At 40.0% G+C, this 72089-nt stretch overlaps 1 long non-coding RNA gene and 1 pseudogene across 1 annotated transcript; one reads left to right on the top strand and one right to left on the bottom strand.

Moving 5' to 3' along the window:
- Positions 1–7984: 7984 nt before the first annotated feature.
- On the top strand, positions 7985–25603 carry LOC134343384 (uncharacterized). Its single transcript, XR_010017216.1, has 3 exons — positions 7985–8123; positions 24087–24158; positions 25412–25603. It is a non-coding gene; the product is annotated as an uncharacterized LOC134343384 (long non-coding RNA).
- Positions 21713–38650, bottom strand: LOC134343383 (granzyme K-like; annotated as a pseudogene).
- Positions 38651–72089: the final 33439 nt, after the last annotated feature.

The following is a 72089-nucleotide window of genomic DNA, read 5'->3' on the forward strand; positions in this document are numbered from 1 at the left end:
CATTGCTGTAATATCTATTTCCATCATCTCATAAATCTCCTTTAAACCTCCCCCTTTGAACTTTAGACCCTTTAATGCTCTCCAGTTGGCATTACCTCCCATTGGATTGGGTTCACAAATCATCCAGGCCTTGGATTTCCTGATAATCTGATCTGAAAGTAGTATACGTATTCTTTCTGACCAAAGCAAAGGGGAGAGTCAGCATGATAGAATAAGACATACTCCACTGGCAATGCAAGTCATTATCCTAACCTGCAGGTTTTCCTGGTTTAGCTTAGCATGTATAAACCTTTAAGAAAATGGGTATTTTTTTCTATGGAGGTTAAGGAAATTGAATTTCTCATTTGCTTGACCAACAAGACAGACCTTCATGTAGTTGTGATTGCAACTCTCTGTCTCACACTCACACGCCATCTCTCTCTTCTTTCTTCATCTCCTTCCTTCTGTCTCTCTCCATCTCCCTCTCCCTTTCTCTCTCTCTCTTTCTCTCTCTCCGTCTCCTTCTCCTTTCTTCATCTCCCCCTCTCTCTCTCTCTATTTCCCTCCCCTCCCTTCATCTCCCTCTGTCTCTTTCACTTCCTCTTTCCCTCTCACACACATTCTTTCCCTATCTTTCTCTCTCTTTATCTTCCTCCTCTCCACTTCTGTCTTTCCCTGTGTCTCCCCTCTCTCTCTTATCCCCTTCCAACTCTTACCTCTCTATCCCCTTCTCCCTCTCCTCTCCTCCTCACGCATGGTCTTAAAGCAAGAAAGAAGGTTGGATAAAAATTTTTAAGAAGTAATGTGAAACACATTCCCATTATTAAGGGAATGAGTGAGTAAACATGCAGTGTACGAGGAAACACTCAGAGAATTAAGTAGAATTTTCACTTCCACAAATGCTGACTGATCAAATTTCAGTATGTTTGCACAGTTAATCGAAGTAGAAAGAACCACTCTACTTTGGGAGGCGTAATGGTGCTGACACCTTCATATTGTGGCCTCATGGACTCCAGGCTCTCCAACAGTTTCACAAACATTTGAACAGTAAACATCCAAACATACAATTTATGATGGAGTTGGAGAAGAATGGTTGCCTACTGTTCCTGGACATTCTAAGGTGACAGAAATTGGATGGCAGCCTCAGACATGACGACTATCGGGAACCCACTAACACTGACTTATACCTTAATACTAATAGCCCTCATCACACCTCCCAATGTAGAGCAGTTCTTTCTACTTTGCTTAACTGTACGAAAGCTATTTCTGACCCTGAGTGTCTTCCCGAGGAAATAAGACGATTACGCACGATGTTCTTGCAGAATGGCTACAAGCTGAAAGAAATCAATCTGGTCCTTAAAAGGGCTGACAGTAAAACGAGGGAACCTAACAACGAGGAGGAACCCGTTGCTACCGCCAGTGTGTATCAGCCAGATTGAACGCACGGTGGAAACGCCCATCATGGAGCACAGGAGGTGTATCCATTTGGGTTACCTGGAGAAATTGGCGGTACCAGAACATTGCATTTGCAATGGTCATAGGATTGACTTCGACAGCACAAAACTACTGTACAGTACCAATGGTTTTCAGAACCACTTGGTAAAGGAAGACATTGAAATAAAACTAGAGGAAACGAATTTCAACAAAGACAAAGGTCTTGCTCTAAGTAAGAACTGGAATTTGATTGTAATCAAGGTAGGAGAGCAGAGACCTGATTGGATGCGGACTAACCAATCAGGAGGGACAGAATATAAAGATATCAATACCACCTGACTAGACATACCCAGGCATTGTCCCTGAAGATGATGGCAGAGTTTCTCATCGAAACGTTTGCTATAATCAATACTTGTGCACGGCTTGAAGCCTGAGAAGAGTTTATTCATATACCGTAGGAACTTTGGTAGATTAAGTTAAAATGCAAAATGCTACTTGGTGCTGATATTTGTCCTTTGTAGGCAGGAGGCAGGACAATTTATCATGGAAAATACATAAATGGCAGAGAAATTGAATAATCACTTTGTATCCGTCTTCAGGAAAGATGATACTAAAATCTGCCAGAAATCCTAGAAAATGAAAGTCTAATGAGGACAAAGAACTGAAGGAAATAAGTGCAATTAAAAGAAAGTAAGAGGGAAGTTTGTTTGCTTTATGATTTTGTAAAATTGGAGTTTCGTGCACATAGACGACATGATAAATAAAGGTACAATGTCCCGAGACCATTGTTTTTCAAGTGCTTTCTGGAATCGTGTATATCTCAGGCACCTTTCCAATCAGAATCAGGTTTATTATCACCAGCATGTGTCCTGAAATTTGGTAACTTAGGCTTTGTCGAATAAAACAATTTAGAGTGGTCCTTGGAGTAGATTTACTTTCTAAGGATCAAAAAGGGAGGAAGACAATAGTAATAAGGAAGTTGATTCCTCACCCAGATTTTAACTCAAAAACTCCAGAAAATGACATCATGCTGGTTCAGGTACTAAATATATGTTCTCAAGATTACTTAAAGGCCAATTCCACAGTCCTATGCTGCAATCATGCATTGGCTCAGAGCTGTTGTATGTTAATTTCAATGGCATATCTGTAATCCTTTGTTTTAATTTTTTGGTTCATATGCTGTAGACGTAGCTACTATTGCTGGCATTCTTGTCCGTTTCTAATTGTCCTTAAACTGAGGAGGTAGAGTCAGCCTCATTGGCGGGTTTGGAGTCATGTTAAGAGCCAGTCCAGGTAAGGATGGCAGATTTCCTTTCCTGATAGACATTGGTGAAACTTGTGTATTTCTAAACAATCAGAGTCTATCTTTAATTCCACATTTATCTAATTATTTGAATTTAATTCTAATACTTTCTGTGGTGCGATTCAAACTCTTGCCCTTGGATTTTTGGCCTTTTGGTTCCTAACCGCTGGCTTCTGAACCTAGCAATTTTGTGCCAAATGTGACTGATTTCCAACAGTTTTTTTCCTGTCTTGATAAATTCCAATGTTTGCTTTGTATTTTTCCCATTCTGCCCTCCTATTGTAGTGATGTTTGGAGGATGAACTGGCGGGAACCTAGTCTTTGCCTCACATCCTGCTAGTTCACGGAAGAAATCTGTTCACTTCATTGTTCCTTTGACAATTCATGGAATCATTACATCATACAACACGGATGCAGGCCCTTCTGCCTCCTGAGTTCATGGTAGCCATCAGCACCCATGTACAGAATTCCTTCACTAATCCTGCTTAGTTCCCTCCCCACCCCTCATCCGTATTCCCATCAATTCTCCCGACTCTACCATTAACTTGAACACTAGGAGCAACTAAATAACCTGCCAACCTGGACATTAATGGGATGTAGAAGGATATTGGAACATCCAGAGAAAACACACGATCACAGGGTGACCATGCAAACTCCACACAGACAGCCGAGACACCATGACTGAACACTGCTTGCTGGATCTGTTAGGTTGCAGCACTATCAGATGTACCACAGTGACTTCATTTTGTCAGGGAAATACCATTAGTCCCAGTCTGCACTTTCTCCACACTAATCAACATTTCCCTCAGCTATATAGAGAATGATCATTCAAAGGTGACTGTGGAATCAGCGGCCATCACACTTCCAATCCTTCAAGCCTTTTACTGTCCACTGTAAATTAGTATTCTTTAGTTACTGTTCCTTCTGTCACCATTTCTTGCTTTTTAATACCCACATCGAACTTCCAACTGATCATCTCCTTGATCAGTTTCTTGAATCTCTCTCTGGTATCACTTCATTTAACCTCTTCAACAGTACTCAAAGTTAAAATTCCAAAGTAAATTTATTATCAAAGTACATATATGTCATCATATATGACCCTGAGATTGATTTTCTTGTAGGCATACTCAATAAATCCATGATAGAATAATAACCATAATAAAATTGATGCAAGTCCATACCAACTTATGTCTTTAACTAGTGCTCAAAAGACACAAACTGTGTAGATGCAAAAAGAATGAATGAATGACTAAATAAATAAATAAATAAGCAATAAATATTGAGAAAAGGAGACGAAGAGTCATTGAAAGTGAGTCCATAGTTTGTGGTAACAGTTCAGCGACGGGGCAAGTGAAGTTGAGTGTAATTATCCCCTCTGGTTCCAGAGCCTGAAGGTTGATGGAGAATAATAACTGTTCCTGAACCTGGTGCTGTGAGTCCTGAGGACTCTGTATCTTCTTCCCGATGACAACAGCAAGCAAACAGCATGACCTGGGTGGTGGCGGTCGCTGATGGTGGATGCTGCTTTCCTGTGGCAATGCTCCATGTATACGTGTTCAATGATGGGGAGGGCTTTACCCGTGATGGACTGGGCTGTGTCCACTACATTTTATAGGATTTTCCCTTCAGAGGCATTGATGTTTCCATACCAGACTGTGCTGCAGCCAGCTATATACTCTCCACCACACATCTATAGGAAGTTTGTCAAAATTTTAGATGTCATGCGGAATCAGTATTGCCAAAGCCTTGCTATCATTCCTAAATTTTGATCCTATAAACAACATAATCATATAAATAATTCTATCCATAGTTTTTCTAATAAAATTTAGCATGACTTCCTTACTTCTGCATTCTATTAGTCTAATATTAAACTCAAGCATACTGTACACTTTGTTATGAGAAGTCTTCCCAACTTGCCCTGCCACCTATAAATTAAATTCCTATACCTGACACTTTTATTATACTTACAACTGGGGCAGTTGGTGCTTGGGAACATCACAGCATTTTTCAGCTTGGTGTTTACCTTTAAGTCATTGCATCCAGTTGTAAAAAATATATCATCTTTCCTTCATCGTCACTGGGTTATAATCCTGAAAGTTCTAATTTATTGACTGTAGGGAATAATTTTGCCACAAAGATCAGGTGAACTTCAAGAAGGATATTGCCTCCAATTCCTTCTTCTAATGAAAAATATAACTGGCCAAATTGTTCTCTAAGATATCACAAGAATCCAGCAAAAATTGGTTAAATAATCTGAAGAGCTGCTACTGCATTAGACAGCCACCTACTGGTAGATGTTCTACATGACAAGCAACATTACCGTCAGACAAAAACTGGGAAATTCACCGCACTGTGACTGGCAATTATAGAAAGGAAATGGTGTCATATATTCGATATGCACATATATTTAATATGCACAAACTTGTTAGTAAGAACGGTGAGATTATTTGTTCTGCTACCTATTCCATAAATATATATTGGTGTTCACTTTGCAAGGTGCCAGACCCGGAGTCACCCCATAGTGCCCGGAACCTCCAAGTGTTGCAAACTAATCCCTCTAACATCAAGTCTAACAGGAGGCAGATCAAATGGCCTGCAGCTAACATGACTTCACTGTGGATCAGGGTTCTCCGCCGGGCAGAGTGGCATTGGAGGCGGTGTCATGAAAGGGCCCGAAAACGTGCTGCCTTTATCGCCAACCCCTTCAAGTTCACCAAGGAGTTGCTGGGGGAGAAGCGCAGTGGGAAACTGGCCTGTTCGCAGGAAGACATAGACCAGCATCTGAAGAAGATATACAATGATCCTGAGAGAGAGAAGGAGCTGGGAGAGTGCGACATCCTAATAGACCCACCTGAACCGGATGTGCAGTTTGACATGTCAGAGCTGCAACTAAAGGAAGTCGGAGAGGTTGTCCACAAAGCAAGGGCAAGCTCGGCTCCAGGACCAAGCAACACCTCATACAAAGTGTACATGAACTTCCCCAGACTTCTGCTGCATGTGTGGAAGATCCTGAGAATCTGCTGGAGAAAGGGGTAGATCCCAGAACAGTGGAGAGTGGCTGAAGGAGTGTAGATCCTGAAGGAGAAAACGTCACCCAGATAGACCAGTTCATCATCTCCCTGCTGTGCGTCGAGGTGAAGATCTTCTTCAGTGCAGTTTCTAACCGGCTCTGCACCTACCTCGCAAAGAACACCTATATTGATACATCAGTCCAGGACGGTGGCATTTCAGGGATGCCGGGCTGTCTGGAGCACATCGGTGTGGTGACACAGCTCATCAGGGAGGCCAGAGAGAACAAGGGCAACCTGTCAATGTTGTGGCTCGACCTGGCAAATGCATATGGCTCCATTCCGCACAAGCTGGTGCAGCTCACACTGACCAAATATCACGTCCCCAGCAGAATCAGAGACCTTATCGCTGATTATTACAGCAACTTCAGGATGACGGTCTCTTCAGCAGCAATTACATCAACCTGGCACAAGGTGGAGGTTGGTATCATCACAAGGTGCACTATCTCAGTGACACTGTTCTCCCTAGCCATGAACATGCTCACTAAGTCTGCTGAACCAGAGTGCAGAGGGCCCAGAATGAATTCTGCTCAACGGCAACCACCTATCAGGGCATTCATGGATGACCTCACAGTCACCACAGAATCAGTCCCAGGCTGCCGGAGGATTCTGCAAGGGCTCGAAAAGCTGGTGGAGTGGGCCCGGATGCGTTTCAAACCTGCCAAATCAAGATCGATGGTGCTGAGGAAAGGGAAGGTGGAGAACAAGTTCCGGTTCAGCATCGCACTCTATGGACACCACAACAAACTGCAACTGCCCTTCAAATCCTTGGAGGAAGAATACAAGGAAACAAAAGCCAGAGAAGTGTTACAGTATAGGGACTCAAGTGATCTGAAGGTGGCTAGAGCAGGGATCCAAGTGAGTACTGGCAGGAAGTGGAGGGCAGAGGAAGCTGTTCAGGAGGCAGAGGCGAGGCTGCGTCACAGGAGGCTGGTGGGAGAGGTCACATGAGGCCGAGCTAGGCTAGGATCCTTTCCAACTCCCCAAATAGACAACAGAGGGAAGGAAAGGCGTTGTCTAGTTCAGGAGGAGGTGAGAGCAGTAGTGGAGGAGACGAGAACCCACAAGGCGGTGGGAATGAAGCAACAGGGAGCTTGGACAAGATGGGAGAATGCAGTTGAGAGGAAAGTGACCTGGGATGAGCTTTGGAAAGCCGAACCACACTGCATCCAATTTCTCATCCAGGCAGTGCACGATGTGCTTCCAAGCTCTTAAAATCTGCAAGGCAGAGTCAGCTGCGTGCCCACTGTGCTCCAAGCAAGGAACCCTGGAACGTATCCTCAGTGGCTGTACAAGGGCACTTAGTGAGGGACGGTACCAATGGAGGCATGATCAGGTCCTGAAGACCATCGCTGAAGTCATCAGCGCAGGACTTGAGTGGGTGATGAGGTCCCGGCCCTCCAAGCAGACCATTGCCTTTGTCAGAGCTGGGGAGCAGCCAATACCTGCCAAAAGAACATCTGCAGGCATTCTGACCTCTGCAAGGGACTGGCAGCTGCTGGTGGACCTCAGTTCCCCAGCTATATTGCAGCCACCACTCTGCAACCGGACGTTGTCCTTGTGTCTGAGTCTACTAAGCAAGTGGTGCTGCCGGAGCTGACAGTCCCATGGGAAGATAGCTTGGAAGAGGCCTTTGAAAGGAAGCTCTCCAAGTACACAGGACTGGTCAGCACCTGTCTGCAGGCTGGATGGAGAGCGAGGTGTCTCCCAGTGGAGGTCGGATGTAGGGGATTCGCAGCCCGTTCCTTAGCCAGAGCCTTCAGCATTTTGGGCATCGAGGGAGAGAGGAAGAGGAGAGCCATCCGCAGTACCACCGATGCGGCAGAGAGGGCCTCAAAATGGCTGTGGCTCAAAAGAGGGGAGCCATGGAGCCATAAGTAGCTAGCCATTTGGACACAAGCTGGGGTCTGATCAGCCCCTGCTGGGTCACCTGGAGGAGATTGTATGATGTTGAAAGACCCGAAACACCCGATGATTCCAGGAACATCACTGAAGATGTGTCCAGAGGCATCAGTAGATGTACGTACACAGATTACACATGCAACTTTTTATACTGAGGGTATTTCAAACTGGACACCAGGCAGTTATCCAAAAGGAAGAGCAGCTGCAGTTCTAAACTAACCAATCACAATGGAGCAAATTTCCACCATCAGAATAAGGCACACCCCCATTTGACATATGCTGACTTTGCTGCCAGAGGCTGGAACACATTAGACCTGGTTTATACCAACATCCCTGGTGCATAGGAAGCTGCTTCCTATTGGATTCTCTGAAGACTTACCTGTGGTGCTAATTCCTGCACACCAACCACTGATTAAATCTGTCAAACCAGTTTGAAGGTATTGGAAAACAAATTTTACTACGCTTTTACTACGCATTAAGTGTTTACTAGGCATTATTGATTTACTGGGTACACATTGTATTTTCTACGGTATTTACTACGTAACCATTGACTTATCAGTTAGAATGTAATCTATGTACTATTGACTCAGTAGAATGAGAATGTAACAAAGTAAAAAGATAATGGTGGCAGATAGGATGATGAAACACGCGGCAGTATGATAATGAAAGGCTAACTGAGAGATAACTGTGGCCAGGGATGAGAAAACACGTGGCCCAGAATGTAAACCAGGACATGATTAAATTAAGGGGTAAAAACAATAGTGGCAAGTCAGGAGCTGGTATATTGATAATATGCAACTGTAGACTGATTGGATATGCTAATGCAGCTAAGCCAGAAGGGTGCTATAAAAAATGCTATGTACAAAGATCGGCCGGCAATCAGCGACTAGTTCACTGACTGTCTCAGCTTTGATTTGCAAATTAAAGCCTAAAACTTCTTGAAGAATCTTCTGCGCCTCCTGGTTATTTGTGAGGTATTTCATTTTAGCAGTTCTGTAAGAGCAGTCTGTTCTGCTTTCAGCTTGTTTGGGTTTAAACTCAGATAAGAGACTTGTTATTCAACTTAGGAATGCGCTGTCAGCCAATCAGGGTAGTGGAATTGGGAGAAGGTTCTAGAGAATGCTGGGTTGAAGGTCTTTGCTGGCAGGAGCTGGGAAAAGACAGGAGGGAAGATGGCTGAGGATGCCATCCCTGTTGAACAAGGTGCTTTGTGCAGATGAATGGCTTCAAGAAGCTAGAATCAATACTCCCGTGGAAGACCTGTTTTTGTGAGGTGAATTTTAAGAGACTTTTGAATGATGGAGCGTGCTTTCACACAGAGCAAGGGCCTAGCTCGTGAGTGATAAACAAGTTCAAGATGGACTCCAATTTAAGAGCACATTTGATGGCTTAAAAGTAATGGGCCCCTTTTTTTCTTTCTTTTATTTAAGAGCTGTTTGCCTTAATTAACCATCTTGAATATACTTATTTATAAATTGTATGCAGTGTACGATCTGTTATTTCTCGCTGGGAGCAGTATATCACACAACATTCACACAAACCGGAGTTTAGGTGGGCAAGACATCCCAACCTCATGGATTTAGTGGGATCAAAGTTGTAAACATCCCAGACGTATGAAGTCAGGGAAAGGTGGAGATTTCACCGCGGAATCCAGTCGCTGTTAGCGAGGGGCTAACGAGCTGTTTCTAGAGACACCCAGTAAAAGTCGGTTTCATACAGAATGATTTGAAGTTCAAAGTTCAAAATTTAATATCGAACTACGATTATGTCACCATTTCCAACGCTGAAATTTATTTTCTTGCGGGGACACTGAATAAATCTAATAACTGATAGAATCAATGAAAGACCACATGAACAGGGCAGGCAAGCAGTGTGCAAAAGGCAATAAATAAACTCTGCACATGGCATGAAGGATGAAACTGTTTCTCATCTTGACCATTTTTGTTTTTATGCATCATTGTTTCCTACCTGATGGTAAAAAGTCAAAGAGGACACTGGATGGATGGGTTGGAGCCTTAATAATCCTAAGGGACCCATGAATGACCCTGATAAATGACCCAACGGATGGTAGGGAGACCCCTGTAACCCTCTCAGCAGTTCTCACAGTCATTTGTAGGGATTTCTGGTCCGATGCTCCACAGCTCCCATTCCAGCATGTTTCTGTGCTGTAATTGTTATATGGTTATATGGTATCTTGTCAGGAATCTCTCATTGGTGCTCCTGTAAAAAGCAGTTAAGATGTGGATTGGGAGCCTTGATTGCCTCAATCTTCATAGGAATTGCAGGCGCTGCTCTGCCTTTTTGTCCAGGGTGGTGATATTAAGGGACCAGGTGAGGTCTTCCGTAATGTGAACTGCCCAGAACTTGGTGTATTTAAATCTTTTTATAGAGGAGCAATGTATTCGCAGAGGACAATGGTTCATCTGCACCTTCCAGAAGTCCACAATGATTTCCTTTGCATTCTCCACATTCAGGCTTAGATTGTTCTTCTCACACCAATCCATCAGCCGCTCCACTTCAGACATTTTTTTCTCCATAAGACATTAGAGATCAGAGCTATCATTGTGAAGACAAGTTTCTGTTCAATCCCATTCCTAAATATTTTGTGAAATTAAATTCCACAGCTACTGTGCTGGGAATTGAACTCAGGTCCAGCACTCTGGATTGCTGCTTTGGTAACATCACTCCACACTGCATCCATGTATGATGAGCATGTAAAAGGAGAATTATTGAAAGTTCCTTCAGCCCTGAGAAACACTTTGTAAATTGGGTTTCACCACACACATCAATAATGTGGAAGCACCTTCTTTATTTAAGACTACAATCACTGGAGAAACAAAAGAAAGCCAACCAATAATCAGGCAGGGAGCTTAGATAATACAGACAGTTTCCTTACATTTTTCAATGAGGGTCCAATTGCATCGATTGTAACACAACAAAGGATTGCCTGCTGTAATTGCTAAAATGGTTTACTACAATTTTTTTAGTCATCTGCAACTTATCCTGACATCTTGTGCAAACATGAAATTTATTTTTGCATTACTTCATTCAATGCAGCACGTAACCCATGAAGAAGTAAAATCGAGCCTCCTCCTGCCATGTATTCTAGTACACTGGATCTTCTTGTTGCCTGGGACTTCTGAGTTCCTTTGAATAATTTGGGGAGCTCTCACTTTTCTGCAATCTCTTGGCCTCCTTGGTTTCATAATCTGTGTATTTACAGACTGACTGCGATGGGGTGTCTGCATTTGAGAGACAATACCCTTCTCTGCTGATTAAATTTGAGCCTGGTTCTATCAGTAAGAATTTTATGATGAGTGTTTACATTTGTAAAGTTTTAAGAGTTTTCCAGCCATCTCACAGTAAAAAACATGACTCAAAAAGAAAGGATGTTATTAATCTAACAAATCAGACCAGCACATCATCAAAATCATTGAACCATATTACAAACTACAGAAGCTGCAGCACCACTCTCTACAGAAAACCACTAGATGCTGCATATTTTACCAACATCTTATATTCCATTTTTGCATGGAATAGCTGTGCAATCCGTCACCATTTTGTCCATAAATTGATTCCTTCCTAAAGATGATTCAGCTCTTCTTTTGGTTTTCTACCCAGATGTTCCTGTAATTTGTGAACAAATGGCTCATGAACAGCCAAACCAAACCCATTTAATCAGCCTAAACAATAAGCTAACTGAATTTAACAATATGCTTCATTCAGCGAGCAAACTCTATTTAGTGATCTCAAGATATTTTAAAGGATTCAACAATAACTTAAATGTAAGAGATTTCAATTAGAAACAGAAAACGCAGTAAACATACTGCTGATAGGTTTGCAAATGATTATGTGTCAGATCTTTTGGTGAGTGAGCATTTTGGAGACAGCAACCACAACTTCATGACTTTTTTACTCCCTGACCTTTTTCTTTTTCTTCTTTTTTTTGCAGAGTTTCTTGGCTTTTGCACATTGTTAATTTGTCCGTCTTGTAGTGGGCGGCTTTTTAATGATTCTATTGGGTTTCTTTGTATTTACTGTGAATGCCCATAAGAAAATGAATTTCAAGGTGACATATATGTACATCAATGATAAACTTACTTTGAACTTTGATAGCCTGGACAGCAATAGGAGCAGACACGATGGGGAAGTATTTAACTGGGCAAATGTTAATTACGATGCTATTAGGCAGGAACTTAGAAACATATTTATATCTGCATTTGCAGAGATTGTTGCCCATTGATCCTGTTTACAGTTACTGTTCTACAGATTTCCGAACACTCTCACTGGGCCTCGTACACCAACTTGGCTCGTTAGCTAATTATGCTAATACCCATGAGACTCAGTGAGAATGCTACATTTCATAAGCAATACAGTCTAGCATTTGTATGATTTGGGGTTCAACCAAACAGGAACTTTGGAATGTTCTGACTAAAGAAACCTCAATTTGCGCTAATGCTCTATGAATACTGCCCGTACACAGTGACAGATGCACAAATGACAGATTGTACGCCAGCATAAAATTATGAAGAATGTACATTCACCGATTTTCAACTTTATGAAACAGTTAACAGAGAAACAAAAATAAAGCTAAGTGGGCCCATTACACTTAAACCAGTCTAACTGTTACATAAGGATTGGCGCTCAGTTCTGTAGTAGCTGGGAGATTGTATTAATCATGGCACTGAATTCACATCACCCACCACAAGTAGAACTTCCCTTATTGGATTCCTCCACCTCAAGAAGCACACCTGACTGAACTCAGCTTCATCCTCAATGATATTGGAGCCCACTTTCCTCTCACTGTCTATTACCACATCGGCCTGACCACTGGTACTCCTCCCCATTAGATCGAAGTCAGGGCTGGGAGACTCAGAAATCTCTTCATCAAATCTTGGGGAGTTTGCATATAAATCATACAATACTCCCATTTCCTCATCCTCTGAGTCTGTACTGTATTCAGTGGTTGGTCCCTTTTCAGGTCTTTCCACTGAAATCACACTATAGTCAGCAGTTAGCCTTTCTATTCTCTGTCTGGGCAGAGTTCTCTGACCAGCTGTAGTTCTGTGTCAGACTCTGGATCAACACGTACTTCATGCCCTAAAGGAAGAAGGTGATTCTGATGGAGAATTTTGACAGGACCATTCCCATCTTCTAGCTTCACCTGGGAACTGGCAAATTGGCATCTGGCTCTCCACTACGTGAGCTGTGGACACCCAGCGGTCAGCCAATGCATGCATACCTGGTAGCTTCAAATTTCTTATTAAAACTCTGTCTCCAGGCATCAGTTTAGTGAACCTAATCTTTTGATCATATCTCCTCTTGTTAACCCTCAGCATTTTGCCGGTACCTATTTTCAGCTGGGTGGACTGAAGCAGTGTGTGGTTAAGTGTCTTGAACAAGGACACAACATGCTGCCTTGGCTCGGACTCAAACCCACGACCTTCAGATTGCTAATCCAACGTCTTAACCACTTGGCCACGTGCCACACAGAGTTATAAAGAAAGTATATTTACGAACATTAACTTGATCAGAGAGTTATTAAAGCAAAGAAAGAGAAAAAACAAAAGGCCTACTATAATTAAACAGTCAAATGTGCACAAGTGGTGGTCAAATTTTCCGAAAGTCAACACAACGCCATCACATACTCTCCGAAACCCGGTCAAATTCCCCCTCTTGCGCTCCGTCGAATCTTCATTCCCAGCGTCCTTCAGCTTCCACAGATGCTGCCGGATGTTTCCATCTCTGTGGGTGCCAATCGCCAAGACCTTTATCTGAAATGAGCGTCCTCTGTCACTCGGATGGCGTGACGAGTACTCTTGGAACAACCCACATCAAACTCATCCATCGAAAAGACATCTTCGAACTTCAACATGTTCTCTGTCAGTCTCCTTTCCCAATTTCCAGGCTCCAGGTGTAACGCTCAGCTACATTGGCTCGTGTGTATCTAGGGGAAATCCTGTCCAGTGCCCGCCTCGACTCTTCCAGTTGGGTCGGTTGCTGTACCACTGCCACCGAAATCAGTTTCAAACATCAATCATCAGCCAGCACACACAGTACGTTTTACAAAATCAATATCTCGCTCTGATGAGGAAGAAGGAAACATTCGTCCTCCAGAGCCAGCTGTGCCATTCAACGAAGTTACAGTTGGCTCAACTTTCCTGCCCTCTCACAAAATCTCTTAATTCACTTACTGATTAAAATTCTTTCTGTCCCAGCACATGGTTCTTGGTCAAGAAATTCTAAACTTCCTTCAACATATTGCACTATTTGAAAATAGACAATTTTTAACCACTCTCTGATTCAATCTGATGTTCTTACCTTCTTTAAGAAGGCAACCATCATCCCAATACCTAAGAAAAAACAAAAAAAAACCTTAATGACAATTGCCTGATGACTCCGACATCATAATCATGAAGTGCTTTGAGAAGCTAGATATGGTACGCATTAATTCCAGCCTCAAACTTGATACTGTAATTCACTACTTCTGAAAGGGGTCTTCGGCAAATGCCATCTCCTGGAGCATCTGGACAGTAAATACAACTATGCTTGACTATTATTTATTGTCTACAGCTCCATCTTCAACAATGCTATAAATCCAAGCAAACTCATCTCCAAACTCCTCGATCTGGGACTCAGCACATCCCTTTAAATATCCCTTTGGGTGTAGTTAAGGCAGAGATTGATAGGTATCTGAGTAGCCAGGGCATCAAAGATTATGGTGAGAAGGCAGGGGAGTGGGACTAAATGGGAAAATGGATCAGCTCATGATAAAATGACAGAGCAGACTCGATGGGCCGAATGGCTGACTTCTGCTCCTTTGTCGAATGGTCTTATGGTCTAAGTTAAAGTTAAAGTCTGTCCTGAGCCGTATACGCTAATCAGGCCAGTTCTTATGCCGGTTTCCGTGGACTGAAGAGGTTGAGAGTACGAGACTCCACCCCCCCTCCAATAGAACGCCAGTCTAAAGCAAAGTTAAGCCCCCAGCATTTTGCTGGTACCTATTTTCAGCTGGGTGGACTGGAGCTTCTCAACCGGGTCCAGACAAACCAACACTAACATGCCAGGGAACTCAGCTACTCCCTCATCTGCCTCTGAAAACTCCAGCTTCAACAACAAGTAACCATCATATGGGTAGTCATCAGTCCTAAGGCCTCAGAACTCTAGGGCACTGAGTGGCGTCAATGGTAAATACTTACAATGCAGTCCCTACATCTCCACCCCAGCATCTCAACAAAAGTTCACACCTTCTTTCCCACAAAGATAAGACTAATGACCCTCTTATTACCTCTACAACTCTCAACAACCTGCAGGTGATTGCTATATCTTCATACAGCTCACAGAGTTTATAAACCAGAAAATGACACTCCATGGATCCAACTGAAGAAATCTCTTAGATGAGAGGGGAAATGTCCTCTGGACAACACAGCAAGTCCAGTTGCCTTGATTTGCTACTGCTTGACCTGGATGACTGAGAACCTTCATACAGAATGAGAGGAAACTTAACAGTGGAGTTTAAGATGATGAGAATCATAGATAGTGGACAGCCAGTGCCATATTTTTCCTATTATGGCAATGTTTACAGTAATATGAGAGGATATAGTTTAACATGATTGAAGGAAAGTATAGGGGGAAATGTCAGAGATAGGCTTTCTACACATTTGAGTAGCTATTGCACAGAATGCACTGCTGGGTGTGGTGGTTGTGGCAGTTTCATTAGGGGTATTTAAGATAATCAGAGAGGCACATGGAAAAAAGGAAAATGGAGGACTATACGGGAGGGAAGAATTAAATGGATCTTGGAGTAGGTTAAAAGGTTGACACAACATCATTGGTCAAAGGGCCTGTACTGTGCTGTACTATTCTGTGTTCTTTGGAGACATTGCAAATCTGCTCAATTCTTAATGAAATGGAGCCACTGCTGTGCTTTCTTCATGATTGCATCAGTGTTTTAGGTGCAAGATAGATCCTCAGAGATATCAATGTGTAGGAGCTGGAAGCTGCTTATCCTTTCCACTGCTGACTCCTCAGTGAGAACTGGTGTGTGTTATCCCAACTTCCCCTTCTTGAAACCCACAATCAATTCCCTGGTCTTGCTGATGTTGAGTACGAAGTGGCTGTTGTGACAGCAGTCAGGTGGCCAATCTATCTCATTTGTATAAGCCTAATCATTGCCATCAGAAATTCTGCCAACAACAGCTCACTGACTGAGCAATCACTTGTACATTCCTACTCTCTTTATTATGTCATTCAGAGCCAAACACTAAGTTCAAACTTTTGCTTTCATTTTGATTGTTCATTTGATAGCAGTTGCCATATGACTAATACGTTACCAGCTTTAGACATAAATATGGAATTAATTTTTAAAGACAAGTGTTTATTTCTAATGTTCACAGCAATAGAAATCTGCCCTGAATCAAATTGATTTTCAAAGGCAGAATATAATTCAGAAATGGAACCATATTTTCCAAAAGAAAAGCTAAATAGATTATTTTACTCTGCACTGTTTTCCTGGCAATATTTACATCCATTGAGTGTGATGAATGGAAAATCAATATCTCACTCTGATGAGGAAGAAAGAAACATTTGTCCTCCAGAGCCAGCTCTGCCATTCAATGAAGTTATAGTTGGCACAACTTTCCTGCCCTCTCACAAAATCCCTTAATTCCCTTACTGATTAAAATTCTTTCTGTCCCAGCACAGCTACCTTGATCAAGGAATTCTAAATTTCCTCCAACACACTGCACTATTTGAAAATAGACAATTTTTAACCAGTCTTTGATTCAATCTGATGTTCCTACCTTCTTTAAGAAGGCAACAATCATCCCAGTCTGTCTGCCTAGGTACCATATCCGATGCAGGCTTTGGTGACCATGGTTTTCCATATAGATCTATCTTTGTTTTTTGGATGACTTCCATTTCCTCGATGTGCAGCCACCTGGCTATGCTTTTGATGTACATAAGCCGAGGTCTTCCTCTAGGTTTGTTCCCAGTACCTAAGATAAAAAAAAAGACCTTAATGACTATTTCCTGCTGACTCCGACATCCAGAGTCATGAAGTGCTTTGAGAGGCTAGTTATGGTACGCATTAACTCCAGCCGCCCAGACAAACTTGATGCTATAATTCACTACTTCTGAAAGGGTCTTCAGCAAATGCCATCTCCTGGAGCATCTGGACGGTATGTTTGACTATTATTTATTGTCTACATCTCCATCTTCAATGCAATAAATCCAAGCAAACTCATTGCCAAACTCCTTGATCTGGGACTCAGCACCTCCCTTTGCATCTGGATCCTTGACTTCCTGACCAACAGACTGGAACCGATAGGGTAGGCTCAACACCTTCATCCTGATGATTCTCATTTCACAAGGCTGTGTCCTCAGCCCCCTACTTGCACAGGGTCCTCAGATCCCCATACACTCAAGACTCTGTGGCCAGGTTATGCTCTACCTCCACCATGGTGACCCCTGTCTCAAATGATGATGAACTCCGATACAGGAAGGAGACTGAGAGCTTAGTGACATGCTGTCATGACAACAATCTTTTCTTCAAATCTGCAGAACAAAAGAGCAGGTTGTTAACATCAGGAGGGAGGGTTTTGATCAACTGCTATCTTCATCAACAATGCTGAGGTTGAGAAGGTTCAGATCTGCAAGTTCCTAGGAGTGAACATCACCTGTTCTGGACCAACAGCTGTAGACCATGACCAAAAAGCTCATGAATACCTCTTCTTCCTCAGGAGGCAACAGAAATTTGGTATGTACCCTTTGAACCTTGCCTATTTTTATTGATGCAGCACAGGAAGCATTCTGTCTTGATGCGTTATGGCAGCTGCACTGCTCATGACCACAAGGAGCTACAGAAAGTTGTGGAGACAGCTCAGCTCATCCAGACAGGATAGCTGAATGTTCCTCTTGTGGGATAACAGAAGGCAGGGAGACTACCAGTGTCCACCTGTAGATTCTAACAATCCACGTTAAAGACTTGGAGATGGAACACCGGATCATTTGGGAGGCTGAAGGGGTTTTAGAAAGGATATATGGAGAGATAGTTAAACCCAAAGTGCAGGACACAGGAGAATGGGTGACAGTCAGGAAGGGGAAAGGGGTTAAACAGCCAGTTAAACAGCCCTGTGGGCATCCCCCTCAACAACAGGTATACCACTATTTGTTTACTGTTCGTGGGGATGACCCAACAGAGAAAAGTCACAGCTGTCAGATCTCTGGCACTGAGTCTGCCTCTATGACTCAGAAGGGAAGCTGGGGAGAAGAGACACGCTGTGGTATTGGGGATTCATTAGTTAGGGGAACGGACAGGAGATTCTATGGATGAGAATAAGATTCCCAGATGGAACGAGGCCTCCCAGTTGCGAGTGTTCGAAATATCTCGGATGAAGTCCTCAGCATTCTTAAATGGGAGGGTGAACAGCCAGAGGTCATGGTGTATGTAGGTGCCAATGACATGGGTAGGACAAATGATGAAGTTCTGCAGAGGGAGTTAGGTGCCAATTTAAAAGGTAGGATCTCCAGGACTGTGATCTCAGGATTACTACCTGATCCACGTGCTAGTGAGGCCAGAGCAAGGAAGATTATACAGTTTAACATGTGACTAAGGAGTTGTACGAGGGAGGGCATAACATTTTTGGATCATTGGGCTCTCCTCCAGGGAAGGTGGGAACTGTACAGAAGGGATGGTTTACACCTGAACTGGAGGGTGACTAATAGCCTAGTGGGAAGGTTTGTTAATGCTGCACAGCGGGGTTTAAACTAGAGTTGCAGGGGACGGGAACCAGAGTGCCAGAATAGTTTGTGGATAGGTTGTGGATGCAGATATTGGTAAGACCTCAGCCAGAGTCAGAAATCAAAGATTGAGCATGGTGCGATTAGTGTCCTGAGCTGCGTATATTCCAATGCAAGAAGTATTATAGGAAAGGCGGATGAGCTCAGGGCATGGATCAACACGTGGAATTACGCTGTTGTAGCCATTAGTGATACTTGGTTGCAGGAAAGGCAGGACTGGCATCTCAATACTCCGGGGTTCTGTTGTTTTAGATGTGAGGGAGCAGGAGGGATTAGAGGAGGAGGGGTGCATTACTAGTCAGGGAAAATGTCACGGCAGTGTTTCATCAGGACAGACTGCGGAACTCGACTCGTGATCACTTATGGGTGGATCTGATAAATAAGAAAGGTATGACCACATTAATGGCTATATTACAGATCACCCAACAGTCTGAGGGATTGAGAGGAACAAATCTGTGAAGAGATCCCAGACTGTTGCAAGAAACATAAGGTTGTTATAGTCGGTGATTTTAGCTTTCCAGATAGTGACTGGGAATCACATACTGTAACATGACTAGATTGGATAGAGTTTGTCAAATGTGCTCTGAAAAGTTTCCTCCATCAGTATAGAGAAGAGCCGATGAGAGACTGTACAGTGCTGAATCTGCTATTAGGGATGAGACAGAGCAGGTGACAAAAGGATCTGTCGGGGAACACTTTGAATCCAGTGACCACATTTCAAAGTAAGTATGCTAAAAGATAGGTCTAGTGCACAGGTTGAGATTCTAAATTAGAAAGAGAACAATTTTGATGGAAATGATCTGGTAAGGGTAGAATTAGGCAAAGTACTTGGAAAGTGAGAGGCCTTCAAAAACAAAATTGAGAGGGAAAAACGCTTGTCTGTGCCTGTCAGAATAAAATGTTAAGGATAATAAGTGTAGGGAACCTTGGTTTTCAAGAGAAGTTGAGGCTCTGGTTTTGAGATAAAAAGGAGGTGCATAGCAGGTATAGGCAAGTAGGAACGAATGAGGTGGTCATGGAGTACAAGAAATGCAAGGGAACACTTAAGTGTTTCATGAGCTGTCAGCATCAGTGGTGCATGAGAGCTCCATTTCAATGTTTAAGGAAAGTTTGGATAAATACATGGATGGTAGGGGTATGGAGGACTACGGTCGTAGTTCAGCTCAATGGGACTAGGTCGCTTAAATGGTTTCTGCATGGACTGGATCGACCGAAGGCCTTGTTTCCGTGCTGTACTTCTCTATGACTCTACCACAGCAACTAGCCTCTCGTCCATGGACTGTCCATACTTCTCACTACCTCAGTAAACCAGTCAGCATAATTGAAGTTCCCATCAGGCAGAAGTTTAATAAGGCTGATAGCATGTAGCACCAGCCTGAAGGACTTTTTCTACCTGAGGTTATAAGGCTATTAAATGTTTCTCTAGTACAACGAGATAGACTCTTGACCTCACAGTCTACTTTATTACAATCTTGCACCTTATATCTTTACTAACACTGCACTTTCCCTGTGATTGTTTCACCTTATTCTGCATTCTGTTCTTGCTTTACCATGTTCTGTTGCAATGCCATGTGTAATGATTTGATCTGTATGAACAGTATGCAGTACAAGCTTTTCACTGTACCTCAGTACATTTGACAATAATAAACCAATCCAAATTAGAATCGTGAAATCCAGTAATTAGGTTCCGCAAATAAGATATTTGCAGCTTATTCAATTTTCAAAAAGCACCTCAAGGCTGAAATTCATCTGTTTTTTTCTTGTGTTGTGCTAATTCTAAATGTATAGTGATGAATAAACATTATAATTCATTTCCGAACTTCGGTTCTTTGATACGACTTTCCCTATAGTGCCTAAATCATCATGTCCTGTGTCTTTCATTCTGATTTCCCAATCACGTCTCACCCTAAAGCTCATCTATTGCTCAATCACTCTTTCTTCATCTCAGTTCCTCAGTTATCTTTCTGACCTCTGTTTTCGAGTGGCCCACTCTCTTCCTGATTCCCTCCCTCTCACAGTTCCTCAATTCTCAATCATGTTAATTGTCCCAATTTGATTTCATTGATCATATAGCTTCCCTGCAGTGGCTGCCTTCAAAGTGTGCAACCTTCAACTGGGATTGGAAATGGGAATTGCAAAGTTTCTTAGACTTTTTATACCATTCTGTGAAACATTTGGAGAAGTTGAGATAATTGTTCAACTAAAGAGGCATCGAGATATCATGGAGATATTAGACTTCTGTTATGTAGCCAAATTAAGCTGAGACAATTGATAAATTGGGAGCAGCTACTCCAGCTCACAGTGCAGAGGTTCTCATTGAGTTCACTATCCCATGGGAGGAAGGAGTGCAGGCTGCCCATGAGCGGGAGAGGCTGAAGTTCTCAGTCCTAGCAGCTGAGTGTAAGACATGAGGCAATCATCTACCCTGACAAGGTTACCCTGTGATCTGGCAGTGACAGGAATGGGGCTCAGGAGGGCCACCAGAGAGCTGGCTGAAGAGGCAGAAAAGGGCAGCTTTTGGCTGCGGCTGAGGAGGAAGGACATAATTGAGGAACAACTAACCCCATTGGAAGCTGCAGGCAATGGCAGAGAGGCCCCTGTCACTGCTGTGCCACCAGGAGATGTACCAGGGCTAAGGGAGAGAGATATCAATGAGTGGTGGTCCCCGGCTGATGACCCTGCAGCTGACCTAAGGTCACTGTTGGAGTTGCGGCAGTTCGCAATGACAAGCAGGAAGCAACATCTCCCTGTAAATCTCATTGAATCATTGGTAGTGCAAGAGGACCATTCAGTTCAAAAGTTCAATATTTACTTGATAGAACAAGGAATGTCACAGCACAGGGCAGGCCCTTCTGCCCATGAAGTTGTGACAACCTCTATAAAGCTTCTCCACAATCAATCGATGATATTTTAATGCCAATTCTAATTATCTCAGAATCTAATTTTCTCCACTATCTACATCTCTAAAGTTATCAATGGTGCAAAGCAAATCACTGCTGCTAGTGTAAAATGTCACCTACATGTGGTTCAGTTCACTTTCATAACTTACATCAGATGACAGGCATTTCACAAGGCAAGGAATTTGAGAATTATAGTTTTATTATTGCACTTTGCAGTAAAACATAATGCAATGCAGAAAAGGTAAGGATAGAAGCAAGCCGGCCCTCTAGGCCAATTAACTGAGCATCAGTGTAAGTAAAGCAGAGTGAAGCAGGATTGTGATTACTCAGTACAGCTCTTCAGCATCCTTCAGTGGTAAATCAATTATAGACCGAATCCAATCAATGTATTTCTTTGTTAGTAAAGTGAACACCCCAGGCTTTTGGGGATTTGTGCAGTCTTTTCCGCCAAAGGACACAATCCCAGTATACTTTCTGTCGCATATCAAAGGGCCACCTGAATCACCCTGGAAGAGAGAGAAGAACATGAAGGTGATAATTGAGCAGAATTGAGCACTAAAGTGACAGACTGCAAACTGTCAGTTTGACATCACATCACAATTCATTATCCATGTCCAGCTGTCCCGAGGAGGTGTGAGTTTACTTTAGGGTAAATGTAGATAACTGGACTCACAAAGAGTCTTTTCATGGAATGTTTCCGATGGCCTGGATTGAGTTTATTCCTAAATTAGCCATTGTGTAGAAAACCGTCAGCCATCTACAATCTGTACTTCAGTTTGACTTCAAATTCTAGTGGAATGTTGAAGTACCAGTGGCGTATCGAAGGTATGGCAGGTATGGCACGTGCCCTGGGTGTCACCTGAAGGGGGCACCACTGAGCAGTTTCTATTAAAGTCAGACAAGCCATCCTCGGATAGTGAAAAAAGAATTTTCTTCAGGTGTATGATCTGTCTTTGATTATCATGGGTGAGAAGCACTAGGATGGCCTGATTTCAGAGCATTGTGTCAGAAGACCATGAAATGTTTCTTCACAAAGAAGAAGGAAAGTGGAGCTGAAAGACGTCAGAGACAAAAGAAACGAATGGCTGATGAGAACTCGAGAGAGGCTGGGTTAACAGCTAAGCAGGAAATGGAAAGAGTCATGAAGGGAACACTCAACCGTCTTCACAGAGAAGTGGACGAAGGGTTCGCTCGTTTGCACGACACTGACACCAAGTTTGGGTTCTTTCTCAATGTTTAGGGAGGGACTGTGTTACGGTGCTGACAGCAACAACCTAAAGAAGTGTAAAAATTTGGGGGAATTGTACAGCTCTGATGTTGATGGACAGCAGCTAGATGAAGAAATTTTGGATTGCAGAATGTTGCTTTCAAGGCGCGTCAACATGAAAATATTAAGATCTGAAGAGCTTCTTGAATTTATTGTTCAGTATGGAGATGAGGGAGTCTTCCTCAATCTTCGCATTGCTATTCGGATAATGCTAACCATCGCAGTTTCCATTGCCAGCTGTGAGAGAACATTCTACAAGTTAAAACTAATATTTTCATATTTGAGAGCCTCCATGGGTCAAGGCAGACTCTGTGATCTTGCTCTGCTGAGTGTAGAAAGAGTAGAAACTAAAAAAACTGACTTTGATCACATCATAGATCAATTTGCATCAGCGAAAGCAAGGAAGGTGCAGTTATAATTTTCAGGTAGTGCCATAATTTGTTAATTAAAAAATTAATGAGCTTGACTTGTATTTTTGAGCTGATATTATGGTAAAGTTATCTAAAAGATGGGTGTCAGATGTTTGGACAGGGGCCCAATTTCAGTTCTTGCCATAGACACTATTTTCCGTAGATATGCCTCTGGGAAGTTCAGAATGAAACAGATGTCAAATGCTGGTGTAGCTGTCCTTCCACGCTGCCACTCGACTCTCCACTGAACCCAGCTCGTGCATCTGGCCAGATTCACTTTGTACCAACCCCACTGCTTTTAAGCAAAACTAGCTGACACAAGAACAGCAATCTCCTTCACTGAATGGAGTCACTGGTCTGTGAAATAACCAAATAACGGGAAATGGTCTATTAAATTTACTTTATCTTAACTGTTTTAATCATTTTTTATTATGATCAGTTATCTTTAAACAATTTTCTTTAAATATGCTTGTGTAGTTTTTAATCATCTCTGATATTGTTCACTGTGAGCTGTTGAAGGCTGTCAGGATATTCATGGAGGCAAATCCTCAGGATCCAATTCCTGATTCTGCACGGCGTCCCGAGCCTGGCCTGCCTCACAGGGCACCTCATGGGTACAGAGTGTCAGCCAGACTGATCCACTCTATCCCCAACTGGATGTTAGGATCAGACAGAGCACTAGATCTAGCATGATCCTTATTTTCAAATTGACACAATTTAGAATAAATTGTCTTTACATTTTAGACATATCAATACGTTCCATTTCTCTGGATTGATTCTGTTATCTTGCATCTGCCCATTTCATCATCACACTGATGGTACACAAAGTTTATTGGTAGAGAAATCATAGTGAGTTATGTTGTCACCAAAATTCGGGGCCTAGAATGAGATTCTAGAAAATGCAAGAAAATGGTTCCTCCATAATCAACACAGACTTATCTGATAGTTATTTTTTTAATCCACCTTGGGATGTGGACATTGCCTGTAAATGTTGCATTTATGGCTTAATCTAGTTTCCCTTAGCTTCCCTAAGGTAATGCCGGACCTCATTCTGAAGAATTTTTTAATTCAACTGAGTAGCCCTTCAGAAAGCAGGTAAGAGCCAATCACAATAACACTGAGGAAGGCTGGAAAGTTTCAATCTATAGAAGGCACCAGTGAATCACTGGGGTATTTATATTTCATCCGGTAGCTTTACAGAAATGTTACTGATAACACGGCGTGACTGCATACTCACCTCACATGAATCTGCTCTGCCTTTCTGTCACCAGCACAGATCATGTCCTGGGTTATTTCAGGTCTATGATTGTAATAATTCTTGCTGTTGCATGTTCGCCGATCAATTACCTCGACCTCCACCTCTTGAAGTGTGTCAGAGTAATTGCCTGTTTTTGTTTTTCCCCATCCTGCCACGGTGCACGTTGTTCCAGATTTCATGTCAGTGATTCCTCCTTTCGGTAGGTTGAGTACATTCACGTACTGGTTGATTTTTGCAGCAGTCTCGAGCAGTTGACACAAAAACATTTAATTCACATATTTGTGCTCCTAAAAGTGAAAAATATCTTGAATGATCTCTTTACTCCTGAAGAGATTTGTTAGTTTATCTATTTAAATATTTTGTTTTCCAGAATTCTGTACTTTGCAGATAATCTGCTTTTTTTTTCAGATGATCAAGGGACAGAGACTCATTTCAAAGTGACCAAAAAAATTAAATATCATTTACATTTCATATAATGGAATCGATAATTTGTCATGAAAATTGTGGTGTGGGTGATGGTCATAAAGCACTAATCCTACTGTGAAGGTTCTTCACTATCTAACTCTTTCTTTGATGATGATGATGAAACTCCAACAAGACAGACTTAGCATCTGTCACACTTGTAATTAAAGTTTATATTTAATTTAGTATAAAGCTACAACACAGTAACAGGCTCTTCTGGCCCAATGAACCCAGCCACCCAATTATACCCATGTGATCAATTAACTTACTACCCCTTTCTATGTCAAGGACAAGGTTAACTGTGACATTGCCCAGGCTTAGACAGCTCAAGTTCAAGTTCAGTTTATTGTCATTCAATCGTACACTTGTACTCAGCCAAGCGAAACAACCTTCCTCCTGACCAGTCACAACACAGTACATATACTGTACCTCATACACATAACACATGACGTAATATTACCACAATTAAATTCACAAATAATAAGTTGCATAGTTAAAAAGTAAACAGCACGTGTTACTGGCGCTTCATAACTGATGAGACCCAGGTGGTGGCAGGGAGTTCAGTCATGTTCCAGCCCAGGGGAAGAAGCTGTTTCACATCCTAACAGTTCTTGTCTTATTTCTATAGAACCTCCTGCCTGATGGAAGGGAATCAAGGAGACTGTTGGACAGATGGGAGGGATCATTGCCAATACTAATATTCTCCACAATCAATAATTCTCATCCAAGTCACGAATGCCATTCAACAGTTATTGTTCAGTAAAGTAAACATTGCTAATAAGCAAATTAAAGATCTTAAACACTGCGTAAGAATGAGATAAAAAATCATATTTGCAGCAGCATGATATCATTTTTCCAAGTCCCATTGTTGTATTTTGGAAAGGGAATCTGTTTGATGATGCGCAGTCTTTGTTCATTTTTCTGATTCTGTGAAAAAGAATGTTCTCCAAGAACTGCTCGAAGAAACTGGCCTGATGCAATTGTTCTGTTACCAATCAAAAATAAAGATAATTAATCACACTTTGCTTAAAAAATAGTTTACAGAAATTCATGAGGAAGGCAACAATCAAATAGTAAATTTTATGGAAATATACAATTCAGCAACATTATATTTGGTACTTAATGTGCAAATTCCAAAAGCCAATCGGTGTCCAAGCGAGGCCCAAGACTATACCCCGATTGAAATTGTTTGAAAGTGTTCATCAGACAAGCTGATTGTAAATTACTCCTACGCTTACTTAGAATGCTAAAATCTAGTTGTGGAACTGGTATCATACATTCAGCTACCTCTTTATTAGGTACACCTGTACACCTGTTTTCAACGCGAATATCCGATCAGCCAATCATGTGGCAGCAACTGAGTCCATAAAAGCATGCAGACATGGTCAAGAGATTCAGTTGTGTTCAGACTAAATATCAGAATGGGTAAGAAATGTGATCTAAGTGAATTTGACCGTGGAATGGTTGTTGGTGCCAGATGGGGTGGTTTGAGTATCTGCTGGTCTCCTGGGATTTTCGGGCATAACGTTCTCTAGCTTTTACAGTGATAGTTGTGAAAAACAAGAAAAAGCATCCAGTAAGTAGAAGTTCTTTAGGCAAAAACGCTTTGTTGATGAGAGAGAAAGATGAGAATGGCCAGAGTGGTTCAAGCAGACAGGAAGTCGACAGTAACTCAAATAACCACGCGTTACAACAGTGGTGTTCAGAAGAACATCTCTGAACTCACAGTATGTCAAACGTTGAAGTGGATGGGCTACGCAGGAGAAGACCATAAACATGCACACAGTGGCCGCTTTTTTTAGCTACAGGAGGTACCTAATAATGTGGCCACTGAGTGTTTATCTGACCATTCAAACTGAAACGTGCTGATAAAAATAAATGCCAGTTATACAGTGATACACATATTAGTGACGATGTGACAACAGTGTAAAAGTAATTATTTTATGAAAGCTAGGATTGGGAGCTAAGCACTTGCATGTTAATCACAAAATTTTTTTTATTCATACATCACGTAGCGTACTTTTCACAGTGTGCTGCAGTTAGTACCCACTTCGGTGTGATCAAAGCACCTCCCCAATAGGGAGTGTACATACGGCTCCTGTTACGTCGTTGGAGAGATACCATGTAAGGTCTTGAATGCGGTTTAACTTCATGACCTCCAATAATTTTAGCTCCGGGATCTGCAATATATAGAAGATACTGACATTTTATTTCACATGCATGTTTATTCACACACAGATTGTGAACGTCACTGACAATGCCAGCAATTATTAGCCATCCCTAATTAACCTTGACAGGGATAACCCTAGAGTAGTTGTATCATGGCCATTCGAACGTACAAGAGAGTAAGAATGTACAGAGCGTAATGGACTCAGCCCAATATGGCACTAGATCGATCGCTGTAGAAAGCGGGAGTTGGGGGGATGTAAAGATATGATTAGTAGTCGGTTTCCTTTACATGTGGTGTACATTGCGGAGGATAATGTGTTGGATGCAGAGGCTGATGGGCTAGTAGGAAAGGACAAGAGGGACTCTATCACTATTACGGCAGAGGGAAGATGGGGTGAGCGTAGATGTACAGGAAATAGAAGAGATTCGAGAGAGGGTAACATCAATAGTAGAGGGAGAGAAACCCAAAACCACATCCCGGGAATAGATGTGCCAAAGGTTTTCGGGGCTGGGAGGGGTCAGACATCACATGATGACATAGGATTGAGACATGGAAATCCAGCTCTCCTATAAAAAATCAGCAAAGTATGATTTAAATAAAGAAATGTTAATAAATTCTTTTTTGAAAACTACTTATAAACTACTCAAGATTATTTTAGGATATGCCTCGTAAACAGAAACAGAAGAAGACTACCGTTTTGATGACACCGTGAGATGGGAAGCAAAAAGGGCCTACTACTGCGATAGAACCTTGGGCTCAGGTTGGATCTCCTTCTGAGGAGACACATTTTATCTCTGGCATTGAAGAACAGGGGGCACTGGTGGCGGCAGCTGTCCCTGGGAAGAAGAAGGGGGAATTGCACATGCGTAAAGAAGTAGGCATGCGCAAATCGGTACAAGTCGAACTACAGGAACTGACTGCCACTGAAAGTGAGAGTGATCTGGGTCAGAATCGGACTCCCCGGAGAAAACAGATGAAGAAAAGGAGGAAGAAGAACAAGAAGAGATTAAAAGTAAAGGATATCGTGGAGACATGAGAGAGACTTTAGTGCAAATAATGCTTGAATTAAAAGGAATAAAAATAGAGGTTAAAAACATGAAGATTATGTTTGATAAGGCTATGAAAAGACAGGAGAAAACGGATAAGAAAGTTAAAAAGTTGGAAGGAACAATGGAGGATACCAAGGATAGAGTGGAAGAAACAGAAAATGATATTCTTGCCTTGACAATGGAAAAAGATCGGTTGTGGGAAGAAGTGGATGTGCTGGAAAGTTTTAGTAAGCAAAATAATATTAAGATTGTTGGTCTGAAAGAGGGTATAGAGGGAGATAATCCAATAGAATTTTTTCAAAGATGGATCCCGGAAAATTTGCGAATGGAAGAGGGAGATCGGTCAATTGAAATTGAACGGGCACATAGAGTTCTAAGATCAAAACCACAACATGACCAATATCCACGATCAATTTTAATAAAATGTTTAAGATTTCAAGATAAAGAAAGGATTCTACAGGCGGCTGCCCAAGCTGCCAAGAATAGAAAAGGGCCATTGATGATAGAAGGGAACAAAATTTTTCTCTACCCTGACATAAGTTATGAACTTTTGAAGAGAAGGAAGAAGTTCAACCTAGTGAGAAAAGTCCTATGGGATCATGGTTATCAATTTATACTGCGCTATCCTGCAACATTGAAGACTTTTTTTGGTTGGCAGAGAAAAAAGATTTTTTAATAATTACCGGAAGGCAGAGGAGTTTGTGCGAGAATCTTTGAATATTCACCAGACACAAAAAGAAATATAGGGGAGCGAGATGGATTAAAGATGAAGACTGGGACAGGCAATAGACGGTGGATTTTTAAAGGCGGAAGAATATATAAGTATATTATTAATTATATGATAGAGGGGAAAAAATGTTTGAGGAATATTAGTTGGGAATAGTGACATTATAGTTTTTTTCATATATAATTTTTTTTTGTTACGGGGAGCTGGAAGAAATACTGACTAATCGCTACAGGATTCATGTGTGCAATTGTGGCGACAGCCATGACCCGCAAAATGGAGGGGGGCAATGTGGTTTTTTTCACTCACAACATTAGTAGGGGGGTATTTTGTTACTTTTCTTTTTATATTTTATCTATCTTTTATTTCTTTCTTTTTGCCTGGATGATTGGGGGGGAAACACATAGCAACATGGTGAAGTTTAAAGAGATTCCCCAAGAAACTATGCGAGTTGAGATGTTAAGTAATGTTTTAGATTGGAGTAATTTTGTTAAGAATAATGACTAATTTACTGAATTTTTTGAGTTTTAATGTTAATGGGCCTAACAGACCGGTGAAAAGAAAAAGAATTTTAACACACATTAAGAAAATGAAGGTAGATATAGCCTTCTTGCAGGAAACACACTTAACAGAAACAGAACATCAGAAATTAAAGAGAGACTGGGTGGGAAGTGTTATTGCAGCTTCATTTAATTCAAAAGCGAGGGGAGTAGCAATTTTGATCAACAAAACATTACCAATTAGAATACAAAATGTTATAACTGATTCTGCGGGGAGATACCTGATTATACACTGCCAACTCTTTTCTGAATTATGGACCGTCGTGAATATTTATGCACCAAATGAAAATGATGCAAAATTTATACAAGAAGCCTTTTTGAATTTGGCTGATGCACATGATAAAATATTAATAGGTGGAGACTTTAACTTTTGTCTAGACCCAGTCTTGGATAGATCAACCAAAGCTGTTATAAAATCGAAAGTAGTATAACTAACCTTATCATTGATGAAAGATCTAAATTTGATTGATATATGGAGACGAATTAACCCCAAAGAAAGAGACTATTCATTCTATTCTAATAGACATAAAACTTCATCAAGGATAGATTTTTTTCTATTATAAATGAATATTCAAGACAGAGTGAAAAATATGGAATATAAAGCGAGAATATTGTCAGATCACTCTCCTTTATTAATGACAATAATAATGACGGATAAGGAAGAAGCGACTTATAGATGGAGATTTAATTCAATATTATTAAAACGTCAAGATTTTTGTGATTTTATGAAAAAACAGATCCAATTTTTTTTGGATACAAACTCTCATTCAGTTGACGATAAATTTTTATTATGGGATACGATGAAAGCACTTTTGAGGGGTCAGATAATAAGTTATACTTCTAAAATTAAGAAGAAATATATGGTAGAACTAGACCAATTGGAAAAAGAGATTACAAAATTAGAAAAAGAATCTCAAAGACATAAGATAGAAGAAAAATGAAGACAACTTGTTAATATGAAGCTACAATATAATACGCTTCAGACATATTGAACGGTAAAAAGCAATCATGAGAACTAAGCAAAGGTATTATGAGTTAGGTGAGAGATCAAAATTCTTGCTTGGCAGTTGAAAACAGAACAGGCTTCCAAAACGATAAATGCAATTAGAATAAGTGCAAATAAAATTACTTATAAACCTTTAGAAATTAATGAAACCTTGAAAAGTTTCCACTCTGAATTATATCAATCCGAATCACGAAACGATGTTAATGAGATAGAAAGATTTTTATCACAAATAACTCTTCCAAAATTGAATTCGGAAGAACAGAAAGGATTAGATATGCCTTTTACATTAAAAGAGGTTGAAGAAGCTTTAGGATCACTTCAAAGTAATAAATCTCCAGGAGAGGATGGTTTTCCACCTGAATTTTATCAAAAGTTTGAAAATTTATTAATTTCTCCTTTTATGGAGTTAATACGTCAAGCGGAAAAAACACATAAACTTCCAAAATCTTTCTCAACAGCGATTGTAATAGCCAAAAAAAAGATGGAGATCCTTTAAAACCAGCATCATATAGGCCTATTTCTTTGTTGAACACGGATTGTAAAATAATAGCAAAAACATTATCTAGTAGATTATCTAAATATTTACCAAAATTAATACAGATGGATCAAACAGGATTTATTAAAAGTAGACAATCGGCAGATAATGTAACTCGGCCACTTAGTATAATTCATTTGGCACAAAAGAGGGAGGAAATGAGTATAGTAGTAGCTTTGGATGCAGAAAAAGCATTTGATAGATTGGAATGGGATTTTTTATTTAAAGTATTAGAAAAATACGGGTTAGGAGTACCTTTTATAAACTGGATTAAAACCTTAAACACTAATCCTAACGCTAAAGTAGTGACAAATAGTCAAATTTCAACACTATTCCAGTTAAAAAGGTCAACTAGACAAGGTTGTCCATTATCACCTGCTTTATTTCTATTGGAGATAGAACCATCAGCAGAATTAATTAGAATTGATTCAGATATTAAGGGTTTTAGAGTTAATCAGGAGGAATATAAGATTAATTTAATTGCTGATGATGTTCTGATTTATTTAACAAACCCACTGCATTCATTACGTAAACTATCTTCTAGATTGGAAGAATATGGGAAAGTATCAGGGTATACAGTAAATTGGGATAAAAGTGAAATCTTACCTCTTACTAAAGGAGACTATAGTCTAGGGGTCGCCAGCCCATCGATCGCGATCGACTGGTCGATCTTTGAGACTTTCCCAGTCGATCTCGAAGAAAAATCAAAAATAAATACACAAATACTGTGGTAATGTGAGCATTATAAAAGTACGTAATACTAATTAGGATAATGGTAATATAGCAATATTTTCACTAAAAAGCTGTTTGTAAAGAGAGATTGTTTCCGGGTTGCGGGGGTTTAGTTCCGTTCTTTCTGCCCAGTGCGCATGTGTGTAGTTCCCCCTCCATGCACCGCATTTTCAGCGTAGCCTGTGCTGCATCAAAGTGACCAATCAGATTAGGTAACAGTACAGACTGTCGCAAACATCGATATACGGCAGTGTCCCCAACCTCCGGGCTGCGAAGCATGCAGGGGTGCAGTGGTAGTCGGGATGCACACAGCACAGCTTTAGCAAAAAAGCCGAAACAAACAAGCTAATTAATTAGGTGAATGTCGGCTCAGATCAGAGGCGACGCAATCGGCACTTTCTCGTGATATCCTGATAGCATGGCGGAGGCTCCATGAAAGAAGGTGAAAACATACAAATTCCATCCAGAATAGGAAGAGGAATTTCTATTTACCTTGGTGAAAGACAAGTGTGTATGTATGTTGTGCCACCAAACACAGGCACTGACTAAAAGAGGGAATCTGGAGCAGCACCGCAACACCAACCACCAGGAATTTAAAGACACCTACCCCCCCAAAGAGCGCAATTCGTGCCTGGAAAGTTGAGCTGAAATCAGGGTTGAAGGCCTAGCAATCGTTTTTCACAAATCATGCTGCTCAAAATAAGGCTGCTATTGAAGCATCATTTCGTGTAATTCACCTTTTGGCTAAACACAAGAAGCCTTTTACAGATGGCGATTTATTCAAGGAAGCAATGGCCATTACCGCAGAGACTGTTTTTAATGACTTTAAAAACAAAAATGACATCACAACCGCTTGGCCCTGCAACAGTGACAAGGAGGGTAGAATCACTGTCAGAGGACATGGATCGACTTGTCACTCTGTGAATATTTTTCACTACAGTTCGATGAATCCCTGGATGTAATGCGAACGGCTCAGCTTGTTGTATTTGTCAGAATGTCTTTCCAGGATTTTACAACAAAGAAGGACTTCCTCACTCTTTTGCAATTAAAGAACGAGAAGTGAAGATATTTACAATGATTTTTAAAAATATGTCCGTGAAAATGACATCCCCATTCATAAACTGGTGGCAATTACTACTGATGGGGCCGAGCAATGCGCGGTGTGCACGTTGGTTTTATAGCAATAAAAGTCAGTGCCTACTTCAGATTAACTTATCTATGTGAAATTGCATTTTCACAGATGAAAATTATTAAATGTAAGTACAGGAGCTGACTTACTGACAGACATCTCACAAAGGTTGCCAACCTTCTCACTCCCAAATAACGGACAAAAGTAACAGTCAAATCCCGGGACATTTGCGTTTGCCCGAGAAAGACTACCATGACCATGAAGCCTTGCGCGGGCACCTGTGTGCGCATACGTGATGTGCCAATTTTTTTTTACCCCACAAATCGGTTTTGGCTTAATTTTCATTATTTCTACTTTATATAGGCTGTGTATTTATCATATCATTCCTGCTTTTTCTATATGTTACTGTTATTTTAGGTTTTATGTGTATTTGGTAGGTTTTTTTTGGGTCTGGGAATGCTCAAAATTTTTTTCCATATAAATTAATGGTAATTGTTTCTTTGGCGTAAAGCATTTTGTCACGAAAGGTTTCATAGGAACGTCCTACCTTAGCGGGGGAAATATGGGACAGTTGGCAACCCTACACCTCACAGACGGTCTCAGTCTGGCTGTCTGTAGTTATGAGCCAAATTTCAGGGAACTAGCAGAAAGTATTCAGCCCCAGTCATCACACTGAGTGCAACAGTCAATTTTTATTCATTTATTTTTCGTGTTGAAATAAAATTAAATAATGAAACTTAGAATTAAAGGTGTGAAGTATTGTAATATTCTTAAAGAAAGACAGCTATGGCCTGTTTGATATGCTAGTTACAGTGTTTTCTTGTTTGAATTAATTTGAAAGTTTGACAAAAGTATTTTGTGTAATTTAAATACGATTCGCCCAAATAGAAGGCCTCAAATTGGAAGTACAATCTGAGCTGTGCTTTCTCTAAACAATTTAGTAGGTATATCTTGCCTTTCACTAAGGTCGAGGTAGGTGATCTTGGGCTTAAAAAGCTTGGTGACCACTACTATAGCCAATGTCGATTAGCAACCCAATTTAGATGGCCGATAAATGGTATAAAGTATTTAGGTATAAGAGTTGATAATGATATAAAGAATTTATATAAATTTAATTATTTACCACTATTGAAAAAAATTCAAGAAGATCTTGACAAATGGATGATATTACCAATAACATTAGTGGGTAGAGTCAATGCTGTAAAAATGACTATATTTCCTAGATTAGAGTATTTATTTCAAACACTACCAATACAACTGCCACAGAAATTTTTTCAAGAGTTAAATAAACGTGTGAGGAAATTTCTTTGGAAAGGTAAGATGTCAAGAATATCGTTGGAAAAATTGACAGGGAAATTTGACTCAGGAGAGTTACAACTTCCAAATTTTAAGTATTATTATAAAGCAAATCAACTTAGATTTATTGCATCTTTCTTTGACGAATGAAAACTGGCATGGATTAGAATAGAATTAGACAAGATAGGAGAAAATACACCCGAAGATTTTATTTATAAATGGGAATCTAAATGGCTACGGGAAAAGAAAGAATCTCCTGGTATTAAAACATTTGATTGATCTATGGAATAAGATAAATGTTGATGATGAAATAAAGAAATCTTTATTAGCAAGGAGACCTTTGATTCAAAACAGACTTATTCGTTTTACAATGGATAATCAACTTTTATATAATTGGTACCAAAAAGGGATTAGATGTATAGGAGACTGTTAAGAAGGAGGTATATAGATGTCACTTGAACAATTAAAGAATAAATATAAAATATCAAATAACACTTTCTTTTGTTACTTTCAATTAAGGGCTTATTTAAGAGATAAACTGGGTCAAACAATGTTTTTGCTGAAACCTAATGAAATTGAAACTTGAAATCAAAAAGGAAAAATTAAAAAATTTATTTCTTTTACATATAATCTGATTCAAAAACAGACACAAACAAGGAATCCATAAGTCAAGACAAAAATGGGAAATGGATTTGAATATTGATATTGATGAAACAAATTGGTCGACTATGTCTTGACAGTATGACAAATACAATAAATGTTCGACTCAGATTAGTACAATATAATTTTTTACATCAATTATACATTACACCGCAAAAAATAAATTCAAACTTATCTGATCATGTTTTCAGTGTAATAGTCATAGTCATACTTTATTGATCCCAGGGGAAGTTGGTTTTCATTACAGTTGCACCATAAATGATAGATAGTAATAGAACCATAAATAGTTAAATAGTAATATGTAAATTATGCCAGTAAATTATGAAATAAGTCCAGGACCAGCCTATTGGCTCAGGGTGTCTGACCGTCCAAGGGAGAAGTTGTAAAGTTTGATGGCCACAGGCAGGAATGACTTCCTATGACGCTCTGTGCTGCATCTCGAAGGAATGAGTCTCTGGCTGAATGTACTCCTGTGCCCACCCAGTACATTATGTAGTGGATGGGAGAAATTGACCAAGATGGAACGCAACTTAGACAGCATCCTCTTTTCAGACACCACCGTGAGAGAGTCCAGTTCCATCCCCCCAACATCACTGGCCTTACGGATGAGTTTGTTGATTCTGTTGGTGTCTGCTACCCTCAGCCTGCTGCCTCAGCACACAACAGCAAACATGATAGCACTGGCCACCACAGACTCGTAGAACATCCTCAGCATCGTCCGGCAGATGTTAAAGGACCTCAGTCTCCTCAGGAAATAGAGACGACTCTGACCCTTCTTGTAGACAGCCTCAATGTTCTTTGACCAGTCCAGTTTATTGTCAATTCGTATCCCCAGGTATTTGTAATCCTCCACCATGTCCACACTGACCCCCTGGATGGAAACAAGGGTCACCAGTACCTTAGCTCTCCTCAGGTCTACCACCAGCTCCTTAGTCTTTTTCACATTACAACAAGCGTTCGACCATCACTTCCCGGGAGATCCAGACGGCCGTGCACCTGCTGCTGCCCGGGGAGCTGGCCAAACACGCCGTGTCAGAAGGGACAAAGGCGGTGAACAAAGTAGACCAGCTCCAAGTAAAGCTCCCAAGTGCGATGATCGAAAACACAATCAAGAAATTGGTACCTTTTAACATTCTACTTAGTCCTGTTCCAAAATTCAACCTTTTTGGATAAATTTAAGAGTTTTATTGGAACAAATTATTGGAACTCAACTTCCACATACCCCTATATTATTTTTATTAGGTGACATTGAAGGGATAAAACCGAAACTTAAACTGAATAAATACCAGAAAGAACATAAAAATTGCGTTGGCAGTAGCCAAGAAGACTATTGCAGTTACTTGGAAATCGGATTCGTATTTAAGTATGGATCTTGGAATAATGAAATTTTTAGCTGTATTCCACTTGAAAAAATTACTTATAATATAAGAAATAAATATGATACATTTTTGAATATTTGGTGTTCTTATTTACAAAAGATAGGATTGTGTATATAGGTGCTCCGATGATAAAGATGTTGGTCCTTTGGGGAAAGAAACAAATAAATATATTAAATTTATTTCGAATCCCATGGAGCATGTGGAGACCTTCCAATATCCAGGCAGTCTTTCTTCCTTTTTTTTTCTTTTTTTTCTTTTTCTTTCTTTTCTTTTAGGTAGGGGTATGTATCGGGGGGAAGGGGGGAGGGTAGATATTATTATTCCATGTAACCAATTTTGAAAATTCAATTAAAAAACTTATTAAAAAAATGGTGTTCGAGGGAATTTGGGGATTAGCAATTTACATTTAACAAATGACTTTGGTTACAAGTGTTCGTATCTGAATATGAATTGTGGATTTAATTTGGAGTGCATCTCTGAACAATGGGTTCATAAAAGTCATGAATCCCAGACCAGACAATGTTGATAAAAATTCATTAAAATCAGATGTCTGTGGTGAGCATGCAATTGGAAGGTGTGAAGTTTGTGCATAGTTTCAAAGAAAGTATTGTCCATATATTGTAAGTATAAAGTTGTCCTTTGATGTTGAGCACGTAAAATATTGTCCTCACATTGGGCCTGGAGACCATTCGACCAAAAGTGTCCCTGTATGATGCCTGCTGTACCTTGTTTTGTCGAATAAGGAAGCAGCTCTGTATCTACCAGTAATTTTCTCCAGTGATTTCATTCACGCAACAGCATTTGGTGTCAGGAGTGGGATACCTTCCCGACCCATCATGTGGCCAGCGATTTTAGTGGTCTACGTCGGTGAGTATTTTAAAAAATAGCACTAACACTTGGATCTGTTCAGGTCGGTGGTACACAGGAACGAGAGAAATCACAAACACGGAGAGCTGAACTGGTATCTACAAATGTGGTGTGTGCGTGTGCATGTTTGTTTATGTAAGAAACAAAACTTTGCGTGTTAATTTGGTGAGACGAAGCCACCAGTTGCGAAGGGTGGTTATCGATGGTTCGCGACGCCAGAGTGGGGGCGTGGAAACTCATTCGTTCGGGGAGCTGCATTTCAGCCCACACGTTTTGCGAGTGTGATGGAAAGGAATACAGCAAACGTCATGAGTTCTGGTGCTCAAAAGTGGCAGATTGCGGAGTACATACTCTGCGGTTTTAAGTAAGTGCTGTTTAGCTGGTATCCGTCATTTATATTTCGCAGAGTGTGGGAATTATTGTGGAGATATTTCAGGGAGAGGTTCACCAGATGCAACCTAAAGATATACACATGTTGGTAGAAGCGAAGTGACCAAGGAATACGTGGAACCATACGGCACAGGGGGTGCGGGATTGTCCATGGGCAACTACCAGAAACGCCAAACAATGAAGGAAGATATTGCTCTTTTAAAGCAGAAGTGAGGCAGCGACTGGGGGGAGGTGGGAATAACCGGGGAACGATAATGGCAGTGAGCTGATGAGACAGCCACAGAAACATAGAAAACCTACAGCACAATACAGGCCCTTCGGCCCACAAAGCTGTGCCGAACATGTCCTTACCTTAGAACTACATAGGCTTTACCCACAGCCCTCTATTTTTCTAAGCTCCATGTAGCCATCCAGGAGTCTCTTGAAAGACCCTATCATTTCCGCCTCCACCACCACCGCCAGCAGCCCATTCCATGCACTGACCACTCTCTGCGTAAAAAAACTTACCCCGACATGTCCTCTGTACCTACTTCCAAGCGCCTTAAAACTATGCCCTGTCGTGCTAGCTATTTCAGCCCTGGGGAAAAGCCTCTGACTATTTACATGATCAATGCCTCTCATTATCTTGTACACCTCTATCAGGTCACCTCTCATCCTCTGTTGCTCCAAGGAGAAAAGGCCGAGTTCACTCAACCCATTCTCATAGGGCATGCTCCCCAATCCAGGCAACATCCTTGTAAATCTCCTCTGCACCCTCTCTATGTTTTCCACGTTCTTCCTGTAGTGAGGCGATTAGAATTGAGCACAGTACTCCAAGTGGGGTCTGACCAGTGTCCTATATAGCTGCAAAATTAAATTCAACAGCTTCTTAGTAATCCTTAACATAATAGTACCTAGTTAAAAATTAGATATTACGAAGTAGATTTACAGGCAAAATTGATAGTAGTACAAGGAGACACAAGAAACAGCAGATGCAACAGACTGGAGAAACAATAAGCCAACACTTCTACAATTTCCTTCCCTCCATAGATGCTGCTTGACATATTGCTCAATGAAATTTTGTAACCACATTTTATATAGTTTTCCTCTCCAAATAAGAAATAAAATTACAAGTAAAAACAATGAAGTAGACATCTATTGGCATATATAGAAGATAAATATTGTCGCGAATACAGAAAATGTACCATAAACATGAACCATAAACCATGCTTATAATGTGCATCATAAATTAAATATAATTAAAATAAATGCTTTCATGAATGGAAAGTATTTTAGTATTCAGTATTTTGCTACTTACACGCTGGAGCTAGGAAGATGACAATTAACAAAACAAGTGGATTGTACAGTGAAGGAGTCATCATTGTTTCTTCTGTGATAACACCAAAGTTATTGAATTTATAATGAACTTAGAGGGAAGTGGTTTATTTATTTCAGTGTCCCACCAACACCCTAAACCACTAATGAACGTGAAGATTTGCAAATCTACTGTTCTGAATCAACATCAGTTATGGAAAGTCACATGAAGGTGTCAAAGTGAAGCAGATTTTTTTCAGCAAACATTATGGGTTTCAGAAAGGGATTGCTTTTAATTCTGATGTCTATCTCTTTACATTTCATTGAAATGCTGTATCCTGATAACATGCAGAAAATATTTATTCAGATCCTATGTGAATGCATACTAAATGATGTCTTAAAAAAACAATTAAATTTGAGAAACATCATTTGAATATGCCACTTTATTGCATTTACTTTCAAATATTGACAACCTAAATGATATTATTCCACTGAATTAATATAGATGGCATCCTTTTGTTCACAGACTTGTGAAGATTGTAAAGCCGATGGCAATATCCATCACCCAGATGGTAGTTGGGGATATGTTTGTTGGAATGAAACGGCCAACAACACCAGACATCAAAGATTTTGCTTCCTGAATACTATCTTATGGATTTTGGGTTGCAGATTATGAAAGTCACCATGAAATATGCCTAACACGCAGCATTTCTTGAAATCACCTATATTTGTTATTTATGTTCAAAGGTTTCAAAGGTAAATTTAATGTCAGAGAAATGTGTACAATATACATCCTGAAATGCTTTTTCTTCGCAGCCATCCACGAAAAGAGGAATTCCCCAAAGAATGATCAACAGTCAAATGATGGAACCCCAAAGTCCCCCCCGTTCCCCTCCCTCCCGCACATAAGCGGCAACAAGCAACAATACCACTCCCCCACTGGCAAAAAAAGCATCGTCACCTGCCACCGAACACTCAAACGTGAGAAAAGCAACAGCAAAGACACAGACTTGCAGTTACCGCAAAGTCTTTGCGTTTCACCCGGTATTCGACATACCACAGGCTCTCTCTCTCCCTAATAACAGAAAAAGTGGTGTCTCTGTTTTCACAGCAAGTGGAGAGATATAACAAATAACTCACTGCTGTATGATGTTAAAAGTCCATTACGTCGCTTTTTTTTGAGCTCTGTGCCCAAAGATCTCGGCACACAGCCATAGATATCCCGACTCCCCAGACAACACACAGGTCTCCTGCCGTGACACCGACCTTCGATCCGCCTGTCTCCAGAGCTCTGAGATCCTAGGCTTCCAACAACTGCGCTGGACTCTTAGGCCGAGCCCTTGGCATGCCGAACAACAACGCCCGGTTATAAAACCCTGAGAGTGGGTTCCATTCCCACAAAGAACCGTAGTCAGTGTTAACTCCAGGTCAGGGTCTTCAAAAGAACTCTGAAAGGGAAAAATGAAGATATTAAAGAGCTGTTTCTGAAGACGCAAGCGAAGGAGTTGCCATTTAGCACCATCATCACTCCACTCCTCTCTGTCTTCGTTATTCAAGACAGAATAACTGATGTCAAGATTAAGAAAGCTGTATTTGTTGTATTTTTAACAGGCATTCAATGGCAGGCATTTTGAAGAACGTCAACATCTCAGCGACACTTTGTCTTCTGTGGGCAGGCCATTTCTGGATCCACAAACCAGTGTCCCCTTGGATCCCATGCCTCCTTACTTTCTCAATAAGACTTGCATGGGGTACCTTATCAAATGCCTTGCTAAAATCCATATACACTACATCTACTGCTCTACCTTCATCAATATGCTTACTCACATCCTCAAAAAATTCAGTCAGGCTCGTAAGGCATGAGGGGCCTTTCATAAAGCCATGCTGACTATTCCTAATCATGTTATGCCTCTCCAATGTTCATAAATCCTGCCTATCAGGATGATCTCCATCAACTTACCAACCACTGAAGTAAGACTCACTGGTCTATAATTTCCTGGGCTATCTCTACTCCTTTTCTTGAATAAAGGAACAACGTCCGCAGCCCTCCAATCCTCTGGAACCTCTCCAGTCCCCATTGATGATGCAAAGATCATCGCCAGAGGCTCAGAAATCTCTTCCATCACTTCCCACGGTAGCCTGGGGTACATCTCGTCCAGTCCTGGTGACTTATCCAACTTGATGCTTTCCAAAAGCTCCAGCACATCCTCTACCTTAATATCTACATGCTCAAGCTTTTCAGTCTGCTGCAAGTCATCCCTACAATCATCAAGATCCTGTTCCGTAGTGAATACTGAAGCAAAGTATTCATTGAGTATCTCTGCTATTTCTTCCAGTTCCATACACACTTTTCCACTGTCACACTTGATTGGTCCTCTTCTCTTGCGTCTTATCCTCTTGCTCTTCACATACTTGGTAGAATGCCTTAGGGTTTTCCTTAATCCTGTCCACCAAGCCCTTCTCATGTCCCCTACTGGCTCTCCTAATTTCATTCTTAAGCTCCTTCCTGCTAGCCTTATAATCATCTAGATTCCTATCATTACCTAGTTTTTATAACCTTTCGTAAGCGGTTCTTTTCTTCTTGACTAGATTTACAACAGCCTTTGTACACCACGGTTCCTGTACCCTACCATCCTTTCCTGTCTCATTGGACGTACCTACTCAGAACCCCACGCAAATATCCCCTGAACATTTGTCACAATTCTTCCGTACGTTTCCCTGAAAACATCGGTTTCCAATTTATGCCTCCAAGTTCCTGCCTGATAGCCTCATATTTCCCCTTACTCCAATTAAACGTTCCTGACACTTCCGATTTTCCTTTCTCCCTCTCAATTTGTAGATTAAAACTGATCATATTATGGACACTACCTCCTAATGGCTCATTTACCTTGAGGTCCCTGATCGAATCCAGTTCATTGCACAACACTAAATCTAGGATTGCCTTCTCTCCGGTACAAGCTGTTCTAAGAATGCATCTTGGAGGCACTCCACAAACTCCCTTTCTTGGGTACCAGTACCAACCTGATTCCTCCAGTCTACCTGCATGTTGAAATCCCCCATAACAACTGTAGCATTACCTTTGCTACATGCCAATTCTAACTCTTGATTCAACTTACACCCTACATCCAGACTACTGTTTGGGGGCCTGTAGATAACTCCCATTAGGGTCTTTCTACCCTTAGAATTTCTCAGTTCTATCCATACTGACTCTACGTCTCCTGATTCTATGTCCCCCCTCGCAAGGGACTGAATATCATTCCTCACCAACAAAGCCACCCCACCCCCTCTGCCCATCAGTCTGTCCTTTCGATAGGACGTAAATGCTTGAATATTCATTTCCCAGGCCCTGTCCACTTGAAGCCATGTCTCTGTTATTCTCACATCATACTTGCCAATTTCCAACTGAGCCTCAAGCTCATCTACTTTATTCCTTATACCGTCTGCATTCATACATAATACTTTTAATTCTTTACTCCCCTCAGCTTTCATATCAATTCCTATTTCACTTGGCCATACTGTACGATCCCTTCTTGAGCTTTCTGCTCTGTTGATTCTGTTGTCTTTCTTAACTTTTCTCATCTTCTTGTTGCTCAAATGTACAGAGAACCTAAGAGATGAACATCAGCCGGCCACACCAGGCCTGACCACAGATGATGAAAACACACTCACAGGAAATGCAAAGGCAGAAGACAAAGAGAGCGTGACAGAAACCTGTGAATAGCATGCTGAAGTGAAATTGTGATGGTTCTACATAGAACATAGAACATAGAAATTTAGAGCACATTGCAGGTCTTTTGGCCCACAACGTTGTGCCAACCATGTAACCTACTCTGGAGACTGCCTAGAATTTCCCTAGTGCATAGCCCTCTATTTCTGTAAGCTCCGTGTACCGATCTAAGAGGCTCTTAAAAAACACTATTGTATCTGCTTCCACCACCGCCATCGCATCCGCTTTATTCATAATACTCCTCGCATTAAAATAGACACATCTCAAACCATCGGTCTGAGTGAGTCCCTTCTTTATCACCTGCCTATCCTCCCTCTCACACTGTCTCCAAACTTTCTTTATTTGTGAGCCAACCTCAACATTATTCAATTAAATGCATTATATTCAATAAAAGTTAATTTCTTGTTTCTCCAAACTCCTACATTATACAAGTAGTCTAAAATTATATTGTGTTTATCTTCAAGCGATCTATCAGTAACAGAAATAAATTCTGAGGAGACAATACTTTTGAGAAAAATTATGGTCCAGTGCAATTGGACTGATGTCAGTGAATTACTGTAAAATGGTATCTCTTCAGATTTCCTGTTTCTGACTACCGTCCAGCATCAGATCCTGGAAATTGTATCTAAACCGATAAATTCAGGATCTAAACTGATAAAATCCAGTTCACATAATCGTTCTCACGTGCTTGTGTATCAACCTGGGGTCAGTAAACCAGGCCAACAGTCCAGAGCAACAGAAATGAAGGGTTCTCTTGTTGGTGGTGTCAACTTTTAGAAGAGCTGTTGAACGAAGACTCTTATAAGCTCCTCAAGTTGACAGAAAAATGACAATGGCCTTTTTCAGAGAAGAATAACAGAGTTCAGTTGGTGTCTGAAAAATACTATGAAGCACTTTGGAACATCTTCAATCCTTGAAACATGAAAGACACATACAAGTTCTTTCCTGCCATCATTCCAAAAATGTCTGTAGCCCAGTGAGTTTAGGAGGATTAAAGATAATAATAAAGCTGGATAAACTGATAAATGGATTAAATGAGGTGGACAGAGTGTGACTATCATTGGAAAAACTGGCAACACACATAAGGGTCTCAGCCTGAAACGTCAACTGCACCTCTTCCTAGAGATGCTGCCTGGCCTGCTGCGTTCACCAGCAACTTTTATGTGTGTTGCTTGAATTTCCAGCATCTGCAGAATTCCTGTTGTTTGGAAAAACTGGGACTTATTGTCCATTCCTAATTCGCCCTCTTACCCAGCCCACCTCAAGAGGCAATTACAAATCAACCCAAACAACAGGAATTCTGCAGATGCTGGAAATTCAAGCAACACACATCAAAGTTGCTGGTGGACGCAGCAGGCCAAGCAGCATCTATAGGAAGAGGCGCAGTCGACGTTTCAGGCCGAGACGCTTCGTCAGGACTAACGAAGGGTCTCGGCCTGAAACGTCGACTGCGCCTCTTCCTATAGATGCTGCTTGGCCTGCTGCGTTCACCAGCAACTTTGATGTGTGTTACAAATCAACCCTGTCAGTGGTCTGGACTCACAAGCAGGCCCAATCAGGTAATGATGCCAGATCATTTTTGCTTGAAGGACATTAGTGAACCAGAATGGTGTCTGTTGGATATTTGACAACTTTATGGTCACCAGAGCTGAAGGCTACTGTCATTTTACAATAATTTTAGCAGCATAAACTCTCTAGCTGCCAGGATGGGATTCAGATTCATGCCTCCAGTCAATAATATTCTCTATGAATTGTAGTCCACCAACTGAAATGCTGGCTACTATATCCTTACTACTGTGGTAGATCAGGTCAGGGTATTGAAGTATTAAAACTTCATATTATTAAAGGGATGAAAATTATCTTTAAAGTGCTTAAATACAGTGCAGCCATTTAACTCATCCAGACTATCATTTTGTTGATAGCTGCCTTCACCTTACCACAGTCAAACATAGCATGTTTAACATTTCTATTTCAGAAAGCATCACAAGTTATTTTTAATAAGCAAATCACAATTATTATTACACATTATATTTTGTATACTCAGGGATAAGATGGAAGGTGTTGGCTAGGCCCCAATTCACAATTCTTAAATTCTTCACTCTCATATTTATGATTAGACAATTATCTATACTTTCTGAAATTGAAATATTAAACTAAAGTGTTAACACGCTATGTTTGAATTTGAAGAATTAATGTGAAGTAGGATGAAAATCTACGGGTCATAATTTTAAAATTTTGTTAGTGAGAATATGGACCATGTATCCTGGAGTTGAACTTTCATTCTGTTGGAAATATTGGTGACTCTGCCACAGTACCACTAGAACACTACAAAACACCACAGCACAGTACAGGCCCTTCGGCCCTCGATGTTGTGCCAACACATATATGCCTTTATAAAAAAGTACTGAACCCACACTAGCCCGTAACCCTCTATTTTTCTTTCATCCATGTGCCTGTCCAAGAGACTCTTAAATACCCCGAATGTTTTAGCCTCCACTACCATTCCTGGAAGTCATTCCAGGCACCCACAACCCTCTGTGTAAAAACTTACCCCTGATATCTCCCCTAATCTTCCCTCCCTTAACTTTGTACATATGTCCTCTGGTGTTTGCTATTCATGCCCTGGGAAACAGGTACTGGTTATCCACCTGATCTATGCCTCTCATAATCTTGTAGACCTCTATCTAGTCCCCCCTCATCCTTCTACACTCCAAAGAGAAAAGTCCCAGCTCTGCTAACCTTGCCTCATAAGACTTGTTTCCCAATCCAGACAACATCCTGGTAAATCTCCTCTGCACGCTCTCCATAGCTTCCATATCCTTCCTATAATGAGGTGAGCAGAACTCAACACAATACTCTAAGTGTGGTCTCACCAGAGATTGGCAGAGTTGCAACATGAGCTCTCTACTCTTGAACTCAACCCCCTATTAATGAAGCCTAGCATCCCATAGGCCTTCTGAACTATCCTATCAACCTGTGCAGCGACCTTGAGGGATGTATGGATTTGAACCCCAAGGTCCCTCTGTTCGTCCACACTCTTTGTTTTTTAAATACTTTATTTTCAAAATTTAAAAAAAAACCAATAAAATCAACAAAAACATACCAGCTCAGACATGTATAAAAAACAAATAAACAAAGAAAAAGACATAACATTAGAGGCATGCCTATTGTACAAAGTGCTCAAAAATGCTAAACATTAAATCTCAAATGAGGGCCATGAGAAATCAGCTGGGGGGAAATTGCTGATCTGCCCCTGGCCTCGTCCAGGTAGGAAAGAAATGGATCCCAGATAGCCAAAAATTTTTTAATTGAATTGGTTCTCAAGAACCTAAGTTTCTCCATCTGTATGACTGAGATTATATCAGCCATTCATCTCCGAAAGGAAGGGGGAGAAGGTGATTTCCATTCCCTCAAGATAAATCATTTAGCCACAATCATCCACAGCATAAGAGACTGTTGTATGGCTGCAGGGAAACAAATAGTAGATTGCGAGCAGCCAAATATAGCCAGACCAGCTTCCAAGGGGAAGGATCTTTTATAGGCCTTTGAGTACCAATTCGTCCACACTCTTAAGTAACCGACCATTAATCCTGTACTTAGCCTTCTGGTTTGTCCTTCCAAAATGCATCACCTCACGCTTATCCGGATTGAACTTCATCTGCCACTTTTCTGTCCAACTCTGAATCCTGTTGTAACCTTCAACAACCTACAGCTCACTTACTCACCCATCCTTCCGCCTCTTCATCCAGGTCATTTATAAAAATCAAAAAGAGCACGGGTCCCAGGACAGATTCTTGCGACACTCCACTAGTCACTGACCTCCAGGCAGAATACTTTCCTTCCACTTCTACCCTCTGCTTTCTTCCTACAAGCCAATTTTTTATCCAAACATCCAAGGTTCCACTGATCCCATGCATCATGACTTTCTGGATGAGTCTCTCACAGTGGACCTTGTCAAATGCCTTGCTAAAATCCATTTAGACCACATCTACCGCCCTACCCTCATCAATTTCTTATGTTACCTTTTCAAAAAACTCAGTTAGGTTCATGAGGCAGAACCTTCCCTTCACAAAGCCATGTTGACTATCCTTGAGTAGACTGTACTTCTCGAAATACCTGTAGATCCTATCCTGAAGAATCTTTTCCAATAGCTTGCATACCACCTACGTAAGACTCACCGGTCTATAATTCCCAGGATTCTCCCTATTACCTTTTTTAAACAAGGGAACTACATTTGCCATTCTCCAATAGTCCGGCACCTCACCTGCAGCCAAAGAGGATTCAAAGATCATAGCTACTGCTCCAGCTATCTCTTCTCTAACTTCCCACAGCAACCTGGGGTGTATCACATCCAACACTGGGGATTTATCAATCTTGATGTTTTTAAGAAGATCCAACACTTCTTCTACCTTAATCTCCACATTGTCCAGCACACAGGCCTGTTCTATTTCGACCTCACCCTGATCAAGGTCCTTCTGTCTTGTGAATACTAAAGCAAAGTATTCATTTAGCACCTCCCCAACCTCCTCCGCCTCCAGGTACGTGTTGCCTTCTTTATCCTTTAGTAGCCCCACCTTCATTCTTCTCATCCTTCTGTTCTTCACATACGCATAGAACGCCTTAGGGTTCTCCTTAATCCTACATGCCAAGGCGTTCTCATGTTCCCTTCGAGCTCTCCTAAGTCCTTTCTTAAGCTCCTCCTGGCTACACTATAATTCTCATGAGCCCCTCCTGCTTCCTGCTTCTTATATCTAATATATGCTTCTTTCTTCCTCTTGACAAGTTGCCTCATCTGTTTCGTCAGACATGGTTCCCTTTTCCTATCATTTTTTCCCTGTCTCAGTGGGACAAACCTATCCTGAACCCAGCACAAGTGCTCCTTAGACTTCCTCCACATTGCTTCTGTGCTTTCACCCTTGAACATCTGTTTCCAATTTACTGGGAGACAATTTACCAAATGTCTCCCAGCAGTGTAACAGATGAAACGCTATGTGACAGGAAATGTGGTAAGCCAACCCTCCTCATATTTCCTGATCTATGTGGAGCTGTTAAAATTATTGTTGCAGCTTGGCTGTCCCGTTCCTTTCTTCCATTTTCGAGCGGGATAGGCTCCTACTTGTTTCCATTCATTCACTGAGGTCAGAGCACTGGGGAGGATTTAGATAGGAAGCAGATACATTTCTGGAAAGTTCAAGGAACTGAGAGCTATGAGCACTTGAGCAAAGAGAGGAGGTGAAACCTGTGGAAGATCACTCATAATGACATTAACCGGTAGGGCAGGCAGGTCTGATGGGCTGAGTGTCTGGCTTCTGCTTCCATTTGCTTAAATTCTTATCATCTGTTGTATTGTACAACCTCTGAAGTGCCTGAAGAATATATCCTTTCATTTTGATCCACACACCACCCTTTGGTTCCAACAATGAAAACAAACAGGGTCCAGATAATTGTTGATGCATGTATTACCTCACTACGACCCCAGCTGAACCCTCCGGTATCTCTAAATTTGTCAAAGGGTCCATACAATAGACATCTGAACATCTGAACAGTAAATATCCAAACAGACAATTTATGATGGTGATGGAGAAGAATGGTTGCCTCCTGTTCCTGGACATTCGAAGGTGACGGAAACCGGACGGTAGCCTCGACATGGCGTCCATTGAGAACTTACTAACACCGACTTATACCTTAATAATAACAGCCACCATTACGCCTCCCAATGTAGGGTGGTTCTTTCTACTTTGATTAACTGTGCGAACATACCTAAATTTGTCAAAGGGGCCACACAGTAGTCAGTACAGGGTAAATCAAAATTTCCTCCAATTAAATATGGATCATTGATGCCATTGTCCTTAGTCCTTCTTGTGATCTCTATCCCTGATCTTGAATTACATCCCTGACACTAGCAATTGTTTGAACTGCTTGCTTCCTTGGTGCGAGGTTCAACAGTGATACATTTTTCTGATCAGATAGTTCTTTACTAATCTGCTGATTTCCATTCTGAAACATCATCATTTCCATTCTGGAGTTGCTCTGCAGCAGAAAATGCCAAAATGCTCAGCAGATCAGTCAGCATTTGGGGAAATGAAAATGCTACTTAATTCTCTGAGTGTTTCCTCGTACACTGCATGTTTACTCACTCTGTCAATAAGGGCAATGTGTTCCACAGGCAAGATCTAAAGCTTTTGCATATACTCCTTGATTTTTTTTAATCCACCCTTATTTCTTGTTTTAAAACGGTGTGTGCATGCGACCGTGTGTGTGTGTGTGTGTGTGTGTGTGTGTGTGTGTGTGTGTGTGTGAGAGAGAGAGAGAAAATAAGTTAGGGAGATGGAGAGGAGCCAGAGACAAAGAGAGAGAGAAAGATAGGAAGAGAATGTATTTGCGAGAGAGGGAGGCAGAGAAAGAGAGAGGGAGATGAAGAGAGGAAAGGGAGAAAGAGAGAGAAAGGGAGATGAAGAAAGGATAGGGAGATGAAGAGAGAGAGAGAAAAAAGGAAATAAAGAAATAGGGAGATGGAGAGAGCAACAGAGAAAGAAAGTTACAGTTTGTTATCACTGCGACCATTTATTACCAGTTACGACTGATTTGTGCTTTCAGAATATAAAGGTCTCCACTGTTCAAGTAAAAGAGAATTTCATTTTCCTTAGTCCCCATAGATAAAACTATACATTTTCATACAGGTTTATACATGCTAAGCCAAATTTTGAAAACCTGCAAGTTAGGATAATAGAAACATAGAAAATAGGTGCAGGAGTAGGCCATTCGGCCCTTCGAGCCTGCACCGCCATTTATTATGATCATGGCTGATCATCCAACTCAGAACCCCGCCCCAGCCTTCCCTCCATACCCTCCTGACCCCTGTAGCCACAAGGGCCATATCCAACTCCCTCTTAAACATAGCCAATGAACTGGCCTCAACTGTTTCCTGTGGCAGAGAATTCCACAGATTCACCACTCTCTGTGTGAAGAAGTTTTTCCTAATCTCGGTCCTAAAAGGCTTCCCCTCTATCCTCAAACTGTGACCCCTCGTTCTGGACTTCCCCAACATCGGGAACAATCTTCCTGCATCTAGCCTGTCCAATCCCTTCAGGATCTTATACGTTTCAATCAGATCCCCCCTCAATCTTCTAAATTCCAATGAGTACAAGCCCAGTTCATCCAGTCTTTCTTCATATGAAAGTCCTGCCATCCCAGGAATCAATCTGGTGAACCTTCTTTGTACTCCCTCTATGGCAAAGATGTCTTTCCTCAGATTAGGGAACCAAAACTGCACACAATACTCCAGGTGTGGTCTCACCAAGGCCTTGTACAACTGCAGTAGTACCTCCCTGCTCCTGTACTCGAATCCTCTCGCTATAAATGCCAGCATACCATTCGCCTTTTTCGCCGCCTGCTGTACCTGCATGCCCACTTTCGATGACTGGTGTATAATGACACCCAGGTCTCGTTGCACCTCCCCTTTTCCTAATTGGCCACCATTCAGATAATAATGATTTGCATTGCCAGTGGAGTATGTTTTATTCCATCATGCTGACTCCTCCTTTGCTTTGGTCAGAAAGATTATGTGTACTACTTTCAGAACAGATTATCAGGAAATCCAAGGCCTGGATGATTTGTGAACCCGATCCAATGGGAGGTAATGCCAAAGAGAGCGCATTGCAGGGTCTAAAGTTCAAAGGGGGGAGTTTGAAGGAGATTTACGAGGCAAGTCTTTTTTAAACATCATAGTACGTGCATGGAACACTCTTCCAGGGGAAGTGATGGAAGGAGATATTATAGCAATGTTTCAGAGCCATTGGAACAGACACATGAACAGGCAGACAATGAAGAGATGTGGACCCTGTGCAAGTGTATAGTGTAAATTGACACCATGATCAGCACAGACTTAATAGCCTGAGGACTTTGCTATTCTGCTCGTATATTCTGTGTAAGTGTCATGGTCATGAGAAAATTGTAGAAAGACATTGACTTTTAAAGGGGATCTGAAAGAAACATATTACAGACATCCCATCCTGCAAAAACTCATTTCAGGGAGGTAGCACCATCAATTTGCGGGAGACTCCCGGAACTTCCGGGAGAGATGGGATATCTGCAATAGAGTAGCTCCTTAGCAGCTAGCCAGCTAGTTTAAATAACGTTAGCTATGCTAATGAACGAATGACACCTGTTAAACTCACCTCAACATGTCTTTTACAGTCTTAACCCACCATGGGCAATAGAAAAGTCACTGTTGCAAACAGTGCAGCGAGCAACACTGTCATTATTTTTGACCCCTATTAGGCAGGGGTACACTTTAATATAGTCTGGGGTGACGTACGTTTTATATTTTCTTTTTTTGGAACACTCTGCCTTGGCACTCTCTCTCTCTCACACATGCACGCTCGCTCTCTCGCTTTATTTCTCTCTCTCTCTCTCTCTCTCAAGCTCTCTCTCTTGCATGCTCTCTCGTTCTGTCTCTCTCGCTCTCATTGTCTCTCTCGCGTTCTCGCTCTCTCGTTGTCTCGTTGTCTCTCTCACTCTCGCGCTTGCTCTCTCTCACACTCTCGTGGTCTCTCTCACATTTGCTCTCAAAAAAATTGATTTCTGGGACATTGTATATAATTTGCGGGCATCAGGGAGCCACTATTAATATGCGGGAGACTCCCAGAACCTCCGGGAGAGGTGGGATGTCTGTATATTAGACAGTATGAAGATCAGAAAATTGTGAAAAGATAACAGAGTGACAGATGGTGATGTGGGAAAAATCTGATATCATTCAGGACTGGTGTGAAAAGCATTAGTGCACATTTTATTAGAGCATGCAAATAGTACTGGAACTGTGCTAAGGAGAGGGCAGCTATCAACAAAATGATAGTCTGGATGAGTAAAATGGCTTCACTGTATTTAAGCAATTTATAATCAGATTTAAAAGATGCTTTTCATCCTTTAATAATATAAAGTTTCAAAACTTCTATACCCAGTCCTTGCCTACCACAGTAGCAAGCATTTCAGCTGGTGGACTACAATTCATGGAGTGTATTATTGATTGGTGACAAGAGTCTGAATCCCATCCTGGCAGCTAGAGAGTTTATGCTGCTAAAGATACTGTAAAATGACAGTTGCCTTCAGCTCTGGTGACCATAAGGTTGTCAAATCTCCATGACAAACCATTCAGATTCACTAATGTCCTTCAAGCAAAAATGATCTGGCATCATTACCTGTTTGGGCCTGCTTGAGAGTCCAGACCACTAACAGGGTTGATTTGTAGTTGGCTCTTGAGTTGGGCTGGGTAAGAGGGCAATTAGGAATAGACAATAAATCCCGGTTTTTCCAATGATAGTCACACTCTGTCCATCTGACTGAATCCATTTATCAGTTTACCCAGCTTTATTAGATTATCACTAATCCTTCTAAACTCACCAGGCTACAGAGGTTTTTGGAATGGTAGCAAGGAGGAACTTGCAAGACTCTTTCTTGTTTCAAGGATTGAAGATGTTCCAAAGTGTTTCACAGTATTGTTCAGGCACCAACTGAACTCTGTTATTCTTCTCTGAATAGGGCCATTGTCAATTTTATATCTACTTGAGAAGCTTACAAGAGTCTTCGTTTAACATCTCTTCTAAAAGTTGACAGCATCAACAAGAGAAGCCTGCATTTCTATTGCTCTGGACTGTTGGCCTGGTTTACTGACCCCAGGATGATTTAGCAGTGAGTGAGAACAATTATATGAATTGGATTTTATCAGAATAGAGCCTCGTCCTTTCCAAAAGGGTAGAATTTCCAGGATCTGTTGCTGGAGAATAGTCAGAAACAGGAATCCTGAAGAAAATACACTGATAGTTATGCAGTGGCATCAGTACAATTGCACTGGAAAAAATTTTTTTTTTCAAAAATGTTGCTTCCTCAGCCTTTTCTTGTGCATGATAGACCATTTGAAGCTGAACACAAATGTAGGAATTTGGAAAAACAAGAAAATAACATTTATAAAATATAATGTGTTTAATGGTACTGGCACTTTGCAATCATTCAACTGAGCTAAAAAAATGTTTTGTGGATGAATTTTGTTTTTACACAGTGTTTGGAGGCTTCTTGTTGAAGTGTCCAAAAAATTGATAGACTCCAGTTGACTTGATAGCGTTTCTCCGTAACCACAATGTCCTGGTGAAATATTTCATTATGCTCATCACTGGCGGCACCAGGATTTGCAGGGAAGAAATCTAAATGTGAATGCAGAAAATGAATCTTCAGTGGCATGTTGCACTTCATTGTTTTGTATGCTTGAAACATGTTCTCAACCAGATATATAGTTTGGTACTCTGTAGTTGCCCAGAAAATTTTCAACATTCTTCAATGCCTTCCAGGCGATTTTCTCCAGTACTACTAGAAATTCATTAAATTGCTTATCGTTGTATGCGTGTTAAAATTGTTGACCAACAAAAACAGCTTCCTTAATCTTGACATCAGTTATTCTGTCTTGAATAATGAATAGAAATAACAAATATAGGTGATTTCATGAAACGCTGCATGTTAGGGAAGTTTCATGGTGATTTTCATGATCTACAGCCCAAAATCCATAAGATACACCTAGAGGTACTTAGGAAGCAAACTCTTTGATCCCTGGTGTTATTGACCCTTTGATTCCAACAAACATATCCCCAACTACCATCGCGGTCATGGATATTGCCATCTGCTCTTTACAATCTTCACAAATCTATGAACAAATGGATGCCATCTATATTAATTCAGCATAATAATATCATTTGGGTTTGGATTGTCAATATTAGAAAATACAACAAAGTGGCATATGCAAATGATGTTTTCCAAATTTAATTGCCTTTTAAGACATCATTTAGTATGCATTCACATAAGCTCTGAATAAACATGTCCTGCATGTTATCAGGATACATCATTTCAATGAAATGTAAGGAGATAGACATCAGAATTAAAAGCAATCCCTTTCTGAAACCCATAATGTTGGTTGAAAATTTCTGGTTCACCTTGACCCTGTAATGTAACCTTCCATAACTGATGTTGATGCAGAACAGTAGATTTGCAAATCTTCACGTTCATTATTGGTTTAGGGTGTTGGTGGGACACTGAAATAAATAAACCACTTCCCTCTAAGTTCATGATAAAGTCAATAACTTTGGTATTATTGCAATAACAATCTAAATAAGCCACTTCTAAAATCTGCAGACAGATCTTTGCAAATTCCACGGTTGTTAACCGCGTCTGCACCAGAAACCGGAGAAGAAAATGTGATTGTGTACAATTGTGAAATAGACTTAACATGCCAATGAGTTAGAGAGTGACAACCTTTTGTGCACAGTTTAAATTCCTTTGTGAGCCAGTAGCAAAAGGTGTGTGCACACTCACACGCACACCCATCAGGCTGGGGAAACAACACCTTATATTCTGTCCGGGTAGCCTCCGACCTGATGGCACGAACATTGATCTCTCAAATTTCTTTTAATGCCCCTCCCCTTCACCATTCTGCTTTGTCTCCTTGCCTGCTCATCGTTTCCTGCTGGTGCTCCTCGCCTCCTTTTCTTTCTTCCGTGGCCTTCTGTCTTCTCCAGTTAGATTCTCGCTTCTCCAGCCCTGTACCTCCTTCACCAATCAACCTTCCTGCACTTTGCTTCATCCCTTCCCTTATCACCGTGTTTTCTCTCTCCCCTCCTCTCACCTTTTAAATCTACTCATCTTTTATTCTCCAGTCCTGCCGAAGGGTCTCAGCCTGATACGTCTCTGTATATTTTCCATAGATGCTGCCTGGCCTGCTGAGTTCCTCCAGCATTTTGTGCATATTGAAAAATTGTATACATAATTGTTTGGTATACATGCATGTACAGTCAGATATACAATCAGATCAATGTGTATCGATCAATCTGATGACCTGGTGAAAGAAGCTGTCCCGGAGCTTGTTGGTCCTGGGTTTTATGCTGTGGTACCGTTTGCCTGATGGAAGGAACTGCAACAGTTTATGGCTGGGGTGACCAGAATCCTTCATGATCCTCCAGGCCATTTTTATGCACCTGCTGCTGTAAATGTCCTGAATAAAGGAAAGTTCCCTTGCACCTTTGCGCTGGGCTGTCGGCACCACTCTCTGCTGTGCCCTGCAACTGAGGGTAGTACAGTTCCCGCACCAGGTGATTGGAAGTGGCGCATTGCACCCCAGTGATAATAATAACAAGTAAGCCTACTCATGCAAAAGGTATTAACCAAAAACTGATTAGTAGAAAAAAAATTCTATAACAAGAATTCAAGTAGCTTAGAGCGAGAAATTGGTTTTACTGACAATAAATCTAAAACTTAGCAAATATTTTTAGCGATTTTATTATTTCATGCACATCTTTTGGCGAATGTTATCTTCTTTCACATTAATCTGTTTTCGATTAAAAAAAATTTCAATGAGTCAAACTAGGAAAGAAGGATTTTTGTTCTGCAGTCATTCCATAACTGTTCAATACACGTTTGATACTTGTTTGATCCCGAGGCGCCAGGCTTCTGCACCAGCGGTGCCTAGCATATTTTTGACAGTCAGTTTACAGTTGACACTCGTGCACTACGGAGTTGTGCTTTGTTCAGCCTTTGTGAGGTCTGAGTTACGGAAAGAATATGTGATTAAGAAAAAGGAAGCAATCAAAAAAAGACAAAATATATTTGTTAAAAGTCTCATTAAGATAAGTAATGTTTTTCTTGTTTTGTATTAAATCAATATATCATGTAAAAATGCTAAATATGTCTACATTAACACTTTTTCAAGAATTGAATAGGGGCACAAGAGTTGTATGGCGCATTTGAACTCGTGCGTGAAAAAATTGGCACATGGAATGAAAAGGTTGGCCACCCCTGGGCTAGTCAGTCTCTGCTCCTCCTGTAATCCATGATCAGCTCCTTCATTCTTTCGACATTGAACGAGAGATTCTAGGCTGAGATTGTAACAGCAGGAACTGTTATTTTCAAGCTCATTTTATTGTTTTAATTTTAATACCCTCTTTCTGCATTAAAACATCTCAAACAGATAAAGGAATTAAAGACACAAAAAAGTATTTATTGTCCTGAGTGTGTATTTATCCCAGATTAAAAAATATAAATAACGAGCATGAAATAACAATATAGCAGAGTCCTTAAATGAGTGTAGTTATCCCCTTTTGTTCAAGAGCCTGATGACTGAGGGGTAGAAACTGTTCTTGAACCTGGTGGTGTGAGTCCTGAAGCTCTTGTACCTTCTACCTGATGGCAGCAGTCAGAAAAGAGCATGGCCTGGGTGGTGAGGATCTTGATGATGGATGCTGCTTTCTACGGCAAATTTTCATGTAGATGTGTTCAATAGTTGGGAGGGTATGATCCATGATGTACTGAGCCGAATCTGCTACCTTTTGTAGAATTTTCCACACAAAGGCATTGGTGTTCCCATACCAGGCCATAATACATTCAGTCAGTTCACTTTCCACCACACATCTATAGAGGTTCGCCAAGGTTTTCGGTGACATGCTGAACTTCCACAGACTCTGAGGAAAAAGAGGCGCTGTTGTGCTTTCTTTGTAATATATTTATATAATGGGTCCAGGATAGGTCTACTGAGATAGTGACACCCAGGGATTTAGAGATACTGACTCATTTAGTGATTCTCTAATGATTACTGCTCATGGACCTCTGGTTTCCCTCTCTTGAAGTCTACAATTAGTTCCTTTGTCTTATTAACATTGAGTGAGAGGTTGTTGTTATTATGCCACTCAGCCAAGTTTTGCTGATTAGCTTTGAGGGGGATGATAGTGTTAAATGCCAAGCTGTAATCGATAAAGAGCACCCTGATGTATGCACCTTTGCTGTCCAGATGTTGCAGGGTTGTGTGAGGAGCCAGTTAGATGGCATCTGCTGTAGACCTGTTGATCCAGTATTCGAATTGGAGCAGATCCAACTCACCATTCAGACAGGAGCGGATATGCTTCAACACCAAGCTCTCAAAACACTTCAACACTGTGGACGTAAGTGCCACCGGGCAATATTCATTTAGACACTGGTATGATTAAAGCCTGCTTGAAGCAGTTGCTAAGGATGAGAAGGTTGAATCCTTCAAGTTGCTCAGAGTGAACCTCACCTATCCTAGGCCAACAAATATACACCATGGCTCATGACTGCCACTACTTCCTCAGGATGCACAAGAAATTTGGAATGTACCCTTTGAGCCTTGCCTATTTTTATTGATGCAGCATAGAAACATCCTGTCTTGATGCATTATGACCACAAGAAACTGCAGGAAGTTCTGGAGACAGCTCAGCTTATCCAGACAGGACAGCTGAATGCTCCTCTTGTGGAATACAAGAAGGCAGGGAGCCCACCAGTCTCGCTGACCACTACAACTGTGAGAAGTGAATCCACCTGCAGCTTCTGATAATTCTGATAAGGAGTTGGAGATGGCACTGAATGAACTCCAGATTATTCGGGAGGCTGAAGGGGTGATGGATAAGACATATAGAGAGTTAGTTACACCCAAGGTGCATGACACAGGAAACTAGGTGATATTCAGGAAGGGAAAAGGGGTTAAACAGCCAGTGCAGAGTACCCCTGTAGCCGTCCCACTCAACAGCAGGTATATTACTTTGGATAATGTTGGGGGGCTGGGGGGATAATGTTGAGGGTGTTCCACACAAGGACTCCCAAATCCCTTTCAATCTCAGATTTTTGGATGTTCTACCCATTTAGAAAATGGTCTGCAGATTTATTTCTATTACCAAAGCACATGACTATGCTTTTTCCAACATGGTATTTCATTTGCAAATTTTTTGCCCATTCTCCTAATCTTTCTAAGTCCTTCTGCAGTTTACCTGTTTCCTGAACGCTACCTAACCCATTTCCAAACTTCATATCATTTGCAAGCTTGGCAACAAAGCCACTGACATCATTGATATATAGTATAAAAAGACAAGGTCCCAACACTGACCCCAGCGGAATGCCGCTAGTCACTGTCAGCCAACCTCCAAAAAAGGATCCTTTTCTTCACATTCATTGCATCCTACCAATCAGCCAATGCTCAACCATACCGGTAACTTTCCTGTAATACCATGGGCTCTAAGCTTGATAAGCAGTCTCATGAGTGGCACCTTGTCAAAGGTCTTCTGAAAGTCCAAATATACAACATCCACTGCATGCCCTTCATCTATCCTCCTTGTCATTTCCTCAAAGAATTCCAACAGGTTCATCAGGCAAGATTTTCCCTGAAAGAAACCGTTGACTTTGTCCTATCTTGTCCTGTGTCACCAAGTACTTCACAACCTCATCCTTAACAATTGATATCGTCCCAACCACTGAGGTCAGGCTAACTGGTCCATAATTTCCTTTCTGCTGCCTTCCTCCTTTCTTAAAGAGTGGAGTCACATTTGTAATTTTCCAGTCCTCCAGAACCATGCCTGAGTCCAATGATTGTTGAAGGAACATTACGAATGCCTCCCCGATCTCTACCACTACCTCTTTCAGAAGCCTAGGGTGCAGTTTATCTGGTTCGGATGTCTTATGCACCCTTAGATATTTCAGCTTTTTGAGCACCTTCTCCCTTGTAATAGTAAATGCACTCACTTCTCTTCCCTTGCACCCTTCAACATCTGGCACACTGCTAGTGTCTTCACTCAGTAAAAACTGATACAAAATACTCATATAGTTCACCTGCCACCTCTTCATCCATCAATACTATTTCTCTAGCCTCACTTTCTAGCAGTCCTATATCCACTCTCATCTTTATTTTATGTTTTGCATACATGAAATTTTTTTACTGTCCACTTTGATATTCTTTGCTAGCTTGTTTTCATATTTCAGCTTTCCCTTCGAATGATTCTTTTAGTTGCTCTTTGTAGGTTTTTAAAAGCTCCCCAACCCTGTATTCCTGTTAATTTTTGCTTTGTTGTATGCCTTCTCCTTTGTGTTTACTTTGTTTTTCCACCCCCTCTGCTGACCTTTTTATCTCTCCAACACAACGTATAACCTTGGACATTCAGCACCCAACTACAATCATCCTTTTAGCCACGATTCAGTGATGGCCACAACATCATACCTGACAATCTGTAATAGTGCAACAAGATCATCCACCTTATTACTCTGTGCATTGAGATATAACACTTTGAGTACTGTATTTGTATCCTTTTTGATTCTGCATCTGTAATGCACAGATACTCACCCTGCAGCTGCAATTTTGTCCTATCACCTGCCTGCCCTTCCTGACAGTCTGACTGCACGTTATCTTTGCTTTTTTTTTACTATCTCTCCTATCCTGAATCCCTTCACTCTGGTTCCCACCTCCAGCCAAATTAGTTTTAAACCCCTTCCAACAGCTCTAGCAAACCTGCCCGTGGGAATATTGGTCATAAACTATGCTTATGATGGAAGAATAAGATAAATATTATTGAACTAGTTTCTTTCTTTCTTTCTTTTCAATCTCTTCAATGATTTTTTAAAAAGTGGGTATACAAACAAGAGGAGAATATGTCAGTAACAGTACATACAGAAGGTAAAATAAACAATATCAGAATCACACATAGTGTTGATCTACAAAGTGTAAATTTGATATAGAATGTGTAATACAGAAAGAAAAAAGAATGTAATTCATTCTCCTCTTATCAATTTATGAAGAAAGGAAGGACTATTAGAAATTTTTATAAATGAAAAGAAGAAAAAAAACACTATTCTAAACTGAGAAAAAGGACTGGGCAGTCCATCCTGAGAGAAAAACCAAGAGAAGAGAGACTCTCGGATCAAATCCAAGGTTCTGAAAAAAATACCTGGAAGAGAATCAGTACAAAAATCAGATCATATGAAAATATTGGATAAAAGGTCACCAGATTTCTTCAAATTTAAAGGATGTATCCAATAACCGACTTCTTATTTTCTCTAGACTAAAACAGGACATGATAAAGGAAAGCCAATAAAAGGCAGTAGGAGGGTTAGGGTTCTTCCATTTAAGTAAAATGGCTTTCCTAGCCAATAGGGTTGAAAAGGCTATCATCCGCTGAGTGGAAGCAGGCGTATATTCTGTTTCCGATGGAATAATCCCAAAAATAGCTGTAAATAAGTTTGGTTGTAAATCCAGATCCAGCACTTTTGATAAGGTTTTAAAAGCATCTTTCCAAAAATTCTCCAACTTTATGCAGGACCAAAACATGTGAGTTAAAGTGGCCACCTGAGTATGACATCTATCACAAATATGATTAATACTAGAAAAAATACGGGCGAATTTATCCTTTGACATATGTGCCCGATGCACTACCCTGAACTGTATCAAGGAATGATGGGCACAAATAGATGAAGTATTTACCAGATGTAAACTTTTACTCCATTTAAGGTAACTCTTGAAATTCCAATTCCCAGTCAGCTTTAGTTTTATCATTATCATTCGTAAATTCAATAACCATTTATAAATTGTAGCTATTAATCCTTTTTGGAGTGGTTTAACCTGGAAGAGGGTATCTATTATACTAGATGGATAAGCGGAGGGATAATTTGGAAGCAAAGTACGTAAAAAATTCCTAATTTATAAATATCTAAAAAAGTGTACATTGGATAAATCAAATTTATCCGCTAGCTGAGTAAAAGACATTAAACAATCCCCTATAAACAAATCTGAAAAACTTATTATTCCTTTGGTTTTCCCAAATTGAAAAAGCCTGATCTAAAATTGATGGTTTAAAAAAAATTACAATATATTTTACTAGAAAGGACAAAATTATTTAATTCAAAAAAACTGCGAAACTGAAACCAAATTCTTAATGTATGTTGAATAATATGATTAATGTCCTGTATACCAATCTTAGAGAAAAGAAAAGGAAAAGGAGCTTCTAGTAAAGAGGCCAAGGAATACTCCTTCACCGAGTTTTTCTCCATATCCACCCATAAAGGACAGTCATATATGTCTGAATAATGAATCCAACAGGTAGTATATCGAATATTAATTGCCCAGTACTACAATCTAAGATTTGGCAAAGCCATACCATCATCCTTTTTTAATTTCTGCAATAATGGTTTACTCAATCTAGGATTTTTGTTGTTCCAAATACAGGATAAAATTTTAGAGTCTATTCTATCAAAAAACCATTCAGGAACAAATGAAGGAACTGCTTGAAATATATATAACAATTTCCGTAGAACTATCATTTTAATAGCATTAATTCAACCAATTAATGATAGCATCATAGGAGACCATGTGGAAAGTAATTGTTGGGTATAATCAATTAACGGAAGAAAATTATATTCACATAGATCTTTAAAATTCTTAGTAATTTTAACACCAAGATAAATAAATTGATTTTTAGCAATACTCAAAGGTAATTGCTCATACTGAAACAAATGATTATTAATGGGAAATAGCTCACTTTTGTATAAATTTAACTTATATCCAGAAAAACACTGAATTCGGAGAATATGGATAACATAGAAGGAATAGATTTCTCAAGATCTGAAATGTAGACTAACAAGTTATCTGCATACAACAAAACCTTATGCATTTTATCCCCTCTCTTAATACCCTGAATATTCAGGAGCTTGAAGACTCATACAGCCAGATTTGGGAACAGCTTCTTTCTAACTGTGATAAGACTGCTGAATGGATCCTGACCTGGATCTGGGCCGTACCCTCCAAATATCCGGACCTGTCTCTCGGTTTTTTTGCACTAACTGACTTACCATTTTTCTATTTTCTATTTATGATTTATAATTTAACTTTTTAATATTTACTATAGATTTGTACTCCAGGGAGCGCGAAGCGCAGAATCAAATATCGCTGTGATGATTGTACGTTCTAGTATCAATTGTTTGGCAACAATAAAGTATAAAGTATCAGTGTAAATATAATACTATCGGAATTCTGAAGAGCAATAGCAAGAAATTGTAGAGCTAAATTAAATAACAAAGGACTAAGAGGACAGCCCTGCCGGGTACCTCTGTATAGTCTAAAATAGGGTGATTTTTGATTGTTAGTTATAACCGCAGCCATAGGAGCTTGATAGGTCAATTTGATCCGGGAAATAAAACCCGGACCATAATTAAATCTTTCTAAAATTTCAAATAAATAAAACCACTCCACCCTATCAAAGGCTTTCTCTGCGTCAAGGGAAATGAAACATTCAGGCTATTTGGATGGAGAGGAATAAATCATGTTCAATAGTCTCCGAATAGTAAAGTGTGAATATCTATTCTTAATAGATCCAGTCTGATCGTTAGAGATAACTTTAGGTAAAATATTATCAATCCTATTAGCCAAAATTTTAGAAAAAATTTTAGAATCCACATTTAGTAAAGAAATTGGTCTATAAGAGGCACATTCAGATTATCTTTTTTAGGAATTAGTGAAGTTAATGCCTCATAAAAAGTTTTCAGGGGAATCCCAGAGGATATAGAATCAGTGAAAACTTGACATAAATGAGGTGTAAGTATCTCAGTAAAGGTCTTAAAAAAATTCCACTGTATATCCATCTGGTCCCGGAGCCTTAGCTGATTGAAGAGAGGATATAGCCCTTGTTATTTTCTCTTGTTTATCAGGCGCATCTAATATATTCATATCTTGAGTCGAAATTTTAGGTATATTCAGCTTTTGCAAAAATCTATTCATAGAAGTAGTATTGTCTGAAAAGTCAGATCTATAAAGGTTAGAATAGAAATCCAGAAATACCTATTAATTTCCTGACCATCTGACATTTCAATTCTATCAGTGCTTGGTATTTTCAAAATCTGTCTTCTAGCCGTATCTGCTTTTATTTGACCAGCTAACAATTTGCCTGACTTATTCCCATGTATGTAAAACTGACTTTTAGATTTGAGAAGTTGCTGCTCAATGGGATAGGTCAAAAGCAAATCATGCTGTGTTTGAAGTTCCACCCTTTCCTGATAAAGATCTTCTTTAGGTGTTACTGAATAAACTTTATCTATTTCTTTAATCCTGTTAGTAATCACTAAAAGTTCCGCTTTGGCTTTCCTTCTTAAACCTACTGAATCTGAAATTATCTGTCCCCTAAGAAAAGATTTCATCATATCCCAAATAACCAAATTTGACATTCCCTCAGTTGCATTTAATTCAAAAAATAAAGGAATTTGTTCTTTAGTAAAACTTACAAAAGCTAAGTCCTGTAATAATGTAGTAGTAAATCTCCACTGAGAAGATTTTGAAATGTTATCAGGAAATCTAAATGTTAATTTCATACATGCGTGGTCCGATAATGTGGTGACATCATACGTGCATTCAGCAACAAGGGGCACCAATTGCGAGTCCAGCAAAAAATAATTAATTTTTGAGTATTTATGATATACATGCGAAAAGAAAGAAAAATCGCTATCTTTAGGATTTATAAATCTCCAGATAGCAACCAAATTGTATTCCAATAAAAAAAAGTTAATACAAGTCGCAACCTTATTAGGAAGCAACGGATTGGTTGATGACCTATCAAGCAAAGGATTTAAATAGCAATTGAAGTCACTGCCCACAATCAACTTGTGCTCATCTAAATTTGGCAGCGCAGAAAATAGTTTCTTAAAAAATTCATATAAAGCAAAAAAATTTTTTTTAAATTAAACCAAAGCAGATTAACTGCCTCCGAACAAACAGAGATGATTTAATAATTGCGATTAAGATGTTGAAGGTGAAAATTGATCCAGGTAACTCTGGGCTTCTGATGGAGAGTCAAAAAAACGGGAAGACCCATCAGGCAAGTGAATCTTCAAACGTGCAGGATAAAGCAACACTGGTTTTAAATCTATCTTGTAAAGTTGCGACATCACAGATCTGTAACGGACACGTTGATCCCTAACCGGCTTAGATTTAGCTTTGGGGGTTCGGCGGGGGGGCGGTGGGAGGGGCTTCACTTTTTAGTTTTTTTTTCTTGGGCTACTTAAATTACCGAAGTATTGGTTGTGTTCTCCTTCCCATTCTCTCTTGTTTGTTCTGTTCCCTTTCCAGGTGCGTGGGTCGAACCTATTGTCAATCTTCCTTTTTCTGCGGGTTGAATTTAGTGTTTATGGAGTCTACTATTAATTTTGTCTCTTGGAATACTAACGATCTTAATCATCCAATAAAAAGGAAAAAAGTTTTTAAAGTATTCCGGAGACTTAAAGTACATGTTCTATTTTTACAAGAGACCCATGTGCGGAGGGGGGACAGATTACGTTTTTTCAAATTCTGGAAGGATCAACACTTCCATTTGAATTCCAACGCTAAGATTCGAGGAGTTTCTATTTTTATAGATCCCTCAATCACTTTTGTACAACACGATATTATTTCTGATCCGAATGGCAGATTTCTATTGGTTAGTGGTTTACTTTTTAATAAAAAGGTAGTTTTGATTAATGTTTACGCTCCCAACATGGACTGTCCGGAATTTTATAAATCATTATTTAATTTGTTCCCGAATTTGAATGAGTTTTCACTAATTTGAGGCAGGGATTTTAATACTTGTTTATCTCCATCTTTGGATCGTTCGGCTCCTTTACAGACCTTACCTAATAAATCTGCAACCTTGATTAACTCATTCCTTTCTGATTCCGGGTCGACGGACATTTGGCGTTTTTTGTATCAGGAAAAAGATTTTTCTTTTTTTTCACATGTTCATCGTTCCTATTCAAGAATTGATTATTTTTTTTATTGACTCTCATCTTATTTCTTCAGTGGTCAAATGTGAATATGACTCTATAACCATTTCGGATCATGCTCCACTTTAGCTTTCTATTAAAATATTGGCCAACACACAAAATAATAGACAATGGCGTTATAATTCGCTGTTGCTTCAGGACTCGGATTTTGTTAACTTTATGAACGAACAGATTGTTCTCTTTTTTATAATCAACTATACAGAAGATATTTCTATGAACATCCTTTGGGACACTTTTAAAGCTTATATTCATGGTCAGATTACCTCGTACTCTTTGAGGAAGAGGTCAGATTATATTCGTGGTCAGATTATCTCGTACGCTTTGAGGAAGAGGTTGAAGGATGTGGAGCTGTAGACGAGATTAAGGAAATTGATAAGATATACGCTACAGCTCCCTCTGAGAAGTTGTATAAACAAAGAACTGAACTACAAATGGAACATAGTTTATTACTTTCATCCTCAATTGCAAATCAATTAATGAAAACAAGAAGCGAATTTTATATACATAGTGACAAAGTTGGTAAACTGTTGGCTAACCAGTTGAAGACTAATTATTCCAAATTTCAAATTAATCAGATTTATAATCAAAATGATCAACTGATATCTGATCAAGCTGAGATTAATCAATCTTTTTTTGATTTTTATTCCTCCTTATATCAGTCAGAGTTTCCACGAGACTCTAAATATATGTATGACTTTAGATAACCTAGATTTCCCTAAGACTTCACATGATATATCTTCTACGCTTGATACTTCCTTTACTACTGATGAGATTAAGAATGTTATTTTCTCTATGAGACCGGGGAAAGCTCCTAGTCCTAATGGGTTTACCAGGGAATTTTATAAATGTTTTGCATCTTCATTAATCCCTTGGTTATTCAGGGTTCTGGAGGCCTCATTAAAACTTGGTAAACTTTTTGAATCCTTCTATAGAGCATCGATCTCTTTAATATTAAAGAAGGATAAAGATCCTGCTCAATGCGCATCTTATAGACCAATATCCTTATTAAATGTTGATTCTAAAATCTTTTCTAAATTATTAGCAAACAGATTAGAAAAAGCACTTCCTTATATTATTTCGGAAGATCAAACGGGTTTTATTAAAGGTCGTTAGTCTTTTTATAACATTCGCACACTGCTAAACATTGTTTATACTCCCTCTCAAAATGATCCTGAATGTGTCATTTCCCTAGACGCTGAAAAAGCCTTCGACAGAGTCGAATGGCCTTACTTATTTAAGGTGCTTGAAATGTTCAATTTCAGCTCGAAATTTATATCCTGGATCAAATTGTTATATCATTCTCCTATGGCCTCAGTCCGTACTAACTCTTTAAGCTCACCTTTTTTCCCTCTTTTTCGAGGTACCAGACAAGGTTGTCCTCTTAGTCCTTTATTATTTGATATTGCATTAGAACCTCTTGCAATTGGTATTCGAGAATCTCCAAATATTATTGGGATAACTCGGGGTTTAAAGTCCCATAAAGTATCACTCTATGCTGATGACTTACTTTTATATATTTCTAATCCTCAAAAATCTATCCCTGCTGCTTTAGATTTATTAGCACAATTTAGTTTTTTTTGTTATAAGTTAAATCTCGGTAAGAGTGAACTTTTTCCGATTTCTAAGCAAGTTGCCTTATATCAGAATCTTCCGTTTAAATTGGTTAATAATTATTTTTCATATCTTGGGATTAAAATTACCTGTAAACATAAAGATTTATTTAAGACTAATTTCCTACCCTTAATCGATCACATTACTCAACTCTCATTTAAATGGTCTCCATTTTATTTAACTTTGATTGGTCGTATTAATGCTGTTAAGATGTTTATTTTTCCAAAATTTTTATATGTATTTCAGGCACTACCAATTTTTGTTCCCAAATCCTTTTTTGATAAAGTTGACTCTAAAATTTCTTCATTTATTTGGCAAAATAAAAACCCGAGATTGGGTAAAATACATCTACAGAAAGCTAAGAGAGATGGAGGTTTCGCATTACCTAACTTTAGATTCTATTATTGGGCAATTAATATTTGACACATGAAATTTTGGTTACTTGATCAAGATACACTATCCATTCCTAAATGGGTAGTATTGGAATTACAATCTGCTCAAGGTTATGCACTTGGCTCCATTTTAGGTTCTTCTCTTCCTTTTGATTTGAAACGCTGTAAACTGGTTTGTAACCCGATAGTCAAATATACCTTGCGTATTTGGTTTCAATTCCGAAAATTTTTCGATCTTAATCAATTTGGGCTTGCGATTCCTATTTTAGGTAACATATTCTTCCCTCCCTCTTCCACGGACCGTGCCTTTCAAATTTGGAAGACTAATGGTATTTCACGGTTTTTGGATTTATTTTTAGATGGTTCCCTTATGTCTTTTGAACAATTATCTAACAAACATAACTTACCAAGAATACATTTTTTTTAGATATCTCCAAGTTAGAAATTTCCTAAGTTCTATACTCTCTTCCTTTCCGACGCTGCCTCCTACATATATTTTAGATACTATAAGTAACCTTAATCCATGTCAGAAAGGTGTAACGGCTATTATTTATAATACTGTTATGAAACTTAGGAAAGCTCCATTTGATAAGATTAGGTCAGATTGGGAAAAGGAATTGGGTCTTATTATTCCGGCAGATGACTGGGCGCATATTTTACAACTAGTCAATACTTCCTCTATCTGTTCTAAACACTCCCTAATTCAATTTAAAGTTGTCCATAGAGCACATATGTCTAAAGATAAATTAGCTTGTTTTTATTCTCATATTAACCCTTTTTGTGACAGATGTCATGGGGAGATAGCTTCCTTAACTCATATGTTCTGGGCCTGTCCTACTTTGGAAACTTTTTGGAAAGACATTTTTAATATTATTTCAAAGGTATTGAATATAGATATGTCTCCCCATCCTATTACTGCCGTCTTTGGATTACCTAAAATTTCCAGTAATCTCTCCCCTTCAGCCCGTAGATTGATTGCATTTCTTACTTTAATGGTGAAAAGATGTATTTTCCAACATTGGAAGGAGATTAATGCTCCAACTACATTCTTTTGGTTTTCCCAGACGATACTATGTTTAAATTTGGAGAAAATTAGAAGTAATCTTTATGATTCTTCAGTTAAATTTGAACAGACTTGGAGATCTTTTATTCAACATTTTCACTTAATGTAACTTTTTTTCTTTCTGTGGCCATATCTACATTCCCTTCTTGCTTTTTAACTGTTTTTAATGGAGGTCGGGTTTGAGGACGTGATTGTTTTAAGTTGTTTAACTCTACTTGATACCTAGTTAGCCCATTGCTTTGCTTTGCTTTTTAGATTAGTTGCACGGTGGGGTTTTTTTGGCTTTTTTTTTCTTTTTCCTTATTGACATGTTTGAAAATTAGTATACTATTATATTACCTTGTTATTTTATATCTAAACTGCACTGTTTGTACTTTTTTTTTGTGTATTAATATCTCTTGTAAAGTTATATTGCAAATGTGTATCAGTGCCTCTATGGTTTACCTTTTGTGTACTAATCCAATAAAAAGATTTAAAAAGAAAGAAAAAATTCAGACTTATCTATATTAGGTGCATAAACACACACTAGAGCCACCTTTTGACCACATAACAGACCAGTAAAAATTAAATATCTTAAATATCTTCCAGTTGAATCAGTAACAGTATTAAAATGTATGAAATGGGTTTTAGATTTAATAAAAATAGATACCCCTCTAATTTTAGTTACTGATAAAGAATGAAGTCGATAGCCTCTCCAAAATTTCAAAAAACGATTTTCATCTTCCCTACGAACATGGGTCTCCTGCGCAAAAATAATATCAGCCTGAAGTGCTTTTAATTTCTTAAAGATCATTTTCCGCTTAATAGGTTGGTTCGTACCATTCACATTCCAAGATGTTATATTAATTGTATTGCCACCCATATTTAAACTTTAATATAAGATTTTGTAAACTAAGTATTGCATAAGCATAAATCAAATCTACCAGGAAAAACAAAACATGAACTTGATCAAAGATTTAAAAAAAAGCAACATGATTGACAGAAAAACCTCTCAGGATTGCCCAGTCGGAAAACACCTAATCTAATAACCCCAGCCCCCTCCCCCAATGCCTGGAAATCATCCAATAGGCAGACAACATGCTAAACTACTATCCCTTATCCCCTGTCTCCGATTGGCAGGCTCTTCTCAGACAGTTATATATTAACACCACTAACTAAAGACAAAACAAAAAAAATGAAGAAGTAAACAATTTCAAATATTTTGATATTATGTCTAACTAACATCGGCCATTTTAAATTCATTTAAAATATGTTAATCATATATTCAAAAAAGGATAAATCCACTTCCACAAATGCTGACTGATTGGCTGAGCATTTTTCTGCTGCAAAGCACCTACAAAATGCAAGTTATAATGTTTCAGAATGGAAATCAACAGATTTGGTAGAGATATCTGACCAGAAAAATGTATCCCTGTTGAATCCAGCACCAAGGAAGCAAACAGCTCAAACAATTGCTACAATGAGGGATGTAATTCAAGATCAAGGATAGAGATCACAACAGGGACTGAAGACAATGGCATCAATTATCCATATTGATGGCATTGTCTTGACTATTGTGTGCCCCCTTTCACAAATTTCAGTATGTTCGCACAGTTAATCGAAGTAGAAAGAACCACTCTACGTTGGGAGGTGTAATGGTGGTGACACCTTCATATTGTGGCCTCATGGACTCCAGGCTCTCCAACAGTTTCACAAACATCTGAACAGTAAACATCCAAACATACAATTTATGATGCAGATGGAGAAGAATGGTTGCCTACTGCTCCTGGACATTCTAAGATGACGGAAATTGGATGGTAGCCTCAGACATGGCGACTATCGGGAACCCAGTAACACTGACTTATACCTTAATACTAATAGCCCTCATCACACCTCCCAATGTAGAGCAGTTCTTTCTACTCTGCTTAACCGTACGAAAACTATTTCCGACCCTGAGTGTCTCCCCGAGGAAATAAGACGATTACAAATGACGTTCATGCAGAATGGCTACAAGCTGAAAGAAATCAATCAGGTCCTTAAAAGGGCTGACAGTAAAACGAGGGAACCTAACAACGAGGAGGAACCCATTGCTACCACCAGTGTGTATCAGCCAGATTGAATGCACGGTGGAAACGCCCATCATGGAGCACAGGAGGTGTATCCATTTGGGTTACCTGGAGAATTGGCGGTAGCAGAACATTGCATTCGCAATGATCATAGGATTGACTTCGACAGCACAAAACTATTGTGCTGTACCAATGGTTTTCAGAACCACCTGGTAAAAGAAGACATTGAAATAAAACTAGAGGAAAAGAATTTCAACAAAGACAAAGGTCTTGCTCTAAGTAAGAACTGGAATTTGATTGTAATCAAGGTAGGAGAGCAGAGACCTGATTGGATGCGGACTAACCAATCAGGAGGGACAGAATATAAGGATATCAATACCACCTGACTAGACATACCCAGGCATTGTCCCTGAAGATGATGGCAGAGTTTCTCATCGAAACGTTTGCTATAATCAATACTTGTGCACGGCTTGAAGCCTGAGAAGAGTTTATTCATATACTGTAGGAACTTTGGTAGATTAAGTTAAAATGCAAAATGCTACTTGGTGCTGATATTTGTCCTTTGTAGGCAGGAGGCAGGACAATTTATCATGGAAAATACATAAATGGCAGAGAAATTGAACAATCACTTTGTATCCGTCTTCAGGAAAGATGATACTAAAATCTGCCAGAAATACTAGAGAATGAAAGTGAAATGAGAACAAAGAACTGAAGGAAATAAGTGCAATTAAAAGAAAGTAAGAGGGAAGTTCGTTTGCTTTATGATTTTGTAAAATTGGTATTTCATGCTCATAGATAACATGATAAATAAAGGTACAATGTCCCGAGACCATTGTTTTTCAAGTGCTTTCTGGAATCGTGTATACCTCAGTCACCTTTCCAATCAGAATCAGGTTTATTATCATCGGCAAGTGTTGTGAAATTTGTTAACTTAGGCTTTGTCAAATAAAACAATCTAGAGTGGTCCTTGGAGTAGATTCGCTTTCTAAGAAACAAAAAGGGAGGAAGACAATAGTAATAATGAAGATGATTCGTCACCCAGAGTTTAACTCAAAAACTCCAGAAAATGATATCATGCTGGTTCAGGGGAAGGGAATGTCGACTTAGACCATGAGGGGCCTGAGTCGGGCATTTTCATGCCTTACAAGGTGCAGATTGGAAGTCTGTGTGGGGCACCACTCCTCGCACAGACACTAGAGCAATGTGTGGTTAAGTGCCTTGCTCAAGGTCACAAATACGCTGCCACAGCTAAGCTCGAACTAGCGACCTTCAGATCACTAGATCAAACGCCTTAACTGCTTGGCCACGTGCCCAACACTGACTCAGGTACTAAATATATGTTCTCAAGATTACTTAAAGGCCAATTTCACAGGCCTATGCTGCAATCATGCATTTGCTCAGAGCTGTTGTATGTTAATTTCAATGGCATATCTGTAATCCTTTGTTTTAATTTGTTGGTTCATCTGTTGAAAGTGTAGCTACTAATGCTGGCATTCTTGTCCATTTCTAATTGACCTTAAACTGAGGGGGTGGAGTCAGCCTCATTGGTGGGTTTGGAGTCATGTTAAGAGCCAGTCCAGGTAAGGCTGGCAGATTTCCTTTCCTGACGGACATTGGTGAAACATCTGTATTTCTAAACAGAGTCTATCTTTAATTCCTCATTTATCTAATTATTTGAATTTAATTCTATTAATTTCTGTGGTGGGATTCAAACTCTTGTCCCTGGATTTTTGTCCTTCTGGATCCTGGACCTCTGACTTCTGAACCTGGCAATTTTGTGCCAAATGTGACTGGTTTCCAACAGTTTTTTTGTTGTCTTGATAAATTCTAATGCTTGCTTTGTATTTTTCCCATTCTGCCCTCCTACGGTAGTGATGTTTGGAGGATCAACTGGCAGGAATCTCGTTTTTGCCTCATATCCTGCCAGTTCACGGAAGACGTCTGTTCCTTTCACAATTCATGGAATCATTACATCATATAACACAGATGCAGGCCCCTCTGCCCACTGAGTACATGGTAACCATCAGCACCCATGTACAGAAATCCTTCACTAATCCTGTTTAATTCCCTCCCCACCCCCATCCGTATTCACATCAATTCCCCCGACTCTACCATTAACTTGAACACTAGGAGAAATTAAATAACCTGCCAACCTGGACATTAATGGGATGTAGAAGGATACTGGAGCATCCAGAGAAAACACACGATCACAGGGTGACCATGCAAACTCCACACAGACAGCTGAGACACCATGACTGAACACAGCTTGCTGGATCTGTTAGGTCACAGCACTATCAGATGTACCACAGTGACTTCATTTTGTCAGGGAAATACCATTAGTCCCAGTCTGCACTTTCTCCACACTAATCAACATTTCCCTCAGCTATATAGAGAATGATCATTCAAAGGTGACTGTGGAATCAGCGGTCATCACACTTTCAATCCTTCAAGCCTTTTACTGTCCACTGTAAATTAGTATTCTTTAGTTACTGTTCCTTCTGTCACCATTTCTTCCTTTTTAATATCCACATCGAACTTCCAACTGATCATCTCCTTGATCAGTTTCTTTAATCTCTCTCTGGTATCACTTCATTTAACCTCTTCAACAGTACTCAAAGTTAAAATTCCAAAGTAAATTTATTATCAAAGTACATATATGTCATCATATATGACCCTGAGATTGTATTTCTTGTAGGCATACTCAATAAATCCATAATTGAATAATAACCATAATAAAGTTGATGAAAGTCCATACCAACTAGTGCTCAAAAAACACAAACTGTGTAGATACAAAAAGAATGAATGAATGACTAAATAAATAATTGAATAAATAAATACATACATACATAAATAAATAAATAAGCAATAAATATTGAGAACAGGAGACGAAGAGTCATTGAAAGTGAGTCCATAGTTTGTGGTAACAGTTCAGCGACGGGGCAAGTGAAGTTGAGTGTAATTATCCCCTCTGGTTCCAGAGCCTGAAGGTTGATGGAGAATAATAACTGTTCCTGAACCTGGTGCTGTGAGTCCTGAGGACTCTGTATCTTCTTCCCGATGGCAACAGCAAGC

Source organism: Mobula hypostoma, chromosome 3, assembly GCF_963921235.1.
Source record: "Mobula hypostoma chromosome 3, sMobHyp1.1, whole genome shotgun sequence".
Taxonomy (NCBI): domain Eukaryota; kingdom Metazoa; phylum Chordata; class Chondrichthyes; order Myliobatiformes; family Myliobatidae; genus Mobula; species Mobula hypostoma.